Here is a 72089-nt window from a genome sequence, read left to right on the forward strand (position 1 = left end):
GGGCTAGTAAGATCAGCTTTGGTTTGTCCTGTTTTATTTTTAATAACACCCTTGGTAGAAGAGGTAGTGGTGGAAAGGCATACCCCGAGAGGTTCCTCCAACTGAATGAGAGAGCATCCACTTTCCATGCTAGCTTGTGATATGTCCTTGTGCAAAAAGTCTGTAACTGGCAGTTGTGGGGAAATGCAAATAGATCTATGTTTGGGCAGCCCCAGGCTTCTGTAATCATCTTGAATATTTGAGTGTCTAGCAGCCACTCGTGTGGGTCTGACACGTTCCTGCTCAGGCTGTCTGCCAGTGTGTTTTGTTTCCCTGGCAGGAATTGAGCTTGGAGGTCCACTTTGCAAGCTAGTGCTATGTTCCATAGTGTCATGGCTAGTCTGCAAAGGGGGTAGGAGTGCGAACCCCCTTGCTTGTTTATGTACCACATAAAGTACAGTTTTGTACCTACCATAAATGTAGATGTTCGAAGATCCACATTGCTGCAGTCCTAACACTTGGGGTAATCCGCTGTCCCAGTCGGCCCGAATACCAAAGTATATGGCTGACGTCGGTCAAGGCGCATTAGTCTGACGTCAGGACGTCAGAGTACAAATGCGCATGACCGACGTCATATCCTCAGTCTTTTCTTGCCCCAGATGTCAGAAGACCCTAAAAAGATAAGGCCAAAACCAAAAAACACCAAACACTCCTGCACCAAATATATATATACAATATATACAAATTTACAAGAGTATAACCCCACCCACACAACCACCCCTAAACAGAGGGGAAGGAGGGGGGGTAAATTGGACTGCAGCAATGTGGATCTTCGAACATCTACATTTATGGTAGGTACAAAACTGTACTATGTTCTTCATACCACATTGCTGCAGTCCTAACACTTGGGTAGAATCCCAAAGCAGAGGTAAGGGAGGCTGGCAAATCATAAAGAAGCAGGAGCTGACAACATGCCCTGCAAAATAGCCGTGGCAAAACCAGCCCTAGATTTAGAGTAGAGAGGAAGGTGGTAATGCTTAGAGAAAGTATGCACTGAACTCCAAGTAGCTGCCTCCAAAATATCCTTAGTAGCCACCCCCCTTAGAAATGCTGTTGAAGTGGCAGTAGCCCTAGTGGAATGAGGCCTAATCCCAGCTGGAATCTCCTTGCCATGATGGGAATAACAAAATGCAATGCAAAACCCAATCCACTTAGAAATAGTTTGTTTTGACACAGGCTTGCCCTGAGAACTCAAAGCAAAAGAAACAAACAACTGCTGAGACTGCCTAAAATCCTTAGTCCTGCTTAAATAATAACGCAACTGCCTGTGTACATCTAAAGTGTGCAAAATCTTTTCCCCTTATTTTGGGGATCTGCATAAAAAGTAGGCAAATGAATAGTTTGGTTCAAAGCCACACTAGAAACCACCTTAGGCATAAAGGAAGGATTAGTGCGTAATGATACCCTATCCTTATGGAAAATCAAAAGGCTCAACCGCCATAAGGGCCTGCAATTCAGAAACCCTTCTTGCAGAAGTAATGGCCAACAAAAAAGCAGTCTTCCATGACAAATATTTCAACTCAGCAGTAGCCGCAGGCTCAAAAGGTTGTAGAGTAAGTTTCTCCAACACAAAATTGAGATCCCAAGCAGGAGTAGGAGCTCTAATGGGGGTCTTATATTCTTTGCCCCTCTAAGAAATTGCTTGAACAAAGGATGAGAAAACAATGGTGGGTCACAATCATAGTGAGCTGAAATTGCTGCAGCATGAATCTTAATGGAAGAGAAAGACAAACCTTTGTCCAATAACTCAGTCAGATATTGAAGAGCCACACTCAAATTAGGCTCAGAAACCTCCAAATTCTTTGCTGCACTCCAAAATAAAAATCTCTTCCATTTTTCTGCGTACACTTTCCTTGTACTAGGTCTTTTGGCTTCCATAATCACATTCAAAACTTGTTGAGGAAGTTGAGACCTGCTGTGTTTCAAAATAGCATATGCCAGGCTGTTAGATGGAGAGTGAAGCTTGACATTGAGTAGATGACTGTCCCTCTGAGACAATAGGTGTGGAATCAAAGGTAAAGGCCATGGAGGCTTCCTTACCAGACTCCTCAGTAATGGGTACCAGTGTTGCCGAGGCCAATCTGGAGCTATTAAAATCATCCTTGGCTTGTCTTGTCTGACCTTTAGGAGTACCTTTGGGAGAAGAGGCAGAGGTGGAAAGGCATACACATGAAGATTTGTCCAACTGAAAGAAAGAGCATCCACTTTCCAAGCTGTGTGATGAAACCTTTTTGTGCAAAACTTTGGCAGCTGGTGGTTTAGTGGAGAAGCGAACAGATCTATGTCTGGAGTTCCCCATGACACTGTCAATTTCGAAATACATGTGGCTCCAGTTTCCACATGTGGGGATCCATGATTTGTCTGCTTAACACATCTGCTAAGGAGTTCTGTGCTCCCGGCAGTAACCTTGCCTGAAGAGTTAGTTGCAAGCTGAGTGCAGTCTCCCATAAAATCATTGCTTGCCTGCATAGAGGGTAAGAATGTGTTCCCCCTTGTTTGTTGATGTACCACATGACAGTTGTGTTGTCTGTTAGAATCAACACCTGCCCTGGAAGAAGTAACTCCTTGAAAGCCATTAATGCAAACTGGACTGCTAACATCTCCTTCATGTTGATATGTAGATGCTGTAGTCTGGCAGGCCACTTGTCTTGTATCCACTTTCCATTCAGATGAGCTCCCCAAGCTATGTCTGAGGCATCTGTCGTTAGAATCTGACTCGCCTCTGGCCGGGTCACAGAGAGTCCCTTGTTTAGGTGACATTCCTGAGCCCACCACAAAAATTCCTTTTGAATGCAAGGTATTTGAATGACAGTGTCCCAATCCTGGCAGTGCTGTGTCCATACATTTTTGAGATACCATTGCAGCTTCCTCATATGCAGTTTGGCATTGGGAAGCACCAGAATACAAGATGCCATGAACCCTAAGGCTTGAAGGACTGTCCTTGCAGTCAGCCCGGACTGAAGAGATAGTTGATGGAAGTAAAGGGAAAGATTCTTTTGCTTGTCCGGGGTTAAAAAGGCCATCTGGGTTGCTGTATTCAGTCTCACACCCAGAAAGCACATGTCTTGAGAGGGTACTAGACTGGACTTTATTTCGTTCACAGAATACCCCAGGCATCTTAGCACTGCTATCACATATTCCAAATGCTGTAAAGGTCTTCCTTTTCTTGAGCCAGAATCAGGCAGTCGTCCAAGTAAGGATAGATTTGTATTCCTTTTAGCCTGAAGTAAGCTATCACTGGAGCCAGAACCTTTGTGAATACTCTGGGCGCAGTAGATAAGCCAAAGGGCAATGCAGAGAACTGATAATGGGAATTCCCAGCTCAGCATGATACTTCCTGCAACTTAGTCTGATAGGTACATGAAGGTAAGCCTCCTTGAGATCTAAAGTTACCATCCAGTGATCCTTGCCCAGCAGAGGTAAAAGCTGTTGTAACGTCAACATTTTGAACTTGGGAATGTCCAGATAAGTGTTGAGGATAGATAAATCCAAAATTGGTCTCCACGTGTTCCCCTTCTTTGGTACTAGGAACCGGCGAGAATAAAATCCTAGGCCCCTTTCTGGCACAGGAACTGGCTGAATGGCCCCTATTTGGATTAACAGCGAAATTTGCTTGTGAGCCTCTTTTCTTTGTAGAGGAGGAATGTCTGGCATGCCTTTGAAAGGAGGCAAGGTATGGAAATAAAACCTGTAACCGTGGTGAATGATATCCAATACCCATCTGTCTTGGGTAATTAAAGTCCAATTTTCTTTGAAAAGTGCCAGCCTTCCTCCCAAAGGTGCTGCCAGACGAGAAAGCACTGGCAGCTGAAAAGGCAGGTCATTGGGTCTGTTTACGAAAGGACTGACCCCTGCCCTCACCAGAAGACTGAGCAGGTGAACTCCCTGTTCTAGGCCTAAAAGAACCTTGAGCTCTGCCCCTACCACGTCTAGACCTACCCCTAGACTGGGAATCATAAGCAGGAAATGTCCATCCCTTAGTAGGCCAATTTCTACTAAACTTCGGAGGCTGAACCTGCAAAAAATCTTTAACAGTCTGCATAGACTTAGCCTTGTCCGCCATTTTCTTTAAAACAGCTTCCACAGGTGAACCAAACAACACGTCAGACTGTAACGGAGCATCCAAAATCCTTCTTAACATGCTCAGCTAAATTCTGATCCCTTAGCCAGGCGTGCCTACGAAGAACAGAACCAGTGGCAGCCACCCTCGAAGAGGCCTGCACAGCATCAAAACCACATTGCAAGGAATGCTTACTAACCTGTTCAGACACATGAACTAAATCCTGCAACTCTTCACACTCAATACCTTCCACCAGAGCATCCACCTTAGACTTCAATTGTGAAAGGAGATAATTTTGATATTTTAACATGTGGAACTGGCAATTCAAAGCCCTCATGGCTAAAGTGGAAGAAGTATACACCTTCTTTCCCCATCTATCCAAAGCCCTTGCCTCTTTATCAGGAGGAACAGGATTTTTAACAACAGAAGCCTTAACACCTTTAGGCCCCTGAGAAACAGTTTCTGGGTCTGCCCTAGGACTCTTAAAAAGATACTTATGAGCTTCAGGCACCCTATAATACCTATCTGGTTTAACTGGGGCAGGAGGCAAAGAATCAGGGTTCAGGGAAGCCTCTGCAAAAACATCTTCCACCACATCCAGAACAGGAGGTATAGCTAAAGGCCTATGCTGGGGTAGAAACAAAAATTGCCTAAGCCTCTTCCTGGAATCAGAGAAATCTTGGCCTTCCCATTTAAAATGCTCCCTCATGGAATGAAGAGTCTCTGAAAAAGAGAAATCCTCAGGAGGAGAAGCCGAAGGAGTAGAATCATCCACATCAGAATCAGAATAAGGAGGATACTCCTGCAAGTCTTCAGCCGAAGACTCAGAAGCCTCGAACACTGCTCAAAACTCTCAAGCTCAGGTTCCACCCTAGGCCTCTTATCAGGAGGGGGCATAGAACCTCTAATCATAGTAATCAAATCTTCTGCCATTTTAAGCATATGTTTCTTAGGCAAAGATCCTGAAGAACTAGGAGAGACCCCCACTGAAGATAAACCTGGCCTGCCTCTCAAAGAAGCCTTGGAAACAGAAGGGGAGGGCCTAACCACCTTAGGAAGAGAGGGGAGAACAGCCACCTGAGAAGCCCCTTCAGCCTGGCCTACCTCCTGAGAAGACACATCTTGTAACAGTAAAGTCTCTCCCTGAGACTCCAAAGAAACTTCTGGCAGAACCTCCGGCTCCACTGAGCCTTCTAAAGAACCGACGTCCGGGACTGACGGTTCTTCCAACCTAGGCTTTGCTGCTTTGTCCTTGCGCTTTTTGGACAAAGCGGGCGTCGGAGCATCCGACAGCATTTTATAATTACAACGCTTCCCAAAAAACTAACCTGGCACAGTCTAACCTTCTCTTTACAGTGCGTTTGTTAAATCTAGCACAAGAGCGACATCCAACAACGTCGTGCTCAGGCCCTAAACAAGGTATACACAAGGTATGGTAATCCCTATGAGGTATCTGTTTCCCACAAGAAATACAGTTATTCACTTTTTCTGACATCCGGTTAAATACTGAGGCAAGAAAAAACCAAAATATTCCCCAACGGGGTACTTAGCCAACTTTGATTCGGTCTGAAACTCCGACTTCAGAAAATTTCAGAACGCCAACCTGCACTCGCAAAACTGCTTCTGCATCGGACCATGCGGCAAAAAAGACTGAGGATATGACGTCGGTCATGCGCATTTGTACCCTGACGTCCTGACGTCAGACTAATGCGCCTTGACCGACGTCAGCCGTATACTTTGGTATTCGGGCCGACTGGGACAGCGGATTACCCCAAGTGTTAGGACTGCAGCAATGTGGTATGAAGAACATCTGTGGTGTTGTCTCTGTCCGTATCAGTAGCTGCCCTGGCTGTAAAAGATCCCTGAAAGCCAAGAGGGCATTCTGCACAGCTAACATCTCTTTTAAAATTGATATGTAGATGCTTCTGATCCTCTGTCCAAAAACCTTGCAGGCCTTTCCCCTGCAAGTGGGCTCTCCATGCATAATCTGAGGCGTCCGTGGTCATCACTTGGTAGGCTGAAGGTAGACCGAATGCTTTTCCTTTGTTTTGAAGACATGCCATGGTCCACCAATGGAATTCCTTTTGCAGGCAAGGCAAGACAGCAATCACTGTTTTCTGACTGTGACAATGCTGGGACCATACGCTTTTTAGGTACCATTGTATCTTCCTCATATGCAGTCTTGCATATGGTATGAGTAGGATGCAGGAAGCCATGTAACCCAAACCCTGCAGGAATTTCCTTGCAGTTAGCGGAGACATTAACGTCAGGTTTTTGAAAGTTGAAGCCAGCTGTAGTTGTTTTTCTGATGTCAGGAATGCCCTCTGGGTTGTTGTGTTTAAAAGAGCACCCAGGAAAGTTATCTGCTGAGTGGGTGTCAAATTTGACTTTCTTACGTTCACAGTGAATCCCAGGTACTTGAGTAGATTCTGAACAAATTCCAGGTGCTGGAGTAAAATGTCCTTGCTGTCTGCTTGAATAAGGCAGTCGTCCAGATAAGGGTAAATCTGAATTCACTTGAGTCTGCAGTAACCTACTACTGGAGCCAGGCACTTGGTAAAGACCCTGGGCGCAGTAGACAAGCCAAAGGGCAGCGCAGAGAATTGGTAATGTTTCGAGCCTGCCTTGAACCTGAGGTATCTTTCTGCACTCCTGTCTGATAGGAATATGTAGGTAAGCCACCTTTAAATCCAATGTCACCATCCATGCATTTTTGCTCAACATTGGCAGGAGCTGCTGCAGAGTAACCATCTTGAACTTTGGTATCTCCAGAAAAGTATTTAAGATTGACAGATCCAGGATGGGTCTCAAAGTATTTTGTTTTCTGGGAACTAGAAAAAGTCTTGAATAAAAGCCTTGTCCCGTCTCTGAATTTGGAACCAGTTCTATGGCCCTCATAGCCACGAGGGACCTCACCTGTTTTAATGCCTCTGCCCATTGAGTTTTTGGTAGGTCTGGCCATCCGTTTGGTTTTGGTAAGGTGTGAAAGTGGAATTTGTAACCTCTTAAATCTACATCCAGAACCCACTTGTCTTGGGTTATGCAAGTCCAATTTTGGTGAAAAAGAGAAAGTTTTCCTCCCAGAGGAGCTTCCAGGAGAGAGGTTCCTGGAGCCATGCATGGGGAGTCATTGAGCCCGTTTCCTGTAAGGTTGAGACCTATCTTCTCCACCCCTGGGGGTGGAAGCACTCCACTGTCTGGGTCTATAAGAGGTCTGTGCTTGGGCCCTCCCTCTGGGGCGCCTATATCTACCCCTCTGAGGCCTGTCCAAGCTGGGAAAGGACCAATTTTTAACTGGCCAATTTCTGCTAAATCTAGGAGGCTGAACTTGTAAGCAATCCTTAACTGTTTGCATGGATTTTGCCTTATCCTCCATTTTCTTTATAACCTCTTCAGCCTTAGACCCAAACAAAACGTTATGTTGAACAGTAGCATCCAGTAACTTTGCTTTCACTTAATCAGGCAAATTTTGTTCCTTTAACCAAGCATGCCTTCTAATGACCGTGCCAGTGGCAGCCGCCCTGCAAGAGGCCTCCAAAGCATCAAAACACAGTGTAAGGTATGTTTTCCCACCTGCTCAGTAACATGCATCAAATCATGTAATTCCTTATTGTCTGCACATGCAGAAATGGTACCCAGTTTTTGTTTCATAACAGACAGAAGGTATTGCTGATATTTCAACATATGAAATTGACAATTTAAAGCCCTAAATAGATAAAGTAGCAGAAGTGTACACTTTTTTGCCCCATCTCTCCAAAGCTCTAGAATCCTTATCTGACGGAATAGGGTTCTTAGCAGTGGCAGCCTCAACACCCTTAGGACCGTGAGAAATGGTTTCTGGATCAGCAGTAGGATTTTTATAAAGGAACTGGTGGGAGTCAGGGACTCTAATATCTGTCAGGCTTAGTAGGGGCCCGAGGAAAGGAGTCAGGAGTTAAATTAGACTCAGAAAAGACATCATCCACAATATCCAAAATAGGAGGAATAGCCAGGGGGGTCTGTGTTGGGGAAGAAGAAAATCCCTAAGCCTTCTCTTAGATTCAGAGTACTCCTGTCCTTCCCAGTGAAAATGTTCCCTCATGTCATGTAAAGTTTCCCCAAAAGAATAATCCTCAGGAGGAGAAGCTGAAGGAATGGGTTCCTCAGCATCAGAATCCTCATAAGGAGGGCAAGTATAATCCTGTTCAGAGGAAGACTCTGAAGAGATAGATGCCTGATCAGAGGATTCATAATCCAATTCTTGTCTTGGCCTTTTATCAGGAGGGGGATGTGAACCCCTAATCATAGTTAGCAAATCCTCCGCCATTTTAAGCATTTGTTTTTGAGATTTAGGTCACGGATCAGAGAAGGCCTGGGCTTGAGCCCTTGTTTTAGAAAGAATCTTTGCCTTTGCCTGAAGCTGCGTAGGCCTAAAAACTCCCTCGGAAGCCGGTACCTGCACAGCGGCTCCTGACCCATCCGAGGGAGCATTACCCGAAGGTCCTGCACCTAGAGTATTCGAAGGCCTAGTTGGCTCCTCGTGGGAGTCCATTTTGGCAAGCGGTTCTGTAATGGCCAATGACAGGGGCTGCGAAAGCGCCTCACTGACGACGGCCGAACCAGCACCTGGCTCTGATTGTAAACTGTCATCTGATTTGGACCTCAGAGGCTATCCTTATCCTTGCGCCTTTTATGAACTCCGGTAGTAGGAAGCATGTCCGAAGACATGTTATAATTAAATCACCTCCCAAAGTAATGAAAGGCAAAACTGTATCTCCGTTTAATAGTATGTTGATTAAATCTAGCACAAAACCGACAACTAGCTACGTCGTGGTCAGGGCCTAGACAAGGAATACAGTAAGAGTGAAAATCCTTATGAGGTATTTGCTTCCCACATGAAATACAATTATTAGCTTTTTCTGACATCGGTCTGGAGCAAGAAAAAAGTTTTCCCAACGGGGTACTTAGCTTTGAAAAGAAGAATGTCTTCGGTATGAAGTACCAAAAATAACAGGAGTCAGCCGACAGGCACTTGCGAACTGCTTCCACCGCGTGGCAAGAAAGACTGGAGAACATGGCGTCGGCTGGGAGCTTTGTACCCCTGGCGCTCTGACGTCAGGGAGGGTGAGTACACAGCCGACGCCAGACGTAGACTTTGGGATTCTGGCCGACCGAGGGCTGCCTGCCAGCAGGAAGAACCCTACAGTGATGACTGCAATAGTGAAACACGATGAACATCATGGAAACCTCACGGTGTGTGAAGGCAGTTGACTTATGCAGGGACCTACCAACCCATCCCTAGAATCTATAATCCATTTAGTAGATAAGCTTATTAACATAGCTAGCAACAGGATCATTAGGAGAATGTGTTTTCAGAAGTGCAATGGCAAATGATAGCATCACAAGACATGAAGCGCTTGAAACAGAAATAATAACCTTAAAAAATGGTCATTTTATATGTCATAATACAACTGTACTAAGGAATCCACATCTGGTTTCTGCAAGTGATATCTAGTGCATTCAGTGACCCCAAAAAATACAATGCCTTTTTTCAGTGAGACCAAATTAGGAGTCTTGACATTTTGAAAAATAAATTGATTTCAAAGTAAACCAGCAAAATCACAGAAACTGCTGTTTTGTCTTTTAAGCATTTTTGCAAGGGAGCTTTGCCCTCTGCCCCCCCCCCCCCACAAAAGAAATTATCCTTCTGTACTCTGCCCTCAAATGACCAAATATAGAATATGATGCCCCTTTTAGCATCCTTTCCTCCAAGTACACCACACTGCCACAAAGACCCCAGATGTATGATCAGCACACAAAAGATCCTCCGCTACCAAGATGGAGTTGAAGCTTTATCAGTTTTACTCAGTATCGTACAGACAATCCTGTGGTGATTAGTGTCTTGTATCCCACATTCAGTGCCTTTAAGGACCTAGCCCTTATTGATCTCCTACATCCCACACTCCCACAAAAAAAAAAAAAAAAAAAAAACGTTATGTACTCACCATAACGTTCCATGTGAGTTGTTCAGCTCGCCTTCATTCTTACAGATGGGTTCAGAGCCGATCCTCGGCTCCGAGTTGGCCTACTATAAAGCTCGAGGTCTTCACAAAGCTCGAGGACAAGTCCCTATCCCATGATGCGCCTAGAGTCACCTCAGATCTTGTTTGCTGCGCATAATAATACCATGTGCCATTCAATCACTCTTTAGGAGAAAACCCATAGAAAGACTGAGCAACCAGGAAAAAAATCTAGTATCTCTGTCCTCAAAAAACCCTGGAGGGGGAAGTAGGGTGGGAAGTAAGAATGAAGGTGAGATCAATAACTCACATGGAACGTTATGGTGAGTACATAACTTCTTTATGTGAAGTTGTTTTATCTCGTCGTTCATTCTTACTGATGGGTAGCGTCCCAAGAACCATCTTTCTCGGGTGGCTCACAGGAGTATGTTTTTCAGGACAGTAGACCAAAGGGAGGCCCTGTTCCTGGAGGCCTTGTCAACTTTGTAATGAATGAAAAAGATATGAGGTTTTGACCAAGTGGCTGCTGCACAAATGTTTTCTATAGGAAGCCTAGCAGAAAAGGCAGAAGATGTGGACACTGCTCTTGCAGAATGAGCCTTAATTTTGTGTTGTACATGTAGATTAGCAGCTCAATAAGTAAATGTGATACAATCTGATAACCATTTAGACAGTGTTATTTTTGCCACTGGCATACCTCTTCTGGAATCTGAAAAGCAAACGAAAAGCTGTTCTGAATTTCTGAACTCTTGTTCTATCGAGTTAAAATCTGTGCCATCTATGAACATCAAGCTTGTGCAGCATATACTCAAAGTTGTTGTTGTGTTTGGGAAAGAACACTGGCAAATCTATGATCTGGTTAAGGCTAGTTTCAGTACAAACTTTGGTAAAAATGAAGGATTTGTTTGCAGGGACACACTGTCACCATGGAAAATCAAATAAGGAGGCTTTATGGACAAAGCCTGAAGCTCTGACACTCTATGGGCAGAAGTGATGGCTACTAAAAATATAGTCTTCTACGGCAAATATTTCAAATTGCATGAGGAAGCTGGTTCGAAAGGTGGGAGAATAATGCGTGAAAGCATAAAATTTATATTCCGTGGAGTATAAGGGGATTTTCCCAGGTGGTCTGAGATGAAAGGTCCCTTTGAAAAAGGCTTTGGATAGTTTGTGTGACATTATGTTTAATTCTTCAAAGCCAAGGTGAAAATTAGAGAGAGCAGCAAGCTGAACCCGAACTGTTGCTGCTGCAGCTCCTTTATTGAAAAACACAGTCAAGAACTCTAATATGGAGGCAATAGGGGCTTGGTAGGGGATCAATGTTATTTTGAAAAGCCCATATAGAAAATTTTCTCCATTTGCTAAGATATAGCTTCCTAGTAGAGGACTTGTGAGAACATATCAATATATGCTGCGTTTCATTTGAGAGGTTATGGAACCTGGCTATGTTGGGAAATGGAGCAGCCAAGCTGTCAATTTCAGGGACTGAAGAGAGGGATGAAGAGCCCCCGATGAATGCGTCAGAAGATCTGGAACTGGGTCCAGAAGCCAAGGCTCTTCCAACTGATGAAGTCAAAGGAAGGGGAAAGTGCGATGAGAGACTTAGGGACACAGGTGGACAGTGGTCTCACTTTCGATAACCACATCACCACAGCAGTCAGGAAATCCTTCTATGTGGAACATCTCATCACTAAGGGCTTTTCATCCAGAAAAAAGGAGGTCATTGTCCCACTGTACTCATCCCCTCATTAGAACGATTATAGAGTAAAACGCCCTTTTTGGTATGTACCTTTCAAGACATCTGTAACAGCTGGAAAGGCCGCAGAAATACTTCACTAAAAGAATCACAGGCCTAAAGTAGATGCCCTATGCATCAGTCTAAAAAAAACTCCAGCTATACTATGTGGCACATCGTCTACTCAGAGGCGATATCTGCTTAACATACAAGGCCATGTCAAACCCCGAGCTGTTGGACATGTTACACAAAGAAATCCCAATCCCTCAGAGCCACACGCTCCAGGGATCTAAACCTTGCCATCACAATGAACAAAACATGCTGGAGGGATAGGTTCCTGACCCAGAGACTCCCGAGACTCTGGAATAGACTGCCCATACATGTCAAGCAGAGCACCTCCTTGGCCCTCTTCAAAGGGGACCTTGACGATTGGATGGGAGATAGGAAATTCACCCCAGGGATCACATCAGTCACCCTGCTAAACAGGGGTCCAGGGAAGAAATATTCAGGAAATTGTTATGGTTAGGCTTGTATAGGCACTAGGGCAGACAGCCTAGTACCAACCTATGAACCTAAATCTGACGAGGCCAATGAGGGGCTATTAGAATGATGGTCCTTCCCATGGCTTTTGCTTTCTGCAATAATTTGGGTATCAAGGGAAGTGGTGGGAAAGCACAGAGGAGACCCGGAGGCCAATCGTGTACAAGTGCATCCCTTGGGGCTTCTCCCGGAGGGGGATCAGGGCAAAGTAGCTTCTGCATTTTGTGTTTATGTGGTTGGCAAAATGTCGCAGCAAGGCTGGCCTCACCTGCAGAAAATTCTCTCCTCTTTGAGGGACTACTCATGAGGCAACAAAATTGCCCTGATCAGTTTGTCTGCTATCACGTTGGATTTCCCCGGGATGTGCGTTGCTAACAGAAAGCGCTGGTTGGATGTAGCCCACTGCCATACTCTTAGGGCCTCACGACAAAGGGGATAGGACCTGGTTCCTCCTTGTTTGTTCAGGTACCAGACCACCAACATATCTGTCTGAATCACAACTGTTCCCAGAGGAAGAGATTCCTGGAAGTACTGCAATGCTAAAAGTACCACTCCCATCTCCAGAACATTGATATTCAGATGCGTCTCCTGTTCAGTCCATGTGCCTTGGGCTGTTCTTCCCTGAAAATGCACCCCACCACCCTATCAGGGAAGCGTCCGTGGTCACTGTGGCCGCTGGTGGGGGTAGGACAAAAGGACGACCTCTCATTATATGAGAGTTCAACCCCCACTGAAGATCCTTTTTGCATGTGTTTGTGATCATTATGAGGATGACACATTCGGAGTGCTTGGTAAGACCACCGAGTGAATAACAGCCAGTGCAGAATCCGCATGTGCATGCGACCCAATGGTATCGCTAATATTGCAGCTGCCATCATGCCTAACAATTTTAGCACTTCTGATGCTGGAGCCTTGTCTTTGGATATGATATTGTGGACCTGCTGACGAAGTAGTAAAACTCTTTCTGCTGGAAGTCTCAAAGTGGTGGTGGTGGTGGTGTCCAATTCTGCTCCGATAAAAATGTATTGCGATGGCGACAAGGCAGATTTTTCTGAATTTATTGTAATGCCGAGATGACTGCAGAGAGAAAGAGTGGTGTCCCTGGCTTGTATTAGCGGATGCCTGGTGGTGGTGAGGAGCCAATCGTCCAAGTACAGAAACACCTGGAATCCTAAATGCTTCAAGTGAGCAGTTATCACTGCCATACATTTGGCGAACACTCTGGGGGCTGTAGTGAGACCACAGGGCAGGGCTCGAAACTGGTAATGATTGGCTCCCAGCCGGAAGTGCAGATGATCCTTGGATGGTCTGGCCAGTTTTATATGGTAGTATGCATCCTGTAGATCTATAGAGCACATCCAATTGTCTTTTCCTAAAAAGGGAAGTATCGACTGAAGCGTGACCATCTGTAACTTCTCTTGCTTGACAGATCTGTTGAGTCTGCTGAGGTCCAAACTAGGTCTCCAGTTCCCTGTCTTTTTTGGAACTAAAAAGAATATTGAGTAAGTTCTGGATCCTGTCTGGTCTGCTTGGACTGGTTGGATGACTCTTTCTTAGCAACGTTTGGACCTCTATTGTTGCTTGTTCCCGGTAACTGGGTGAAACGTCCGGGACTTTAGTCAATGGAGGGGAAGTGGTGAAAGGAATGAAGTATCCTCTAGAAACTATACTTTGTACCCAGTTGTCGTTTATTATTTTGAGCCAGGCATCTGGATACAAAGATAAAGTGACCCCTGACTGCCTCCAGAGCAGGACAGTCGGGCCTCCTTCCAGGAGCACTGGTAGGGCTTCCCAAAGAACTGGTCGCTGTCACCCTAATTTTGCAAACCCCCTCTGCCTCGAGGGTGGCGTCTTCCATTATTGCCCCCTCCTCTGCCCCTGGAGGGGGTTTCGCCATGTGTGTCCAGAAAGGCTCCTTGGGCTTTTCGGAACCACATCTTTCCTCCCTTTTGACCCTTGGGGTAGGGTCTAGTAGGAGTGGAAAAACAGACTCCTATGGCAGACTTGAGTCTTTCCTTCCTGCTCACACCTGGTCAAAGTTTCCTTAAGTTTGGGCCTAAAAAGGGACAAGCCATCAAAAGGGGTGTTGACAAAGGAGGACTTAAAGGGCTCCTCGAAGGAACACAAGCGCATCCATGAATGTCTCCTAACAGCAATTCCTGTACCCGCTGCCCTACTCACTCCATCAGCAGCATATGAAATGAGACGCATGAATGAGTTCACTATGGAACTGAGGGTATCGAGCTGGGAACAGACTTTGTCTGAAGCTCCTGCAGCTACCATATCCTGAAGAGCATCTCCAAGCTCTTTAAGGAGATCTTTTTCAAGTCTCGTAAAATGAGTGAGATAGTTCCGTGAACGCATGGCAAAAGTCGTTGAACTGTATGTGCCCTTCCCATATCTATCCATGATCTTAGCATCTCTGTTAGGAGGATGGATAGATGAAGTTTCTGACATCTCTTTTTTGGTGGCTGCCACCACCACCATGGCATCAACTTGCACTCCCTTGGTGAGGAAAGACTTTTCCTGGGGGGCAGAAATAAATTTATTGGGCCTCCTAAGGACAGGCTCTATGGTGTCCGGAGAGTCCCACGCCCATCAGGAGATCAGCTCCATGAGCTCATTGAAGGGCAAAGACACCCAAGAGGTGGAGGGTTGAGACCCGAAAGCCTTCAGGAGAACAGACTCATCTTCAGTAGGGTTGGTGGACTTCCAGCCACCCCTCTGCCTAAGGATTTCTAATATCTCAGCAAATGAGATCTTCAGTGGGGGACCAAGGGGACCCTTCTGATTCATCTAAGTCGGTGTCTGACGTGAGAGACTCATGGGGAGTCTAGATGCTGCTTCTTACAAAATCTCTTCCTGGGAACCTCATCAGTGGGAACTTCAGGTGAGGTCTTGGAAGAGAAAGGGGGCCACTCAGGGTCTCTATGCTTCGACAGGATCTGTGAGGCAGAAGTGGACACAGGCGCTTTTGGGGAGGAGGTAGATGGACCAAAAGTTGTAGATGTTTTGGGAGACATCACTCTCCTCATGGCCTCAAAGGCACCTCTGCTCCAATGAGAAGGGACTGCTGGACCAGAGCAAACTATCGATCCCCTTGGCACCGGGACAGTAGGCTTCAAACCAGAGGTAAGAGCCGAGCTCATCCAAGCCAAAGCCCAGAGAGGCAAAGTCTGAACAGACATGTCAGTCCGACTATCCTCCCTAGTCCCGACCGGAGAGTGTTGGCTCCTAGACTCCTCGATTGGCGTCGAGGATGTCCGAGTAAATGGAACTGATGGCACAGGAACAGGCGTCGGTTCCGAAGGCTCATCACCAGGTCCGACTCCTCTGGCTCCAAAGGACCGGTATGGCTCTGAGGAGGAAATGAAGTTGATGGCAATACAGTCTTCGGTTCCGAAACCACTTGGGTCGAAGCAGATAAAAAATTTTGCAAACGCCAGTGCCTGTAGCAACTTCTACACCACACGAACCACATCCAAAATGGAAAGGCTGATCGAGGACTGAGATGAATGGAAGGATGGATGCACTGATTGCAGAATTGGAGATTTTAGTAACTCTGATAACCGGTTCCAGGACTGGGGACCGGCTCCAAAAAGCCAAGACTCACGGCTCCGAGGGCTGTGGAGCAGACGTCGATTTTTTTTTTATTTTCTTACTTCCAAAGAAGTAGAAGCCTTAGAAGATTTTGAAGATTTACTAGACCTGTCCTGGTCACTCAAAGCTTCCTGAAAGGACGGTTTGAGAAGTCTTGTATCTATGAGCTCTCTCTCTCCTGAAGAACTCTGGAAGAAAAAGAGTGACAAATGGAGCAACTTTCCTGTAAGTGCAAGGCTCCCAGACAATACATACAATTGACATGGCTATCTGTAACAGACATTTTCTGTCCACATTTTGGACACTCTTTAAAGCCTGACTTAGGATGCTTATCTCTATCCTGGTCAGCCATAATGAACTATACAGTATCTAGGAAAAAAAGTACTGTAGTACAACAAAGACTAGACACACCCACAATGAGTTAAATAAGCCCTAAACAACTATGGGCTAAATATGCTGTGACTAAACACACAAACTTCTTTAAACTACTCCAACTATAACAGGCCTAGAGAAAAACAAAGGCCAAACAAGAGCAATATATAATGATGAAAAAGCACACCAAAGAGAAAGGGAATATCACTATAAAGCTATAAAAGCTACAGGTATTAAAGACCAACTCTAAAAGTAGAGATATAACATTAGCTAGATCATTTTTAGAATAGACATTTGTACTGGCCCGAGCTATGCGAGGAATCTCCAATCTATTTCAGCGGCAAACTAGATCTGAGGTAACTCTAGGTGCATCATGGGATAGGGACTTGGCCTCGAGCAGTCTGAAGACCTCGAGCTTTGTAGTAGGCCGACTCGGAGCAGAGGATTAACTCTGAACACATCTAAAAATTAACGGCGAGATATAACAACCTCACATCAAATGCCTCCACAACTACTTGAACTAAACACTTGAATCTTGGATAGATTTATTACTCAGCAATTCCTACATCCCTGGAATAATCTTCCATTACATACAAAACAGAGGAAAACAGTGCTTCAAGACAGATGTTAACTATATAGGCACCTGGAACTCATCCTGGCCTAGCAAGAGGGTGGGCCTGATAATGAAACGGGCAAGGTGATAAAGGTCCATGGACTGACTTGCTTTGTACACTCTCCGAATCCCTGCTACTTTAACTCTGAAATCACTGTAATTCTGAGTACAGGGATTACACCACAGAACTACAACCTTGGACTGTGTGTGTATATATAGGTCAATTCACAGTCACTATTCCACAGATCACAATTTGCAGTCTTTCTAAGTACACTTGTCTAATGTAAAAGTTCAAGAGCCTGGAGAACTAGAAGTGCCAATGGAGTCGGACAAAGGTTGCAAAAATGATTAAAAGATGCAACAGCACATTCAGGGATTTTGCCTTTTAATTTTTCAAAATGTCAATACTCCCAGTATCAAATAGCACTGAAAAAGGCTTTGTAGTGTTAGGGATCATTTACAGCATTAGATACCACTTTCAGACATATGATGTAGAAGCCTGTGTGTAGTTGTATTATTTCTTTAACAAAAATGGCACCTATTATTCTTGTAGTAACAAGGCATCCATCATTAGAACCTCCGACATACTTATTTGCAGGAAAGGAAGTATCCATGGTGAGAACAGTCCATCATGTTACAGCATAGTAACAAGGGACTCATTCCTAAAATATCCATACGGTCATCACTGACATTTCGCTGTCTAATAAGGCATGTGTACGCTATTAAAGAACCTGGGTGCTCAAATATAGCATCCTTCAGAAAAGGTTCTATGAGGGAAGCAACAAGGATCATTAGGTTTCTCTCTCAAAACACTAGTTAAGCTTTTTTGAGGGGGTGCAAGATACAACTCACTCAGAGGGCTTCATGGTCCCAGAGTATCACTCTAAGCTTCCTAACTGCTAGCTCAGGCATATGGGCCTCACTCTCTACTGAATTCCCTAATAAGCAGGATTCACAAAAAATATATAAGGCACAATCATGCTAGCTCTAGCAGGAAGAAGGTCTGTGGTCAAACACCAGTCTAGAAGTCAGACAGGTGGTAAGATAATACGCAGCATCATGTAGTAAGAACCTGATAAGTAAAAGTACAAATTGAAGACTACTCCGACTCCTAAGATGCCCAAGGGTACTTGCCCCACACTTTTGTGGAGAGAGCCCACCAGACAAAGCCTTTTTGACATCAAATGTTTTGTGGGTGCCAATATACCAACATGCCCACCAACTACAGGAGGGCTAAGAGGAGGGTTTTTTTTCCCACCTACAAGACATCAAGGAGAAGGGACAGGACAGTACAATCTCACTCAAGCTCAACCACACAGCTTTCACTATGAACTCGGGCCTCTTCGCAAGGCAACACATGGATTAGGGAGCTCAAAACTCCAGGGTTTACCGCCAAATGTGGTTGAATGCTTTGACACACTTCTATACAATGTTACAATTGCTTAACTACAGGATAAAAAGGAACACTATAGGGAGACTTAAGTGCATTATTTCCAGGTCCCCCAATGTCCCTGCTAACCATCAAGACTAATCCTAGTAATATATACTTTTTAGCACATTTGTTCCCTAGTTACTGGGACTTCCCAGTACGAGGGCAAGAAACAACTGCATCATTTAAGCAGCCATGAAGGTGGATTGCATATACACCAGCACCCTGACAATGAAGGCATTTCTAGATACAGGGTTAACTTCTTTTCTTGGTGACTGACAAGCACCCACATTAGTTCAGAGCTTTAATGTGAGAGTTCCCACTTGCATGCTAATGATGACTAATCACCATCTCAGAAGCCACACCCTTGAAGCTGGTCTTTTTGGTGCTATAAAAGCCAATACCTGCATAGCAGCAAAAATGGCCTCCTCCAACAATCACTCACTTCCCCCTCAGATGGGGATGTGCTAGCCATTCCATTACCTTCCATTTCCACCGACACACAGAACCAAAGCCACTATTCAAACTCTAGTCATCTGGGTTGTAGTCAGGGGTTTAGCTCTGTACCAAAGACTACTTTGTAAAAGCATTTATCATTCTATCTCACCCTTGAATACTTCTGCAGATTGTCTCTCCACCACCCATTCCAGACCTTCTCTGTTTACTGGCTTGTTGAAGGCTTGTCTTCACTTTCCATAATCTGCTACCTGCCCAACCCATAGTTGCTCTTATTTAACACAACCATTTCACATTTTATTTATCTAACATTTGTTGACTGGGAAAGTCCGACTAGGGCAGAGCCTATTTTCAGCAGAGGCCCGGTGAGAAATGGAATGTGGGAGGAAGCCGGAGTACCCAGAGGAAACCCATGCAAACACATGGAGGACATGCAGACTCCACACAGACGGCATCCCAGCACAGAATCAAACCGGAGAACCTTTGGCCGTGAGCATCAACGTTAACCACTGCACTGCCCTAAATTTCTTGTTTTCACATCTCGCTTACAAGAGTCTCGCACAAATATCATACCCCCCTACGTGGTCTCAGATGAGTTGTTCTCCAGCTCTTCTAGTCTCTGATCATATTTTTTTCCTCCATCCCGTGCATTTTCCTCTGGACCCAGTTTTCCAGTAGCCTGCATTCGCAATCACTGCATGCTCTGCAGAACTGCACATAATACTGAAGATGTGTTCTTAGTCTCATCCCAGCAGTTTCTACAGGTGTTTTCCTGCTACCATAACTTCCACCTCTCCAGCTTAGTTCACAATAATCCTGGTATATTTTAAGTACAATACATTGCTTTTGTCTTCAATAAACTTCCATCGTCATTTTTAAGCCCACTTGCTTATCATTCCCACAATCTCCTAGGACTCTTCTTCCCACACGACACTACTGCACCTATATTTGTATCATCAGCCATGAGGTTAGTCCCATTTTCCATACTTTCAGACACTTCTTAAACATGAAGAATACTGGATGCAAGTCTGATCCCTGTTCTTATGCTAATTACAGTGTTCACAGGCTGTTCCCATATCATCAGTTACTAAGACAGGATTGTTGTTTTCAGTTTACTCTGATTATAATTATTCAGTTCCTCAATTTTTGTTTCACCCCAGGCCCCTGCAGTTTTCTTGTCTCCTGTGTTGGACTGAGCTGAAGTCCAAAGTGATTTCAAGGTCGACCACATGCATCAGTATCAAATCATTTCCCCTGTAGTTAATCACCCAGTTTTACCAATGGATTAAGAGCTCTTTGTAACCATGAATTTGTGCTGGTTGCAGTCCTGAAGACTGCCATCCTTTAGTAGAGCAACACGCATTCCTTTTCTTTGCATGACTTTGCCCTGACATTGATGTTAATAGGCATGCAAGTCCCCAGACAGTTCAGTTTCCCCTCTAATTCAAGGGAATCCACTTGCCTACTTCCAGAACTTGGGCACTTCTGCACTGGTCAGTCACCTGCTGAGGATCTCCATTAAGGGAACTGCCAGCATACTAGCCAGACTCCTGAGGACACTGACAAGCATCTCACCTGGTCCTTCTCAAAGGACAGCTGCCCCCCCCCCCTCCACACTCACTGCCTTTCTCAATCTGTCCTGCTTTTCCTCGGCCTAACTACGTCTATCCTGCCATTCCTGCTTTCAGATATGCCACAAAAATGTTCCTCTTTCTGATCCTCCTTGCCAATTCCTTTTCACCTTGAACCTTTAAATGCCCCTCTCACTTCCACCTCTTGTATGCCATAATTTTTGCCATCATACGTAACTTGATATTGTGCACCTCCACATTGATCTTCTTTTAACCACTACGAACAGCTGAGTATTCATCACTGACCATTTCCTGTATCTTTGTTTACTCCATCAGTTTGAGCCTAGCTTTCTAATTCATCTTCAAACCTTTAAGGCCAACATAATCCATTGCCCTATATCTCACAACATATCTGCATTCCTACCCTCACTTAATTCTGCATCACACTGTCATTATAAACATTCACAGTTACTTTAATGACCTACATTACCTCATCTGCCTTGCTTAGTGCAACCAAGAATTCTTCACAATTCCATCCTTTCTAGTATCTTCCTTTGCCAGTTGTTTGAACCTTCACTGGCCAAGATCTTGAAAAAGTCCCACTTTCTTTCTACCCAGGAACGGAGAATCTCCCAGTCTGTTCCAGGTAAATTTAAATTCTCAGTGAGACTTGCCCTATCCCTTCTACTCTACTCTTTTGATGTGATTTAAAGATATCGCACGGCATCAGCCCACAAGCTTTCTTATCCAGTCCTATGCCTCGGCTGCCAGGGTACTAAATTTTGACTCCACTTGCTCCCTCGTTTCCCTCAGGGGGTAGTATTCCTCCTTATGTCAGGCTTTACTCTGTCCGAGATGCCCTTTTTATGTAGCTTGCTATTCCTTCTTTCCCTTCTGTCATTCCTAATGAGCCTGTATCAAAGGTACCTCCCACGCCCCATGCTTTGTCAATGTCCCTCGTATCTTTGCAATCAGCCATCTCCATCCCTCCTTCTGCATCTCTGCTCGCAGCTCCTCACCTTCCTACTCAGACTCCTCTCACTCCAAAATATTGCTAACCAGCCAAGTTTCAACTTGTATACACAGCAGAGGAACAAAAGCACATCTAGTTTCACAGTAACCACTGTCAAGAGTACATATTTTGCTTCTAAAGCACTCTTTTCCCTTCTGCATCTTAATTTAAAAGGTCAACATGTACAGCTCAATGTTCCTAAGCAACAATGTCCCCTCAGAGTTATGATGGCGTGTTCTGGCAACGCCCTGCCAATTCAGCCATCTACTCTGCCAGGTCAGAGATGTCTACATTCACCCCAATGCACATCTAAACGCCCTCCTCGGTCACCTATTCGTATATGTTCTATTATGAATTTTAAAAACATCTGCATGAAACTACAACCAGATAAATCCAACCTACGAAATCTCTGCTTGGATGGGAAAAAAGTGCTTTTGCAAGGAAGCAAGTATCCCCCCATGCCCTAACTTGTACATACCAATTCCAAGGTCAACTGCTGCAAAAACTGAAAGGAAAATAAAAATGTTAAAATCACGGGTGCATACTAAAAAATTGAACTAGAGGGGTGGGGGTGGGCCAACTAAAAGGTCACAACTCGAGCAAACTAGTTGGGGAGTTGTAACTTCATCCACTTGACAACTGGATCAAAAGGAGAGCAACTCCTCTTATTTTAGCAAGTCTATTCTCAGAGATCAGCTTCAGTGAAATCTGGTTTGTGTTCTCTCCTGCAGAGCCTGGAGTGACAAAAACACAGTCTCCTTAGTGCCTCTTGACTGCTCACCTAGCTCCATATTCTCCTATCCCTCTATCTGCAACTTTCCCTATTTACTCCCACCACCCCTGCCCTTCTGATGGTCACAGACGTTCTCCCCTGCTACTGCTGCATCTAGTCACTTTCTCAATCTTTCTGTACTCTTCCTGAAGTTTGATTACTGGGGTAGTACACTGATCACAATTGACTATTTATACACAGGCCAAGGGAAGAAATTCAGGAAAAAGAACAGAACTAATTCACAAAAGTGGAGCAACCACATAGAAAAGCCCAACATACAAATGAAACAATGCAAAATATAACCAATACAGGAGTAAAATACATTTGTATGTATTTTTGTGATAAACAGGACAGGTAAGCAGCAGGTGACAATAGACAGGTAAGCAGCAGGAGAGAAAAGAGATGGAAGTAGAAATGGTGTAGGCGAGTAAGGAGTCAGGTAATGTACCCAGTGTAAAAGTACATGCAATCACATTTTTTGAGAGGTCTTGAACTGGGCTCTGAAAGTGGGGAAGAGGACATTTTTAGATGAGGAAGGAGGGACTGTCAGAATGAAGGAGGTGGTGGTACACTATAATCTGGTTTGGGGGGTGGAGTGAGAGGAGTCAAACGGGGGAATCTGCAGAGGTTGTAGGGGTGGTTTTATTACAGAGATTAGCAGCAACAGACAGGAAGGCACCTAGCTGAAGTAGCCTGATTAGAGACTGTAGGAGTAGCTAAACTCTGTTTGTAAATTGGACCCATCTGGCTTCAAAGATGGTGCTGCAGTGGTGCTCTTACAGAGAGGAGGGGTTGGAAAGGAGCAGATGTTTCTTTTCAATGGTCTGTAGAACTTTTGAGGCTGTGGCTATGATGGGGAGCCCATATCAGGGTTGCATCAGAAGGACTTTACCTAATGCAAGTCTAGCTTTTCTGGTCGGAAAGGGAGTTTTATTGCAGAATGGAAATAAGCGATTTTCCCAGGGTCTTCAATGTGGTTATGAAGTTAACGGACTGGTCCAGCCAAAGCCTAGGTATCTGAACATATTTTCCCATTGGGTACCAATGAGATCTGAAATGATGAAATGTTTTAGGACCCCCCCCCCCCCCAGCTAGACTGTTCTGTCACTTTCTCCCTCCTGCTTCTCCCATGCTGATGACTACCCTGCCTTGCTGAATTTCTTCTCGATTTCCTTGTGGTCTCAGCTCCTGCACAGGCACCTGTTTTTATCTCTTCAAACATTTGTCACTCGTCTGCACCTGGCCTTCCATCTTGGTTTCCTTCTCCTTATATTCCCATTTGTGGGTGCATTTATCACTCCCCTTATCCATAACCCTTACTGCTGCATTGCCTCTAATAGTTTGCTGTCAATATGTACAAAGTTAAAAAATATTTTACAGAAAGAAAAATGACAGAATATGGGCTCAAAAAGGAACAGTTCTTCTAATAATCTTATCAGATCACTCCCAAAGAAAGACAGGGGGAGGGGGGTAGAAAGTTCAGGGAGAATGAAAATGAACACAGATGCATAGTTATGCTGAGTACATAGCTTTTATATCTGATGCTACCGTTTTCATTCATTCAACCAATGGGACAGTCGCCAGCTAGGATAACCCTGGGTGGCTCTCGTGGAAGGATATTCCGAAGTAAGGCAGCCCTGTTTCTGGAAATGATATCTAGCTTGTAATGAGCAATAAAGTTATGAGCACTGGACTAAATGGCTGCAGCATGGGTATCACCAATAGAAGCTCTAGTCCAGAATGCAGATGTAGCCATAAATCTAGTACAGTGAACTTTACGAGGTTTGCCTTTGACAAGGCCTCCTAAAGAGAGTTTGTTTGTGTCTTTCGGCTTTTCCCAGTTAGGGGTCGCCACAGTAGAACTCCAGTCCGCTAATGATTGGTAGTTGATTTTTATGTGCCGAGTTACCAGCTGACGCACAACCCTCAACTAAGGTACGCCCATTCACGCACGTCTCCACGCAGAAGACGCTTTAGCTGAGGATCGAACTGGACAGCGTCTTACTGTGAGGCGACAACACTACTGCAGCACCACCACCATACAAAATACAATCCATAGGCCATTTTGCTAAGGTGACTTTAGAAACTATTTTTTTCCAATTTGTTATGGGCAAAGGAAACAATTGGTCATGTCTTCCTAAAATCCTTTTGTTCTATGAAGATAGATAAGATAAAAACAAAGTTGTCCTTTCAATCCAAAAGGTGAATCATATACTCTCCTTTACTGGAAAAATTTGGAAACACTGGCAAATTGATTACTTTGGTAATGTTTGACTAGCAGGCTACTTTTGGCAGAAGAGATGGATTGATACGCAAGCTGACTATCTTTATGGAAAGATCAAATAAGGCAGTTTTGGAGAGAGTACTTGGAGTTCAGGAAATTCACCTAGCTGAACAGCCACTAGAAAAATGGTCTTATAAGACAGAAATCGGAGATCAGATGCGACTGAAGGCTCCAAAGAAGGTTAAGTCATGCTCTGCAGCATAACCAAGATCTAGAAGTCTTCCAGGAAGAGACTCCGCCTGGGAAGGGGGTTCAAAGGACCAACTTCTTTGAAGGAGGATCTCTAGAATGTATCCGAATGAGATGTCTTCTGGTGGAGATCTAGGGGACCCTTCGACTTCATCAAAGTCGGGGTCTTCAGTCAGAGATTCCTGGAGGGAATCCAAGCGCCTTCTCTTCCAATGTCTCTTCTGGGGGACATTCTCAGAGTGATGATCTGGAGAGATGTCAGAAGAAATGGAGTTCCTGAACTTTAAATACCTGGAAGCCATTATGGTTTGGTTGTTCTTGTGGAATAGGCAGATGAGGTTCAGAAGCTGGATCCGAAGTAGGAATAGGGTTAGAATCCAAAGTAGTAAAAGTTGAGAGTTTCTTCATGGGACAACACCCTCTCCATTACCTCAAAGGGAAAGGGACGAGGAGAAGCCGTAGCCAACCTCACTGGAGCCGTAGCCCCAGGTGCTGCTGAGCTCTGACCCTGCTCAGACCTCTACTCCGAGGAAGGAGTCAGACCCAAACTTATCCAGGGCTAAGGCTCCAAGGGAAAGTGACTGCTCTAAGACTCCCAGGAGTTGAAGTCATCACCCCAGATCTGGCACCAACACTTCAGCTATGAGACTTGTCCCGCCCAAGAGGGGTTTGCTCTGAATGACTCCGGGATACACAGTCATAGAGTCGAAGAAGCTATCTTTGGATCAGACATTTTGATTCTCCGAGCTCTCAGATCCAATAGCTTTGAAATCACTGGTCGGATCAGGGGAAGAGAAGTGATGGAATGGTAAACAAGTTGAAGGCTCACGGAACCAATGGGAGATTGAAACGGTAAGACCCCCATCTGGATCTGTGCTCAGAGGAATTTCATCACCACCCTAACTACATCTGCCTCTGAAAGACTTCAGGAGAACATGATGGAAGACGTGGAAGGTGAAGGAGATAACCTCCTGGGTGTTTCCTGTAAGAAGGGTGATCAAAGCCTAGGTGAAACTGGTTCCAGAGACAAGCGATGGCCCCACAGCAGCGGTGACAGATTGCTGAAGTCAGATCTCAAGATGTCAGATTCGAGCACTTGGACAGCTTTGCAAGAGGCTCTGATGCAGGAACATATTTAGGAGACTGGGCAGGATAGAGTCTCCTGTGCTCCAAAGTAGTTTTAGACTTTTTTGGTGAGGGGATTGAGCCCCTGAAATAGATGAAGATGGAAGCAGACCCTTTAAAACCAACTTATTTTGTCTATAACTGATAGCCAGTTACGTAAATGCCCTGCCCCTATGCAACAGATGCACTCCTTGTTGGCATCAGAGTTGAGTATCTTATGCCCACAGGAACTGAACTTCTTAAATCCTGTTGGCTTTGCAGCCAAGTTAAGGAGGAAGACAAAAGAAAGTTCTTAAATAAAGGTAGGAAAAAAGAAAAATGTACCAACAATGGTAATCAATAGCAGTTATGTACTTACCATAACTTGGCATCTGTAGTATCTTATTCCAAATATTCCTCATGACTGGGTCTTGGATCAGACATCAGATCTGATCCTGCACTACACAAAACATAGATCCAAGGCCCGAGCTTCTCCCCTCTCTCATAATCCCCTTCTGCACGCTAATCCTCAGATTGAGTTTGCCGTATTTATGCACAGCCGTGATTCCTGCCTTGGAGCAGTTTTGCTCGATTTTTGGTGTTTTTGTCAGATAAGTGATTCTCTTTCTTGTCAGGATTAAGTAGTCTTCCTTCTATGCTCTCCTTCCATTTTATAGCTCGTCTCTGGCATTAGGGCATTTTTGTAAGTCCCCCTTTTATCTAGTCGGAGCTTGGCACCTTTTTTGTCTTGTTGCTTAATGGACAGAATTATTTCTAGTGTGATTGCATAAAAATTCTTTTTTGCTGTGGTAGACAGGTCATTGTAGGAGTTTTTTTCCTATTAACTTATGTTTTGGTGCCTGTGTGCATCTTACAGCCTCCTTTATGTATGTCTGAGAAAGACAAACCTATGGGGGTTTCAAAAGGTGCTCGATCCAAGATCCAGTCATGACGAATAAGGAAATGGATAACATCAGATCAAGCCCTAAAAACGTGGGTATGACAGAGAAAGGTACGAGAATTAGCATCAACAATGGTTCAACAGCAATACCCGGTAGAAAATGGATAAAAATAGTGAAAAACAGAAAAAATAAATGAGTAAAGGGAGGACAGGGAATAGAAAAAAAAGAATAAATTCAAAGGTGCCCAAGTTGGTAACAACTCAGGTGGATGTAAAAGATCCCACAAAAATTAAAAACAGGGGAAGCTCTCTGATGCACTGGTCAAATTTCTCATTAGTAGCAGAAATACTACCTCATGTCTCCACAGAAGAGGGGTGAAGGGTCTAATGGGACTAATGTGCCCACAAAGGATAAATAAATAATGCATGACTGATTTATACCCAGCTCTGAAAAAGTACTTTCAGAGACAGCCTTCAAAACAAAAAAGAAGCTTTAAGTCCAGAATGTCTAAGTTACAAGACTAACTAGCCAAGGTGCACAAGACTGTAAGCGTTCAGGAAGTACAAAGGCTGCTGTGATCAATTTCCCCTTGTCCAAAGTCACATTTGTACTTTTTTTTTTTTAAAAAACTTTCACAAGGAAACAAAGATTGAAACAGGTCAGTAGGAGATTAGCTACTTTGGGAAGATCTACCTGGACAATGTTTAACTGCAGCAGATTTTCACAGGACAGGAAAATCAAGGCCAGATTAATGTTGAAAAGACAGAAAAACATATTACATACCTTCAAAAGTTCTGGCAGTAGGCCCTCAGATTATGTCAGGCTATACCCAAGTTTTTTAGCCATCAGCTTACACCCTGAATGGCAACCTAAAAGAAGACTATTTCTAGTCACAGATAACTTTTTTTTTTTCCAATTTAACAAATGGCAAAGATCTGCAACAAGTTAGTTGTGGTATGCTGTGGCAGTTTTATCCAATAAAAAGTTGTCATTTTAGGATCACCTTCTACTGAACTTTATCTGGTTTGTGCTTAAATTCCAAGGACCATAACAGACATCCTCAGAACAGTGAGAATGTTTTACTATGGAGAACATACACTGAACTTTCAGTACTTTAGAGTATTCAAATTTCTCAAGGGGATGTAGCAGGCAGTTAAAGTGTGACAAGAAGCCATCAACACCAGTCTGGATCCTGGACTAAAACTATGGAAGGGTTAATAAAAGGTTTGAGTGAGTTTAGGTTATGTGCCATCAGTCTTTTGGCTAAAGACAGACACAACAAAAATGACTAGCTTGCATTATAGATGCAACATACTGGATAGTTAACTTTTACTTCTGTGTCATTCTTTTGGCGCTGGAATGGATGCTTCCCCAAGAAATAAATCATGCTCCCTTGAGCTATTACTTACGATACCACAGGCTTCATGGCTCTGCTATGGCTTGGACTTCCTTCAGTCTCTGTGAAACAGCTAACAAATTTCCAATGGATTAATAAAGGGCTTCTACTGACAGCAATGATGTTGACCAGAGAATGATGGAGCAGGAATCCTCTTCCATCAATTGCTTCAATATGTGACTTTACTAGAGGCCTATTCACTGGGTTTGGCAGGATGGTTCATAAATCTAATGCCAATAAGGCAGGTGTTATCTGAGAAGACTCAACATGATTTGCTTAAATACCTTCAAAATATACAGCACTCAAGGGAAAGCATTGGGTTACATGAGGCCGATTAATAAGCCAGCAATAACCAGCTTCCCTTCCAGCAACTCTTCTTCCATTTTCTTGCCTACAGACAACTCATGGTTATTTCCTAGAATACGAGGGAGACTACATTTCTGTTGGGAACTAGAAGGGTGTACAGCCAAATAGGTCAGCTCAGTTTATAGATTTTTCATAAAGATTAAATTAAGGTAAACAGAAGGGTTATGACATACATAAAAAAATGAGTTGCCTCATGATTTAATAACTGCAGTGCAAGGACACATTTAACTGGTTTCCTCAGGTCATATTAGATCCAAGGGGTTCAGTTCTTTGGTTGGAAACCTCTCGATATTTTGCACTACACAAGTTGGACAATGCTTTCAATCGCTTCCTCCCACTGTTGAAGGTGTACAGCCTAAAAGTGCAATGAATTCCTATACCTTAAAAGTGTGATCTAACATTTCAATTTAAGCAGGATTGTCAGGGCATTCCTGTTATCTTATAGGTTTATAGGTGTGTACTAGGCTAATGGCCCTGGAGCCTTTAGAAACCTAGCCCATAGGATTACCCTGGCATCGTGCCACCCGACCTTAGTTCCCAGTGCCTCTGTCAAGTAGAGCCACTGGAGTGATCCACGGGGTGAATTTTCTATTTCCCATCCACTTATCAAGATTTCTCTTGAAGACAGCCAGTGAGGCGCTCCACTTGACAAGTATGGAAAGTCTCTTCCATAGCATGGGCAGGCTCTGGGTTATGAACCTGTCCTTCCAGCTAATTCTGTTGATTGTGGTAATGAGGTTGAGGTCTCTGGAGCGTGTAGTGCGGAGGGATTGGGATTTCTTTAGATGGAGCATTTCTAACACAGCTGGGTCAGACATGGCTTTATAAGTCAAGCACAGATCGCCTATAAGTAGGCGATATGAGACAGAGAATAGTTGGGAGTTTTTTTGAGTGTCTATATAGGACAAGTGTTTATGGTCTAAGATTCTCTTTGTGAGGTATTTTTGCGGCCTCTGCAGTTGTTGTAGGTGTCTAGTGAGGTACATGCAAAATGAGGCATTGTACTCTATGATTGGCCTAATGAGGAAGAGTAGAGGAAAACAATAACCTCTTTCTTCCTAGATGCAAAACCCTTAGTAATGAGATGTGCCATAGAGAATGACTTTCTGACCACAGTGGCAATGTGGTGGTCAAAAGAGAGGTTGCTGTCAACCTGTGTTCCCAGATCTCTTATGACGCCTTCTGTGTTCAGTGGACTACCATCGATGTGGTAATTAATGGGAACCGGGTTTTTCCCATAGGGGATGATGAAACATTTTTTGGCATTGAGCTTAAGGCCATGGTTCTGACACCAGTCATTGGTCTCAGTGAGTCCTTTCTGTAGGAAGTCAACATCACATGGGGAGTTGATTATGGCTCCCAACTTGCAATAGTCTACAAACTTTGTCAGACAGAGCCACTTCGTGTTGGCCTGGACTTCACAGAAGTAGATACCAAACAGGAAAGGACCCAGGACTGAACCCTGTGGGACTTCACTTGTGACTGGTCGACAGTCTGACTTGGAGTCAGCTACTTTCACACTGTGGTCTCTATCTGTGAGCCAGTTTGCATCCCACCTCGTGCTATAGGGATTGATGCCTAGCTTAGAGAGTTTTTCTAGGATTCCTGAGTGGGGTATGGTATCAAAGGCCTTGGCCAGATCACGGTAGGCTGTATGAACCACCTTGCCTTTATCCACAGCTCTGGTGACTGACTCAAAGAGTCAACCAGGTTGAGTAGCCATGATTTACCCTTCACAAAACCAAACAGTGTGGGATCCAGAGTTTGGAAGTTCCCTATATCTTTGTTTATTAGGTCCATGATGATGCGTTCCACAGCTTTGCATATCAGACTTGTTAGGCAAATGGGGCGATAGCTCCCAGGGTCTGTAGTCGCTCCCCTTTGTGCAGAGGGATGACTGTAGCAATGCGTCATTCAGTAGGGATAAAGCCCGAGGTGAGGCTGTGACTGAACAGGGCACACAGGTGAGGTGCCAGTACATGCTTTAGTTCATGTAGAACACAGCCAAGGATATTGTCAGGTCCCATAGAAGCTGTATTCTTGGCCTTGGACAGTGCTGTTTTAACTTGTGCAACAGTAACACTGGGTGCCTGGCAATTTGATATTGTGATTGGTCCTTTGGTGGGGGAGAGAGGGGTAAAGTTGGCACTGAATCTGTCGGCCAGTATACTGGCAATATCTGTTGGCTCAGTATAGGAAGTGCCATTGTGCAACAGCTCCGAGCAAAATATGGGTATTGCCGTGAAGATTCTTTACATAACTATAGAAGGCCTTGTAGTTGTCTTTACTATCTGCTGCGATTCTGTTTTCATAGCTAGCTTTAGAGGATTTGATGAGGAATCTCAACTTTTTGTTGAAGCTGATAAGGGAGTTTTTCCAGTCTTGGGACTTCACCTTATTTCTCATCAGTTTCCTTCTGTTGTAGAGTTTGTTTATGGCAGGGGACCACCAGATTGGCTTCCTTTTTTTGGAGGATAGCATCTTGGTTCTATTGGGTATGGCGAGATCCATGCATTAGTGTATGATGCAGCTGTTCTCCAATTGCATGGGTGCCATGAAGTTAGCCACCTTTGTTTTTAGGAGCCCAATGTTAGCCTTGGAGAAGTTTTTCATGGTGGTTATCTTTGCGGGGTAACACTAACAGTAGAATGAGCTGATGCAATGTGACTGGGGGGGCAATATCAACTTTATACCAGAGGCGGGCAACTCAAAGCCACCACGACAAAAAGACCACAACAAGAACTGGGAGGGTGTGTGGGGAAAAAAACAGTTGCATAGATTAAGTAAATATTAAATCAAAAGTGCAGATGATAAAGGAGAATAAACTCATTATCATTTCTCAACATCACAGCTGGCAGTAGGTCAGTCTCTCTGCAACAGCCTGAGCAACAAGAATATCTGATTTAAAACACTGGCTATTTAAGGAACAGAACAGAAACCAGACTAATTATCCAAACAATAACAAATGCAGGAATACCCTGGCTAGATTAAATCAGTTTTGTTCACTTTCTCTCACTAAGAAAACAGACAGGCCTCTAGACAAAGGATTTCACTACAAACGGAGGTCAACACTAACAGATATTCAGCTATATCACACAAGGAGAGTAAAAACAGTTGTACAGATTACAGAGATATGGTCTAGTAGGATTATTTTGCCCCCCTCCCTGTCGTTAAGATTCTAGCATAAATCATGGTAGTCGAGATACCATACTGCCCTTCAACCTAATTTGACCCAGATATGGAAATAACTAACTAGGTGTGCAAAAAATAAATAACTGTATCAAGCCTTCGTAACTTTTGTACACAAATACCTCCTGTAGTCCAAAAACTGTAAAAGGATGTATCCAAAACCTTTTAGTCCAACAAATGGAGTCTATTACAACCACCTATGTTGTGGAGTTTTCTTTCAGCAGACAAACATGGCATTTTATTAATCATGCTCTTCTGAAGCCTGAGCATTTCACATCACAATGTTATAAAAATGGGAAGGTGGAGTGTAGAAAAGTGTAGCAGACAAAAACTGAAGCATTTGTACATGCGGTCAAGATGAGATGCTGCACAAAAGTTATTAAGTCGCTACTTAAAGTAAAAAAAAAAAAAAAAATGAAATATTTCAGCAGATTAAGTTGCACATTTTGTCGAACCACTTTAAGACACTAAATATTACAGCAAGTCTAAAAGTTGTAATATTGTGTCAAAACTGCCTACAGTCACTTAAATGGATGCAAATCTTTTAAGAATTCAGATCCTCCTGTAATATAAGATAATTTTCGTCTGAAACAAAGATCTGGCAATTAAGGAGGGTCACTTGGCTAACCATTCTGCCAGTGATCTTGCCTACTATATATACTACTGATAAAGTCAGCGTATTCCTTTTTATGAAAAGATCAGTCTTAAGAGTTGTTTGTTCAGTTTTAAATTTGCATACTGTTTCAGCCATTTCCTGTGTCATACAGGAATAAAGCCTCGACTACAGCCCAAGTGACCCAAGTTCAATTAGCAGCTTGGAAAATTGGTGGGACTGGCAGGAAGGATGGGCAAATCCATCTTTGGGGAGGGCTCCCAGCCATATGCTATAGCAATCCTTTGGAAAAGGTGGCTGGGTCCATGTGGTGCATCAAATTACCAAACTGCAGCACCCTTCATTAAATAAGTTCATGAAAGAGTGCATTTGTGTGAGGGGAAGACACAGTGGCCCCCGCACAGTGCCTCTGCCCAGTTAAGTTATTTGTATAGAAACATTCTTATGGTCCAAAAGTTGGTGAGGGCATAAAGAACCCTCATGACCAGCTGAATTGCAGCCCTAGTGGCTGTGAAATGCTCAGCGACATGGTTGAGGGGATCATAATCGGAATGTTAGAATGTACATTTTGCTCCTACTCGTATCATCTTTCGGCAAGTTTAAACTTCCCTTTTAAGTACGACTTCCCTTATAACTATCACATCGACAACAACCCCCCTGAAAGTTGATCCAATGGTAGTAGAAACACCTGACCAAGGAATCGTGATCTGTTGCCACAAAAACAGGACATCTTGGAGAGATAAATATTACAGAAAACACCACTTCCAAATCTTCCAGTCCACAGCAAAGTACTTCTCAAAGTCTATTTGCACACAGTATAGATAAGTGGATGGGAAACTGTAAATTCATCCCTGTTTAAAACCCATGTCCCATACTGAAAGATGCAACAAGTAATACCCATCCTTGCTCTGCCCCATCTCTAGGTTATTCATACACAAAATTTAAGTGCTAAAATCTAGAGTGGGAATGCAAAGCTAGACTGAAGATCCTCAGATAAACAGCCTAGTAACCTATGACCTATGGAAACATTAGGATGTGGCTTACTACCTCACCACTCATTTTTCAGCTAATACACATTAAAATAAGTAGTCATAGTCATAGAAACATCCTGACAAAAGGTTTTGCCAAGATTGGACTAGTAAAAAGCAACTGGAGGAGGAGCTCAAGAATTAATAATGGGACATGGAGCAAGAGTTTTGGGCCGAAGGGAGCATTAAAAAAGCTCTTTAATGCTAAACTTATTAAAACATGGTCTTTCTCGATGCTGTATTTCATTTAAATGTATATTATTGCCTCAGTCATCACCACTGCATAAAACACTTGATCAGGCACACAGTGCATTAACAGTAACAGAAGCTTTAATAACCTGCTAGAAAGGTATCCAATTTTATATATAAAATGTAGTCTATGAAGACACGTTCTTGTGATCAGTAACTAGGAAAATAGAGCCACTTAATGCCATTTATTCAGAAGCCTTTGGCCAGTAACATTAGCTGTCCAGCTACAGATGTATAACGAATGAACTTTTTTCATGTGAACAGACAGCTCTGAGGTAAGTTTGTTTCAATTAGGAAATATATGCACACTTAAATCACAAAAAAATAAAATTAGCCTTCATTTTTTTCTTTCAGAGAAACTTATCTCAGATACTGGACCTCTAGAATAAAGATGATGTGAAATAATTCTTATTATATAATTACTTGTCATTATCATTCAAAAAGTAGCACGCTGATTGATTTACAACTGGCACGCTGGTTGGGCTTGACCAGAGTATATGCCAGCGGAAAAAGGACCAGTCACCCAGACTTTCTTCCATTGCTATATATTACAACTAATAATTTGTTTTTAAACAAAAATAAATAAAATTAGAAATCCAGACATACGCGAGATAGGATGGAGAAAATAACAGGAAAATCAGGTAACTTATTCAAAACTAAAGAAACGTACCTCATCTTCCTTGTATTTCCTCCATTCTCTCTCTCTCTCCTACCTCTAAAGCGTCAGAAACTTTTTTTTTTTTTTTAATTATTAAAAAAAGGAAAAAGGGAACAGAGACATTCCTTACTCTGTTGCTTCTTTTCCAAAGTACTGATGCACAGGGTAAGCGTGGGAACGCAATTCCCATATACATGCGCAGTACATCAAAAAAGTAACAGCATATGCAGCAGAAGCTGAAAAACACCACTGTGCCGTTTTACAAAGATATTATTAAAACAAGTAATTTTCTCTTGTGCATAATAGCAATAACCATCTCCGTGGTGTGGTATATTGAAGATTCATCCACAGTTGGCGTTAATCACTCAGGCTTTGCCATCATGATTAAACCACACCAACTGTGGGTAAATCTTCAAGATACCACACCAACGTAGTCAGTTATTGCTATAGTAACCCATAACTGACTTCCGAAGCTAGAAGGGAATTACTGGAGGACTTGCATTTTTAGTCAAGAGTTTATCTGGTAATGTAAATAAAAAAATCTGTTTATTTGCTGCGTTTGGCTAACAAGAACACATGTATCTCTGTAAACAAGAGATTAAAGGAACATGCAAAACTGTGCCCACATCTCGGCCTTTTGTACTGTGTGTTAGCAATATAGTTTTACTATTTGTCATGTGACATGCACACATCTATCTCAATATCTACATATCCCATCTATATAATTTATTTATTTTTATTTATTTACATTTGTTGACCGGGAGTGTCTGACTGGATGTAGGTTTATTTTCAGCAGAGGCCCAGGGAGAAAAGCTCCACAGTTAAAATAAAACAGACAGTAGTTACATTGGATTTACATAGCGATTAACAATTTGATTAACATAGCAATTAATTACAAACAGTTACGGATGATGAACATAGTACATCAGTACACAACTAGAATCTTTATCTGCGAAGTACATAACAGACATTAACAATTGTTACAATAAGAAGTTCTTTATTAAAGAATATATCTTTTTACAGTTCTTATTGTACTATGTTGGAATACTTACTAGGAGCAAGTCATACTCAACACAGGAAATCCATATTACGGATGGCATGAGGGTTGTGTAGGGCATGAGTTTAATATCCAGACCTCAAAACATCCGGACAAAACACACTTCAGTGACTCAAACATGCATTTTATACAGAGCTCAAAACAAATAGTTTTCATAGTTTAGTACTAGGCTATCTGCCCTGGGGCATTTGTAAGCCTAGCCATAGTGATGTGGCTTTCGCCACCCCATAAAATGGTACAAAATGCACAGAACAGATTTAGAATACTGTGCCTCTGTCTAGTAGTGACACAGTGAAGGTCCCCTTATATAATAGAATTAGTTTACTGTGCCCCTGTCTAGTAGTGACACAGATGTGACCCCTGGGGTAAACTTACGATCTCCCATCCACTCATTAAGATTTCTCTTGAAGAGAGTTAGTGAGGGGCTCTGCCTAACATGAACTGGGATCTTGTTCCAGAGCATGGGAAGCCTCTGGGTTATGAATCTATCCCTCCAGCATGTCCTATTCATACTTCTGCCGAGGTTTAAGTCTTTAGCTCTCGTGGTTCTGATGGATTTGGATTTTTTGAGGTGGAGCATGTCCATCAGTTCCTGATTGGACATGGCCTTGTACGTCAGGCAGAGATCACCTCTGAGCAGGCGGTATGCTACTGAATAGAGCTGGAGTTTCTTTAGTCTGGCAGAATAAGACATATGTTGGAGACGCTTGATCCTCTTGGTGAGGTACTTTTGTGGTCTCTCCAGCTGTTGCAAATGCCGGGTGAGGTACATACCAAATGGGGCATTGTACTCAATCATGGGTCTGATGAGGGAGGAGTATAGGGGTACAATGACATCCTTGGATCTGGATGTGAATCCCTTCATAAGGTGTTGTTTTTCTAACCACTTTGGCAACGTGGGTGTCAAATGAGAGGTCGCTGTCGACTTGGGTCCCTAGGTCTCTGATTACTTTTTCCGTACTCAGTGGGTTGCTGTCTATGTGATAATTTATGGGTACTTTGTTTTTCCCAAAGGGGAGGCCTAAGCGGTCTTTGAAATCCATCCATCCTCAACCCCTTTTCCCATTTTACATATGGGGTTGGGGTGTCCTTCCACAGTGGCAATCATTCTGAGCCAAGGTTTATACCAGTGGGTGGCTAGCCCTGCCACATTAGTTACTTCTCACAAAATAAAGCTTTGCACACAACATCCCATTTTTACACCAGTCCCTTTATGTAATTCATTGTTGCACCAGTAAAATTTAGTGAAACAGCCAAGCAGGAACAAAGAAGAAAAAAAAACAAAACCTGCCAAAACGGTCAAATACAAATTTACTTCCCTTGCCAAAAGGTGCAACTGTTTCATTGATTTGTTCTAGTCAGTGCTACATATAGCAGTTTCAAAGCTACCTGTGCCCATAACTAAAAGGAAAGGGACTGCAGACAAACTGAAGAGATGGACATATCAATCCACATTACCATGCAATAAAAAAATCCAAGCACTGACTTCACCCCAGTCCAAAAGCTATGGCCTATCGGATCCCAGAAAAATTGTAGTTGTTACCCCACTCAGTCACATAACTAGAAAGCAATCCTAATTCCTTGTCTAGGTTTCAGCTGGATAATGAACATCTCTAATTAGCATTGCTTTTGAAGTAAAGATGTTAAGTCGAGAGGTAATTCTTGAAGTGGAATCCACGAGGTTCAGAAACTTTCATCCATGAAAATGTGGCTGTTGACTTCGAGCTGCACTTTTTTAGCACCCAATGGCACAGTAACACTGCTGCCCCACAAAAAGAAGTTTGGTTTTTGGATGGGTTGCCTTCTGTGTCGAGTACACATGGGCTTTCTCTGAACAGTTTAGTATCTTCCTACATCTCAATGGAATAAAGCACGTAGACTGGTGGCAATAAATTTTGCATACAGGCATGCTTTTAATAAGGAAGATAAGAGTGGCAATCTACTTCAGTTCCCCTACTTTTCTAGCAAACTTTGTGGATAGAATCAACTATTCGCTTGGGGCCCACAACAAGAGTCAGATATGGCTCAGAAGCACTGGACATATGAAATTCTGTATTAGAAATGGAAAAAAGTAAAGGACATACTCCAGTGCACTGAAGTTATGAAAGTTGTAAACCATCACTAACAGTTTATGCATCAGAACTTGAAAACTATTCCCCTGTATTACCCTGTTTAAAGATAAATGTTCAAAGGCACAAAACAGAATGTGGTAGTTGCATTTCATTTTTGCTTTTTTTCTCTCCTTTTCTTTTTAGTACTGCCATGTTCAACCTGCAGCTCTGGAACCATATACAACTCTCTGTCAACCTCTTTTGACCCTGTTGAATTATAAATACTGTTAGACAGTGCCATTATACGGCTCTAGTTCATATGAATTACTTTTCAAAATGTCGAATTTCATACGGTTTAGATTGCATAATTGATATTTTGAAAGCTGAAAAACAAAGTAACACTAGAAACAGTAATTTTCTGCAGGGAGCAAGCCCTCCTGCACCCCCTGCTAATTAAATATCCAACTCCAGGATTGCACTACTGTTGGGAAAAAGGCAACCCCCCCAATCCCCATTGTACCCCAATCTCAGTACAAATAATTTGACTTTTTAAAATGTTTATCATATGTCTCAACCATATGAAATTCAACTTTTTCAAAACTTGATGGGAAAGTAGACCCCACTACACATCAGAACTGATGAAATTTAACTAACTGGCAACAGCAAACATGATTACTTAGTAAAACACGTTATGCATACCAGTTATTTGGTTTCTTAAACAGAATGCTACATCAACTGACTCCTCAAATAGTTAGAGGCTGTAGAAATCTTAAAAATGGTTCCCGAGTTCTGACCTAGATTATTTAAACACCTGCTCATACAGAACCCTTGAAATCTATAAAATGACCTTCAGCTATTATATAAAACAGTAGAATATGGAATATACAGCTTTTAATGCTATTGAACTAGATTACAGGACACACATTTACTGCAGTTCACATTATTCTTGAACGTGGTTTCTAGAATAGTGGTAGCTTTTCAAGGGAGACCTAACCAGTGTGAAAATGCAGTCTTAAAACATTATATCTGGTATGGTTTTATGCAGGCTGCACTTGTATGCAATTCAATAGAAAAAAATATACTAACCCAAGTGTTACTTTGAGTGACTGAATTTTTGAGGGTTAAGTTTTTGTATGAGAAGGCCCAAGCCAATTAAGATCTATGGGAGTCTCTGGAACATTTCCATGGTTTGAGGTAGCCCTGGTCGGACAGCCTGAGAAACTATGGCCTAGCAAGCGGACTCTGAGGAGAGAGAGGTCATGCACCACTTCACCAGAGACTTTCTCATTGAACCCGCAGTGGTGGTGCTGCGGTAGCGTTGTCGCCTCACAGTAAGACGCTGTCCGGTTCGATTCTCAGCTAGAGCGTCTTCTGCGTGGAGACATGCGTGAAAGGGTGTACCTTCATTGAAGGTTGTGCATCAGGCCTGGCAAGCAGGTACGTAAAAATCAACTGCCAATCATTAGCGGACCAGAGTTCTGCTGTGGCGACCCCTAACCGGGAAAAGCCGAAAGACACAAACAAATCCTGACAAATGCACAAATCACAAGGCAGAGTTTGACACCTTTGTTAGAACTGATAACACATTTGCAAAGTGAAGAAAATGTCCTTTCCTTTCATGTGTTAAAAATACAAAATGATAATTTTCAATGAAAAAAATAAACAAAAGCAGCCACCAATAACTTTTCACTTAAAGGAAATTTAACAGGAAAATTGTGTGCTATGGATTAAGAAATTCAATTTATTCTTAATTGTGAATGGATATGAAAAGCTTAAAAAGTAGCATGCAACACATTTAATTGATGCTAAGGAAGAGGACTTAAAAGGAATTTAACGCTTTCTTCATAAAAATGTATCAGCAAAGAAAGATGCTTTGAAATTGCACAGGCCTGTTCCTCTTTGCAAAGGCACAATACATTTATACAGAATATCGTGGTATTTTCTGTTGATATAATGAACATAGAATAAAGTAGAATATACAAAACTTTAGAGAAACATGATTATGGGACACAATTAGATGGTTTTCTTTTGATATGCAACATAACATGGGTCAAACCACGAACACACACATCTGGATGTAATGTAAGTACATAGTCTGAAAACAAGTTTTGTAAGCAAAAGTTTGCTTTAACAATTTGGAATTTTCCAGTATTTCAAGGAAGACATTTAATGATTGGATAGAACCAACTCAGTAAAACGAGATTATATTTGAATTTAATTGGTAAAGAACTTGCAAAGAATTGTGATAAATGTAAACTGGAGATTAGAAATTTGATCAATGAAAGGAAAGGAGATGCAGAATAACAATAGGTGCCTAGAGGGCTTAAAAAGTAAGGGATTTACAGAAGCTAACAAAAGTGGAACACAGGTGAATGCTAGAATGTCTATGCAGTATTTGGAAAATATGAATGAACATAGAGGAATGGTTTAAAAACGTTTCCTCCCACGGTAAATCTACAGCAACCAAATTGGTTGCTCAACATGTGATGCTACAAAAGTTTGAAAGCATAATTAAAAATCAGAATTTATGAGAACCATATGGTAGAAGTGGACCCAAGAAAATGATGAATGCAATAATAAATTACTGCACAAATTATGCAGAAAAGATGTAGAGGTTGACAGCAACAGAGGAAATTTATCATTTCAGATAATTACAACTTCCTCAACTAACAGAAGTAGAAAGAGGGCATTAACTTTATAAAATAATGGAAGCTGAAATCAAAGAAGCAATGACAAACCAGGATACAAGGAAAACACCTCAAAATGCTGCCATTCCAATAAACGTGTATGTGAGGAGGTGGGGAACAGGAAACAGTCTGGCTAGTACTGTTTAACATTTTTTCTAGGTGGAGTTGGGCCCTTGACTTGGAAAGAAGCAGCAGTGGTAACTGCACCAAAAGAGATAGATCCTCCTAATCCAGGGTCATATGGACCCCATCTGTGATTGCAAAAAAATGACTACTACGTTTCTATGCCAATTTTGACAAAGAATGACAAAGATTTTGCCAAGTAACAGACTTAACATCTGGCAACATGACATTAACTGATCCCTTATAATGCAAAAAGATGTACCGGACAATAATATTAATGTCAACAGGTCTGGATGCTGAAAAATCATTTAACAGAGTGATCTGGGAACGTCACACATCTTTTGAGGCATTTAGGTATACACAAATGCAGACAACATAAACATCTTCAGATAGAAGACGGTGGCAAGCGGTTTCAAGTTTTTAGTCTTACAAGAGGAACTAAGCATGCCTGTCTACTTTGACCATTTCTCTCTGCTTTGTATTTAGAGCCACAACTCAAAGATAAACCAAACAAATCTAATTGGATATAAATAGAGAAATACTATGAGAAAATAGCCCCCCTTGCGAATTTCAGATATTTAAATAATTAACTAATATCGCACAATATAAAGTAAATGAAGCAACACATCACTTGGGGTACAGAGCTTCCCCTTTTGTGAGATCATGAGATGCAGAAAAAAGTCAAGTATGAAATTCTGTAATGAAAATTATGGAAATGGAGTTTTAAGTGAACACTGACATGGAACAAAGTAAATAATAACGACATAACCAGACTAATATGTGGTGTGGGCTCACTGGTCCAAATTTTTTTAGATCAATATAGAAAAAAAATATGATCACTAAATTCCTCACAACAAATTAAATTGTAAAAAGCTAACTTCTGTAGTTAAGTGCGTCTCTTTTAAGATGCAATTGTGAATTAAACTGGACATTAAGACTAGCCCAAACAGTTGTGATATGGTGATATGTTAATGTTTATCCCTAATTGCATATTACTGAATGCATACCAGATGCAGTACTTAACTTTTGAACTATACAGAAACCAACTTGGTCGACAGGAAAAACCATGCTCCAGTAATCCAGAGAAAAGCTTGTGTGTCTATGCTGCCAAAATTCAAACCCAAGAAGAGTCAAATGCTCATGTAGTGCACGTTACTTATACACCATGTACTTCTTAGTATAATATCAAAGATTCAAAAGCCAGTCAGTAAAATATCAGAAAACCAATAAAAACTCAGTAGGTTAAGTGCATTCATCCTTTACACTTCACAGGACTACTTCAGAGTGGCTTTGAGTTTAAACACAGTTAGATTAAGTCATGTGCTCACAGCCATCCAATACAACAAAGCAACATTAACGCTCATTATCCTAAATACTTGTGTTTGAATTTTGTCTGCATGGACACATGCTGTTCTCTGGATTATTGGTGTGACATTTGGTGAGTGGCAGTGTTCTCCTGGCAACCACTTCCTTGATGTACAATGGAATCTCCCAGACTGTGTACTTTATTTTCACCACTCTGCAGTCCAATAGTTGAAGAGATTCACTATATCGATCTTACAGTGCAGGGAAATTTTAGTAGTAGAATGTATTGTGACACTGCAGTTAAATAATACCTTGGAGAAAATGGTTCCCCACCACTCTTTTCACGGGGTGGAAGCAGTTCAATCCAAGTCAAAGACACAAAAGTTCATTTGATTGAACCAGCCATCGATACAATGGCATTTCCCAACGTGACCTAAGCTCCACTACAAATAAACTGCAAAAATGGGTCCAAACATCCTAGAGCAGCTGATAATACTTTGGATGAATGGTTTCACTGCGATCTTGTACTTGACTTATCTTCTCTAACAAGACATTTTTGCCTGAAGTGGACCTAGCAACACAAATTGATGCACTTGAAAAACAATTGCTTACAACTGGACAACTGCTTTTTAAATGAATGTTTAAATTTTAAGAGTACTGAAGGGACAGACTGTTCAAATTTCTGAATGGTTTACTGCCTGACAGTGAAGAATACAATGAACTTAGTTCAATGTTTGATAAACCTTATTAACTCAAAAACATGTCTATTATAAAATGGAACACTGTGCAGATTAGTTAATTATATGACAAAATTTTTAAACATACTAAATGACTGGTTATTTGAGTTCAAGGTAAGTATAAATTCTTTTCTGAAAATTGACTACACGTGTAAAATATCTACTGGAAAGAAAAATAAAAAGTTAAGAGATGGAAATGACAATAAGACAGCTTATCTGCGGTGGTGGTGCTGTGGTAGCGTTGTTGCCTCACAGTAAGACGCTGTCCGGTTCGATTCTCAGCTAGAGCGTCTTCTGCATGGAGACATGCGTGAATGGGCGTACCTTCGTTGAAGGTTGTTGTGCATCAGGGCTGGTAACTCGGCACATAAAAATCAACTACCAATCATTAGCGGACCGGAGTTCCGCTGTGGCGACCCCTAACCGGGAAAAGCCTAAAGACACAAACAAACCCATATCCAAAGAATGTTCAACAGAATAACTGGGACTGATTATATTTTGGCAGTTCTGTAGGTAATGACTGGGATCATAAGACCTAAATTATGAACAAGTTTCCCTAGTCACATCCCCCCCTGAGTTATATATCAACAATGGGAATAATTTCCCACCACTACAAACCCTTCCCTGTAGATCAGGGAGATTACCCAGTGAACATCAATGTAAACCTTTTCAGGATGCTCCCCCTTTTATACCACCAAATTCAGTAAGGGGGAATCAAACATCCAAGGGGAGTGGGAAGAGAAAATCAGATGACCCAACAATTTAACAAACAAAGATTGCACACAGAGTCAGATATGGAAAGAAATTAAAACAGATAATGGGTAGATGGTACTCCATTAAAGGCTTTAACATATTTAAATTACACCAACGTGAACATCATTACTGAGCACTATTGTCTGTTTAGTAAAGGTTTTAAATTTGTCCCAAACAGTTCTGTGGACATCTCCATTTAATTTTGGAACTCAAGATGTTTTATCAAAAAATGAATCTTTCTGTACAGTTTCATGAGCATTATAAAGAGAACACCATTGGGGAAAATAAGCATACAAAAAGTACCTGCAATCTAGCCCTGAATCCAACACTGGCAACTTATGAAAAGATTAACAAAAGAGATCTTTATAAATACCACAAAACTAAGAAATGATGGTAGTGGAAGTAGAAATAAGGGAGGTTTTGAAATCCCTACACGTTAATGTTATTAGGGTAATAAAACCTGACAAGGGTGGAGGTACAGTACTGGTGGATAAGATGTCGTATGTTAGTTAAGATCGTTCATGTTTTACAGGACACCAACAAATATAAAATGGCATCCAAAAAGGAAATTTATATTGCATAAAAGAAAATTGATTTTGTTTTGGAGGATTTCCTTATACAAGGTACATTTTTGGACACTTACAATGTTCTGTATTTGAAAAATCTTTTGTGAACCATTGGAATACCAAAAAAAGTGGGAATAAAAGATCATCCGACTCCGCCTTACACATAGATTGTTGTGGTGCAGGGTCAACAACATACTCTTCAGCTGTTTTTTTTTTTTTTTTTTTTTTTTTTTTTTTTTTTTTAAGAAATTTTAAAATTTTATCCCCCACATTGTAAAGGATTCACAGGACTTTTTCAGAAAAATTAAGCAAGATTTTTATGGTGAGATGTCTTTAACAGTTGATGTTGTTAACTTGTTCACCAGCATATTCCATACAGCTGGACTCGAGATTTTTTTTTTTTTTTTTAACTTCACATTATTGAAACTGATTGATCTAGACAACAGATTAATAAAATTCTTATTAGACTCTATGGAAATTATTCTTCATAACAACTTTAATACTTAAGACAATTACAGGGAGTGGTCATGGGTGCAAATTCCTGGGAGAAGAAATTTTAAATTCAGTGTACACTGATAACTGGAAATTATATCTTAAGATACCTGTACGACATCCTTATTTGGACGAAGGCTGAAAAACACATCAACAAATTTAGTGAATGCATTAACAATATAATTTTTATCCCACTCCACAAAGGGGGGGGGCCACCACTGATCCTGGGAACTATCGCCTTATTAGCCTGACATGCCTGGTCTGCAAGGCCATGGAACGTATCATCATGGAACTCATAAACAAAGACATTGGTAACCTCCAAACTCTGGACCCCACCCAGTTCAGGTTTGTGAAAGACAGATCATGCCTTCTGAACCTGATTGATTTCTTTGAGGCAGTCACGAAAGCCGTAGATGAGGGTAAGGTGGTTCAAACAGCCTATCTTGACCTCACACAAGGCGTTCAACGCCATCTCCCATTCTGGAATGACAGCTAAACTAGGTAAAAATCCCTACTTCACAAGATGGGCTGCCAACTGGCTCACTGACAGAACCCACACAGTAAAAGTTGCAGACTCCAACTCTGACTTCAAACCAGTGACAAATGGAGTAGCACAGGGTTCAGTCCTGGGACCTCTCCTGTTTGGTATCTACTTCTCTGAAGTACAGGCCAACACAGAAGGAAGCTGGCTAATGAAGTTCACAGATGACTGCAAATTAGGAGCCACAGTAGTGTCCCCCCAAATGTTGTGGACATCCTACAGAAGGGCCTCACTGAGACAGATGCCTTTTGTCAGAGGCATGGCCTCAAGCTCAAAGCCAACAAGTGTATTGTCATCCCCTCTGGTTAAAAACTCTGTACTCATGAACTACCACATAAATGGCAGTCTACTTAATGCCAAATGTGTGATAAGAGACCTTGGGACCCAGGTGGATAGTAGTCTCTCCTTTGATAATCACATCGCCACAGTAATCAGGAAATCATTCTATGTGGCACACCTCATCACAAAAGGGTTCTCATCCAGGAAAAAAAAAAAAAAAGAGGTCATTGTTCCCCTCTACTCATTAGACCCATTATAGAGTACAACACCCCTTTTGGAATGTACCTCACAAGACATCTGCAGCAGCTGGAAAGGCCACAGAAGTACCTCACAAAGAGGATTACTAGCCTCAAACAGATGCCCTACACTAACTATCTCAAACAAACTCCAGCTTTACTCTGTAGCATATCACCTACTCAGAGGAGATCTCTGCCTAACATATAAAGCTATGGTAAAACCAGAGCTGTTGGATATGCTACACCTAAAAACACCTAAAAAATCCCAATCCCTCCGAGCTACATGCTCTAGGGACCTAAACCTTGTAACCACAATAAACAGAACATGCTGGAGGGACAGATTCCTGTCCCAGAGACTTCCTATACTTTGGAGCAAACTACCCATCTATGTCAAGCAAAGTTCCTCATTAGCACTCAAAGAAAAATCTTGATGAGTGGATGGGAAATAGGAAATACACCCAGTGATCACTTCTGTGGCTCTGCTCGACAGGGGCATAGGAAATTAACTTTCTTGGGTGGCGTAAGCCGGGGAACCTTGTTGGCTAGGCTCACTTAGGCCCTTGGGCCGATAGCCTAGTACCTACCTATGAAATTCACCAATCAAGAGTTTAGATCAAGTTAATTATTTTGATGCCACTAATCTGAATTATTGGTACAAGTGAATTTTGAGTTGATAATATACAGAAAGCCAACTTTTTCCAACACTTATTTGCATTTTACAAGTTGCCATGCCCACCACTGCAAAAAGAATGTGTTTAAAGGACAACTAGTAAGAACAGGTAGGTGGTGGTCCAAGTTCGAATTATTTCAAGATGAACTAGACAAGCTACCTATAATGTTTTTGGAAATAGATTATCCTCATCATTTAATTCAAAATATAGGAGATGATATTTGAAAAGGTTGGGGAACAAAGTACCAACCCTTACTAGGTCTAGGAAATGAGACTGGAACAGATTTGGCATTTGGGGGGGGGGGGAAGGACACAGTGTAACTGTTTTTAACAACTCTTTTTTGATTAAATTTAACAATTAAAACTAACAAATTTATGATATTTTGGGACAAAAAGGACTATTTGAAAAAGACAGATTGTAGAAATATTTTCTGCTTTCTGGCACCCAGTGCTATGGAGCTTGTAGGCAGTATTCATACCTACTGTACTGGAAGGAAACTTTATTATTTTAACTGTACCCCACTTTTTGTTTCTAGCCAAGAGAAACTGTGGTACTGAAGAATTTGTTTACATATCAGTTTCTATAAGCTGCGCAAGTTTCTACATGGGTAAAAATGAAAGGCACATTTGCAAGATAATTTGCAAACAAATTTATGACTTAAAGAAAATGTCCAACAGCTTCCTTTATAAACACACCCTGACGTGCAACTTTTATAAGTTATAATTTGGTATTTTGGAAGTAATACCACAGAATCAGAGGGAAGGTCATTGGGAAACTTTTTTTTTTTTTTTTTTTAAGAATACAAAAATACAGACAGCTCATACAGCAACTGACTTTTAATGCCTCTATTTTTCTCAGCACACCAGCTCTTAAAACATTCTTTTACAACTAAAAGCTCTTAGATTTTCAATTAACATTTTAAAATCAATAGTTTTTAACTACTTGTTAATCTAGAAAGGGACTTTATTTACTTTTAGAAGAATTAGAATATTAGTGCTGCTTTGTTTGTATTAGGTGGTTGTGAACACATGACAATCTAACTTTAAACTCAAACTGAAAGTCACTCTGGGTTCTGATGAAGTCCTATAAAGTGTAAAGGACGAAAGAGCTAAACCTGTTCAGTTAAAAAAAAAAATCAAAAAGCTGTAACTTTGTTTAACAGACTGGTTTTTGAATTTTGGATATTGTACTAAGCAATACATATAAAGGTAACGCCCAAGGTTGGTGCACTAGGTGAGCTTTTGAAAAGTGATACTCCAAGAGTGACCCTGCAAGCTATCCTAAAAAACATAGACAAATAACTTGCCTTCTGTCAATATATAAACTATATACTGGAATTGATGCCCACAGAAATTACAGTCATTTATTAGAAAACTTAATCATGGCAATACAACAAAAGGGTAACAAGTCATATGCGAAGTACAGTTATGTAAAATCTTACCTTAACAGATGTTGTCCTCTTCACTGTTTCATTATTCTGTACCAAAGGGATCTCCTGCAAAGGGTAGCCTAACGTCCAACCAGTATACCAAAGCCTTAGGTTTTCAAGGACATCGTACATCACATGTATGCTCCCTGCTCATGGTGTATGGCATAAAGGTGACATACAAACATGCTTACCTAATAAATGAATAGTCTCAGGAGGAACAGTCCAGTCCAAAGAGGAAAGGAGGAACATGTGCATTCAGAAAGAAAAAGGGGAGGAGGGAGAGAATACTGCAACAATGATATCATAAGTAGGTACTAGGCTATCTGCCCTACGGCATTTATAAGCCTAGCCAAAATGTGTTGGCTTTTGCCTCCCTTTTAGACTAGATTCCTGAACCTCTGTCCAGCAGGGCCATAGAAGTGATCCCAGGAGTAAATTTACGATTTCCCATCCACTCATCAAGATTTCTCTTGAAGAGGGTCAGCGAGGGGCTCTGCCTAACATGGACTGGGATTCTATTCCAGAGCGAGGGAAGCCTTTGTGACATAAATCTATCCCTCCAGCATGTCCTATTTATTGTTGTGCTAAGGTTTAAATCCCTGGAGCATGTAGCTCTAATGGATTTGGTTTTCTTGAGGTGGAGCATGTCCAACAATTCCAGGTTAGACATGGCCTTGTATGTCAGGCAGAGATCGCCTCGGAGTAGGCAGTAAGTGACTGAGTAGAGCTGGAGTTTCTTTAGTAGAGCTGCAGAGGGCATCTGTTTGAGGCCCACGATCCTCTTGGTGAGGTATTTTTGAGGTCTCTCCAGCTGTTGCAGGTGTCGGGTAAGGTGCATCCCAAATGGGGCATTGTACTCAATTATGGGTCTGATGAGCGATGAGTAGAAGGGCACAATGACCTCTCTTGATCTAGATGTGAACCCTTTTGTGATTAGGTGAGCTATACAGAAGGTTTTTCTAACCACTTTGGCAATGTGATTGTCAAAGGAGAGGTTACCATCTACTTTGGTCCCCAGATCCCTAATTACTTCTTCCGTACTAAGCGGATTACCTCCTATGTGGTAGTTTGTGGGCACTTTGTTTTTCCCAAAGGGGATGACTATGCACTTTTTGGCATTTAGCTTGAGGCCATAGTTCTAACACCAAGTATCCGTCTCCGTAAGGCCCTTCTGGAGGATGCTGGTGTCAGCCGGTGAGTTTATTATGGCTCCCAGTTTGCAATCATCTGCGAACTTGGTAAGCTACAGTCCTCCCGTGTTTGCCTGTACATCAGAAAAGTATATATCGAACAAGAGGGGTCCCAGGACTGAGCCCTGTGGGACGCCACTTGCAACCGGTTTAGAGTCGGACATGGCACCTGCGACTCTGACCATGTGGGTTCTATCCCTGAGCCAGTTTGCAACCCATCTTGTGACATATGGGTTAATATTTAAGCTGGTAAGCTTATTTATGATGCCAGAGTGGGGTATTGTGTCGAAGGCCTTTGCGAGGTCCAGGTAGGCTGTGTGGACTACCTTTCCCTCATCTATGGCTTTGGTTACTATTTCAAAGAAATCAACTAGGTTTAAGAGGCAAGATCTGCCTTTAACAAAGCCGAATTGGGTAGGGTCCAGTGTTTGGAGGTTCCCAATGTCTTTAGGAGATCCATGATGATGCGCTCCATAGCCTTGCAGACCAGGCTAGTCAGGCTTATAGGGCGATAGTTCCCGGGCTCCGTTGTGGCGCCACCTTTGTGGAGCGGGGTCACTGTTGCTGTATGCCATTCTTTGGGTACATAACCTGTGATAACGCTGAGTTGGAACAGTGAATTTATGTGAGGTTTTAGTTCATTTTGGAGCTCGTGTAAGACGCAGCCCGGGATACCATCCGGTCCCATTGATGCTGTGTTTTTTTTTACCTTGGAGCGGGCTGCTTTCACCTGTGTGTCTGTGATGTCTGGGGGACTGCTTTCTTCCGGGACAGACACTGGCCCTTTTGGGGGGGAAGGGAGGCTAAAGTTTGCACTGAACCTGTCCACCAGGATGTTGGCAATGTCAGTGGGTTCAGTATATTTTGTGCCATTTTGCACCAGCTCAGAGCACATCTGAGAGTTGCCACCCAGATTCTTGACGTAGCTAAAGAACGCCTTGTGGTTATTTTTAGAGTCTTTGGCGATTTTTCTTTCAAAGCTAGCCTTTGATGATTTTATGAGGGATCAAAGTTTCTTGCTAGCACTGATCAGGGATGCCTTCCTTTTTTGGGATTTTGCCTTATCATGTAAATAGTTTCCTCCTTCTGTTGTATAGCTTATTTATGGCCGCGGTCCACCAGACTGGTCTCCTGTTTTTGGAGGAGTGAGTCTTAGTTTTACTTGGGATGGCACGATCCATGCATTCCTGTAGGTGCTCATAGAGTGCATTTGTAAAGGATTCTGCGGTTTGGGTAGCATTTTCCATTAGCCCGGGGGCTTTGAAACATTCCACCTCAGTCTTGAGAAGTGTGAAGTTTGCTTTTGAAAAATTTTTCACAGTGGTTTCCTTGGCTGGGGCTGGGGTCGGGATGTGGATGTCCATTGTGATTAGTTTATGGTCTGACCTTACCAACGAGGGGTTTACCTCTGGTGTGGAACACTGAGCCCCCATGTTGGTGATGACCAAGTCCAATATGTTGTCCCCTCTTGTGGGAGTAGTGACCAGTTGTTCCATGTCATTTGAGATTATAAACTCCAGAACAGTTGGGCGAAAGAGTTGGGACTTGTGTAGTTTTCCCAGTCAATGTTTGGGTAGTTGAAATCTCTCAATATCATGGTGTTTGGTGAGAACTTCATATTCTCCAATATTCTCAGGAATGCCGAATGGGGGTCCTGAGACAAGGTGGGTGATATGTAGCAGGCTACAAACTGAAAAGCAGTTTTACCTACTGTTAGTTGCACATGGATGGTTTCCGCTGCCTCATGTAGTGCCACTAACCTGGAGGTGTGTGTATCCATGATGAAAATGGATAATCCCCCACCTTTAGTATTTCGGTCTGGGTTCTGGGGCCGAAAAGAATGGTATGAGTTGAATCCTGGTAGTGCTGGGGTGCTCTCTGGGGCCTTGAACCAAGTTTCTGTTACTGCACAGATATTGATTTTCTCCATACCGAGTGTGTGTGCATCTTGAGGTTTAGACTTCTGGCGTTGAGTAGCATTACCCTTAGTTGTTTGTTGCTGGTATTGTCTATGGAGGTGGGGTATCAACTGCTATGGTAAGAATGTTACACAACTGAACAATGTTCTTTCGTATAACTGTTGCAGTATTCTTCACTAAAGGCAGAGTACAATAACTAAAGAGGAAACCTGGGAGGAGGAAGGCCCAGCAAAGCCCTAAAGAAACCTTGCAGGATACCTCAGCAAAGCCAGCTCTGGAAACATCAAATTTGTAATGCTTAAAAAACTTATAGACAGAGGTCCAAGTAGCAGCCTTGGGGCTGCAATTGGTATCCAATCCTTTGAAAAAAATCCCTGGAGGAAGCCACAGCCCTGGTAAAATGAGCATTTATAGAGGCAGAAAGACTTTTCTCATAAGAGTGACAAAAGGAAATGGCGTTAGAAATCAAAGAAGAAATGGTTTACTTAGAACCAGCCAAACCTAGAAATCTTGGACAAAAAGAAATAAACTGCTCAGACTTGCTTTAGTCTTGTCTAAATATCATCTGCACTGCCTATGCAAATCCAGGGTGTGAAGAACTTTCTCACTAGTAGACTGTGGAGAAGGAAGAAAATGGGCAAATTAATGGATTAATTAAGACAACTCATTGACCACTTTGGGCATAAAAGGCGTAGTATGAAGAGACGCCCTGTCCCTATGAAAAGATAACAGCCATAAGGGCCTGAAGTAAGGGCAAAAAGAAGCACAGTCTTCCATGTACAATGTTGGAAGGAAGCTGAAGGTGGAGGCTAAAAAGGAGCCAGAGTCAATTTTTCAAAAACAAAATTAAGGTACCAGGAAGGAGGAACAGGTTTCCTGGTGGGGTCCAATATGGAGGATGGCTTTAAGGAATTGTTTGACCTCAAACCTAAGAGGCCAGAGAACACAAAGGCAGACTAGCAGAAATAGCTGAAAGGAGAGATTTACCTGAAGAATACACCAACCCAGCATGGAGAAATTCACACAAATAAGACAGAAGCAGAGGAATCTCTTCAGAAAGTGGATCCTGGTTATGAGCAAGGCACCAGACAGAAAATCTATTCCATTTGGAGACACAGATTTCTTGGTAGAGTTTCCTGGCCTCCTGCAGAACCCTAAGCATGTCCTCAAAAAAAAAAAAAAAAAGTGACTAAAAGGGATCAAAATCCTATCATCCATAGTGTCAGCTGAAAAGTGGAAAAGTGAGGATGGATGAGAGACCCATTGTCTTGTGTGACTAGGTCCACCCTGTAAAGTAACTTGTGGCGATTGCCCTTGACTCTTGCTCTACCTTGAGCAGGACCCTCAGTATGAGGGGAAGGAAAGGCATGGAGAAACATCCCCTTAAAAGAAAAAGGGAGGGTGTTCACCTTCCAGGTTAAAGGACTTGGGACTCTGATGCAGAAAGAGAAACGTCTGTTCAGAGGGGAGGCAAAAAAGATCCGACTACCACCCCACTGGTGAACAATGTCAAAGAACCCATCTATGTGAAACATCCATTTGTGAACCTCTGTTATGGACCTGCCCAGAGAGTCTGCGACAAGGTTCCTCTCTCACGGAATACAAGTAGCCTGAAAAGTCACCTGATACGGGACAGCTAGATCCTAAACTTGAAGAGCTAATCTGCACTCAAGGTCAGGACACTGCCACCCCCCCCACCCCCCGTTTGTTGATGTATCACATCACTGTGGTATTGTATGATAGAGATCCTGCACTTTGAAAGGGCTGAAAGAAGCACCCTGCCCTCTGTCTGAGGCATCTGAGAAAAGTTCCTGAGAGGGGTCTGGGGGCTGAAGTCATCCTGGGTTGACAGACAGCTGATAAACCCACCATTGAAGCTCTAGCGTGAGGCATGGAAGAGGGACTAGAAAGTCTAGGGGGATGGCAGTGTTGGAGCCAGGCTTACTTTAGGCACAATTTTAAGCTTCTCATATGGAGTCTGGCTAGAGGAAGCACAGGAATAGTGGAAGTCTTGACTCCCACAGCCTTTAGAAATTTCCTGGCTGTAACTAAGGCTTGAGGATGAAGGGAATGAAAAAAAGGCAATTAGAGCAAGAGCCTCAGGTGGTGACAGTGAAGCCAGCACTGGAATAGTCTGGAGCCTGCAACTGAGAAAAATATGATCCCGAGGAGCAGTAGGGACAGATAGAGAAATGTATTATAAACCCTACACTTTGCAAAATGCAAATAGCACAGCAGAGGTGCTGAAGCAAGGTCTCTGGGGAGGAAACCTGAATGAACAGTTCAGCCAGATGAGGAAAGATTTGTGTCATCCTCATCCTGCAAAAGGCAATCACAGGAGCGAGCCATTTAGTGAAGACCCCTGGGGCAGTAGAAAGACCAAAGGACAAAGCAGAGAACTAAAAATGCATGAAACAGAAATGCAAAAATTCCTTGAGATGAGGATAAAAATAGAGATGCAAAGAAATATCCTTGATCCAGAGAGATCAAGAAAGCCTGAGAAAGAAGTGAAGGAAAGAGTCTAGAGGGACAAAAGGAAAGCATCTTCAGAAAGGTTTTGAGCTGAGAAAGGTCCAGAGTGGGCCTTTCAGGTGCCTTCTTTTCTGGGAATCAAAACATTCTGAAATAAAACCCTGTCCCTTTCTGGGGATAGGGAACTGTTTGGATGGTACCTTAAGACAAAGGGCCCTGAAGTACAACCGGAAAGAAAGGCAGCTGTTCATGAGGGCTGTGGAATGCCTAGAAATGGAGGAAGGGATTCCCACTTCATAAAGTATCCCCGACGAATGATGGACAGAACCCAAAAATCATGAGTGATCCTCAACCAATTGGGAAGGGACAGGGAGAGAGAAAAGAGAAAACGATCCGACTTACAGAGGAGAGATGCAGGTAGTTAGACAGAACCTGGCTTATCTAGAAAAGGACTCTGAATGGACATAGCAAGAGGAGCCCATCTAGAACCCTTCTTACCTTTGGGAGGAGGGTGAGACAGTCTACAAACATAAGGGATAATCCCTCTGAAATTTAGATACAGGCGAAACAAAAATATGCTTCAAGTCTAGCAAGGCATTGTCCATTTCTTGCAGAGATTTAAAAAGCTCAGCAACTGCAGAACCACAGAGATTTTTATCATCAAGGGAAGCATCCATCAATTTAGCCCTAATATCATCATCGGGCAAAGACTGGAGACTAAGCAAAGCGTAACACCTCAACCCAGAACCAACAGCAGCAGCTCTGGAAGCATCAGCTGCATCATAACTACATTTAATAAAATGGTGAGCCAGTTGGGAATAGGAGCCCAACAAAGAGAGGGCTGAAACCTTCCTCTCAGAATCAGGAAGGTCAGAGACAACCTGAGAGGGCAAAGAGGAGCCAAGACATACCTGGTTATATGGGTCCAATAATTAATAGCCTAAATAGCCAGAGTAGAGTAGTAGAATCTGATACAGAAATGGTTAAAAGTGAAGTTAAACCGCAAGATGAAAGGTTAATATTAGTGGCCCTGGACAGTGTACTACATGCATATTTGGTTTACAAAGTCCACTGAACGTGTGGAAGAAACAGACAAATGCAGGTTCTGTCAAACAGAACTGGAAAACAGTCGTACATCTTGTTGCTGGGTGTAATAAACTAATAGAAGGGGGCCTGTATACTGAAAGGAATAATAATCTGACAAGACTGTTGCATTGGGGATTGTGCAAATACAATAATGAAGTAGTTGAACAGCATTGAAAACATGAATCACAAAGCATAGAGAATGATGTCTACACCATATAGGATCACCTGTCACTAACAGTTGAAAAAGTAGATGCAAGAACAGCAGACAGTAGTCCATAAAAAGACAGAAGCAGCATTGATCTTAGAAATTGCTCCACCCAGTCATTATAATGCCTTATGTACAGAAAGAATCATAAAATACCAGGATATGCAGGAAAAAACGAGAGCAATGTGGAAGGAGGATTCCTAGACAATTCCTATAGTAGTAGGAGCAATACACCTCAAAATTCAGTCTTATTTAGGTATGTAACAAATGCAAGCAACTCAATATACATTGAGGGAGTCTATTCTGGGTACATTGCGTGTGCTGAAAAGAGGACTTTTGGTTAAAGACTGAAACAATACTAACTTCACAAACTTTAATCATACTTTGACTTAGGAATGGGGTCCATTCTCCATCATGGTATTAGAAATCCAAATGACATGGAGAAATTAAACAGAGTACTGAAAGCTAAATGAAAGCACTAACTGACATGAACTAGCTTAACAATATTATACAAACATATTATTAAACAGATGCTTCAGCACTCAGTGCTATAGTTAAGTGCATTATGCAAAAATGAAACGGTGGTAATCAAAGTGTTATTCAAATATATATATATATATATATATATATATATATATATATATATATATATATATATATATATATAAATAAATAAATAAAACAAACAGAAGACACGCAAGCATTATGGTGGGGGTTTTAACAGTGATGCAGCATCTTGCAAAATCCACACCCAATATGTATGGGAACAGTGCAATTAAAAGCCCAACAGAATTAAATGCAGCTTGGGAATGGGTTTAAACAGGAAGAGAATCTTGAAATGCTTATAAAATTAGTTAAAGTTAATAATTAGTAAGTTAGTAAGTTAATTATAAAATTAGTTCTAGATCAGTTGCAATGCAAAAATAATCCAGTCAGGACATAGCAGTTTTGAGTCCAGCCACCCATGGGGGTGAATATGAGGCCAAAGGAAAGGAAACCATAGTTAGCAAGGCCAGAATGGGGCAAGGAGTATGGGATAAGACAAGTGGGAACTAATGTGTAGTAGAGTGGAGAACAAATCTTGAACTACAGCAGCTTCTCTGAAACTCTCCTGCTTTGGGGGGGGGGGGGGGGTCAGGGCAAGTTGCTTGCTGCACTTGGTATTGAGGGGAAAGGCAAAGAGGTGGCAGCATGGTTGATCCCACTCACAAAAAATCATGTCTGCCACTGACTGATTAACAGACCATTCATCAGATATTAAGATGCATTTGCTTAGTTTGTCTGCTATCATGTTTTTCCCTTAAATATGCATTGTCAAGAGAAAGTGGTTGGAAGAGGAGGAGATCACCCACACTCTCACTGCCTCCCTGTAAAGTAGATGAGACCTGGTTCCCCCTAATTTGTTGATGAACCAGAGTACTGACATGTCAGTCTGAAATGCAACCATCCCTAGAAGAACATCTTGAAACGTCTGCATTGCATATAGGACTGCTCTCATTTTTAGGACACTTGAGTGCAGATTGACCTCCAATTGGGAGGTGTCCATAGTCACAGTGGCTTTTGGGAATGAAGTATGAAGGAGTGGCCCTAGGAAACTTCCTCAGCATGAATCCACCATGCTATGTATCAGCTGCAAACTGCTGTGATGTGAATGGGAGTGGACACTAGTCAGCAAGACATCATCCACTTTACTGCTAGTGTCCATTGTAGTATCATGTGAAAATGTGCCAAAGGAACCCGTACTAGAGAGGCTGCCATGGAATCCAACATTTGCAGAACTGGTTGGGCTGAAGGTGAGTGAAGAGTAAGGATGTGCCTGGCTTGTTTCTTTAAGTTCTCCAATCTTGATTGAGGAAGACTTAGTACTAGCGATTTTGTGTCTAGATGGGTGCCAATGAACTCAAGTTTGTGCTGGACAAAGTTGAAGCACTGAATAATTTATGGCAATGTTCCATCGCTGTTCACAGTTAAGCAAGTGGTCCCTGGCTTGAATTAGTAGAGGCTCGGTGGAATCCGATACGAGCCAGTCATCTAGATACAGAAACCCGGAATCCATGCAGTCTTAAGTGAACTGCAACCACTGCCATACACTTGCTGAACACCCAGAGGGTTGTGGTGAGAACAAGAGCAGGGTTCAGAGCGGTTAGCAGCTGCCACCCAGATAAAAAGCACAAGTATCTTCTGAAGTGCCTGTGTATCTTGATATGATAGTAGGTATCCTGAAGACCTACAGAGCACATACAATCATTCTCCCTTAAAAAAAGAGGCAGGATGGATTGAACCGTGACCATCTGGAACTTCAAAAAGTGTTTCATTAACTAATTTAAATTTCAGATAAAATTAGTCCGAAGTCCCCTGTCTTTTCTAGAACCAAAAATAATCTTGAATAAGTTCTGAATCCTTGCTGGTCTAGCGGTACCAGCTGGATGACTCTAGTAGAATTTCTGTAGCTGTGGCCTTCCTCTGACTGGGTGGATCAGGAATTCTATTGCATTTGAGAGGAAAAAAATGGAAAATGGTATGCAATAGCCTCTGGATGTGACATTCTGCACCAAAGAATCTTTAGTAATAATGGCCCAGGTTTGTGGGTGCAAAGATAAGCGTCCCTCGACTGCCTCCAGAATGCAGTCAGGTAATCCTTCAGGGACTATGAAAGGGCTTATCTGAGTATGAGCCACTAAACCCTGATGTGGGCCACCTCTGCTGAGGGGATGGAATCTTCCACTGGAGTTCTCTGCCATGAGTGAGGAGATCTTTCTCCATAGAAGGGGAGTCCCAAGAACCTTGCAATTTTCTTAACCACAATTTTCTCCCCGCTCCCTGGTTCCTAGAGAAAATACTTGGAGTTGGAAAAATGTAGTCCCGTGGCAGAAAGGATCTTCCCATCTTGCTTATTCCTGGATAGAGAGCACGAGTCTTTCACCTTAGGGCCAAATAAAGTGGACCCGTCAAAAGGGCTGCTGATAAAGGAAGGCCTGAAGGGCTCTGCAAAGACACAGGTGGATTCGGGCATGCCTTTCAATACTTAAGATTGAACCAGACACTAGCAGCTCCTTTTGAGGTGTGATGCATCAGTCTCATGGAAGCATTGGATAATAACTGGAGGATGGTCATCTATGAATAAACTGTTTTCTCATCCTCTGCAAAATTCGACCCAAACAAGATACTGGAAAACTGTTAAATCAGTTCCTTCCAAAACCTGGTGAAATGTGACAAAATTCAAATACCCGAGGGCAAAGGTCACAGAATTACAACCATACTTCCCATACCTCTCCATCACCCCAGATTTTCTATTAGGAGGATAGACAGAAGAACTCTGTTCTGCTAGTTCTTTCCTGGTGTCTGCTGCAACCACAACAGCATTCACTGGGAGACCCTTGTGCAATGAGCCCTATCCTTGGGGGTTATAAGATCTGTCTGGGCATTCAGGGGTTGGCTCCATGACATCCAAATCCCTCTAAGCCTGGCAGGAAATGAGGTCTAACATTAAATGCCAGAGGAACTAGACAAGTCATAGCTGTGCCAGTCCCAAAAGCCTCAATACTGTCTCCTTTTGGGAAGCAGAGATTGGAACACCAACCTCTTTTCTGTTTCTGAAGCTTGAGAATCTCTATGAACGAAATATCCTCAAGAGATAATCTGGGGACCCTTTCCATTCATTGAAGTCAGTGCCTTTGGTTAGAAATTCTTGCAGGGAGGTCTTGTGTGCCTTTTCCTGCATGTTCATTTTTGAGGAGGTTCTTCAGTGGGAGATTCCGTAGTGGACTCAGAAGTACCCATGGTCTCTTGAATGAGGACAGTCTTGAGGATTGATCTCGCTGGCAGTCCTGATGAGAGATTGTTTGAGGAGACCCAGCTTCCACAAAAGGCAGTTAAGTGTAGGATGGACCCGAGTGGGGGGGCAGGTGTGCTTTTTCCAATGATGAGGAGAAAGCCCACACCTCAAAAGCTGAAGCCATGGGGGGGCCTTAAACTCATACCCCCCCACACCAGCTCCAAAGAAGCCTGTGAAGGACAAAATCCAATCCCTCCCAGCTCGGCTCTCAAGGCAGAGATCAGATCCGGTCAGAAGAAAAAGTGCTGAAGCTCCGAGAGGAAGGAATGGTTATGACATTATCAGAGTCTATCGCAACCCATCAGACCCAGCACCAAAGCCAGAAAATTAAAAAAGAAAAAGGAAGCACACTCTAGAATTAGCTTGCCAATGCAAGTAGTCTCAGCAACACCTGCAGGAGCTTTTTTAGCAGCTGCAGCCAATCTCTACTAATGCTTTTCTCAGGACCTCCTTCCAAGCATTAAATCAGCTTGGGACCCCCACAGACATGGGTTTCACAGGTGCCTAATGCGGGCTATGCTTACTACACAGTTTTAGTTGATTTACTTCCTGTGTTTTTTTTTTGTTGAGGTCGGTCTTATTTAGATTTGTTAGTACTGCGGAAGCATAGAGTAATGTAGATAAGAGATGGGTTCTGGCTATAGCAGTTCTGGATTCAGAAGCGATATAGGGTACCTAACTTTTTGTGAACTTTGGAGATGGTGAGGGATACACATTTGTTGAATCTTAGTTGTTGGTCTATTGTAATTACAAGTAGTTTGGCCTCTGGAACTGGAGTAATGAGTGTGTTACTGGCTGAGAGTATAGAAAAGGGGTCTATGTTAAATGTTCGAACATGCAAAATGTCGAACATTACATGGTCGAGACCAAATGTTCGACATTTGGATGTTCGAACATATATAAAAAAAAAAAAAAAAAAAAAAAAAAAAAATAACAGTGTAGGCAGGGGGACAAGCCCCCCTGCACCCCCCACACCAACCCTACTTAAATATACCAACTCAGAGACCGCACTTCAGTGCAGAAAAGGGAAATTCTCCCCATCTGCACCATACGGTGCCGTTGAAAGTCCATCTTCGAGCATTCAAAATTTCGAATGTTTGGTCTCGACCATGTAACGTTCGAAATTTTGAGCGTTCTAAGATTTGACAGGTACCCTAGAGAAGGTAGTAAGGTCATTAGTTTTTGTTGGGTGGAACAGAATAAGTTGGGTTTTTTTGTGTTCAGTATAATGTGAGCAAAATTAATGTTAAAGAAGTTTCTCTCTCATGAAAGGATTAATTTTCCAAGGTTCCATGAAATTAATGGAGAGACAAAGGTATGACTGAAGCACCAACTATTCTTGGACTTCTATGACATCTTGGAGTTCAAAGACATATGTACACTAAATAAGAGCTTAATTTCAGCTCTCCTCATGTAAAACATTTCCTCAGGAAAGACAGCCAGTGAATGTATTTTGGTAAATTTCAGGTACTGGCTAGCAAGTGCACTGCCTGGATGCTAGCAAAAATGAAACTTGGAGAACCTGAAAGCAAATCAACCACAAAATGGGCAGGAAAAAACACTCTGGGAAGTATTCTGCAGCCGTTCAGCAAAAAAAAAAAAATTCAAGCTCCAGGCTTGGTACAACACATGAATTCCAGGGGGAAAAGGATCTAAGCTGATTGTGTTCAAAGCCGATTAAACCAAAACACTGAAGGAGAAATATAAACGTAAATAACAAAAGGCTGGAAAAATGGAAGAAGCTTTAAACAAATACTCAGAAAAGCTGATAAAAATGCAAAAAATATCAGAGGCTAAATCAAAGAAAAGGCTGCCAAGTATGAGACTGCTCAAGAGCAGAGGTTTCAAAAAAATGGAAGAATTAGGAAGACAGAGCATGCAAGGAAAACCTGAGATTTTCTGCTGTACCAGAGAAACTGGAGGGAACAGACTGTATTAATGTTATGAATGCAAAAATAACCAGCGGGACTTGTATCCCAGAGCAGTTGTTGTTAAATGAAATGGCACTTCATGTTTGTGCTCCAAACTTGGCCATGAGAAAGCAGCCAAGACCTCAGATTATAGTAAAGATGCAATCCTACCAACAGAAAGAGTGGATTCTGACAAAAGTATGGCAGAAGGACAAAGTTAGACACTGTAGAGCAGCAATGGCAAACCTTTTGAGTTTGGCATGTCAAAAATTCGGAAAATGCCTAACTTGACTGCTTATGCTTTCACCCCCACACACACACACACACACACAAAACAAAAATAAAATAGCATGGCTCTCAATACAACAGGGATAAATCTCAACAGAATCAGGGATAAATCTAGAAATAAGAGACATTGACACTGCTGGTACTCATTTGAGACACTGACAGACAAAAATGAATGTGAATTGATACACATTTTCTGAAGTAAAATTAGTCTATAAATCTGATTATTGTCATTAAGTTTAAAAAGTTGCCAGTTTTAGGAAGGATTAAGAGAGACAGTTGAGGAATGCAAAACAGCAAACTCCTAGAAATGGACTACTTGCCCTTTGCAGAAGTGCAACCACAAAGAGAAAACAATGTCAGCACTGTCCTTTGCAGACTCTTTAGAGAAAGTATACCAAAATAGTCTTTGAGGTTAATAACTTCCTTATGACTGCAGTAGTGTTGTTGAACTGGCTCCTGACAAAAAATAATTCAATGCACTTCACACAAGCAACAAATGCAAAAGCAGTTTCTTTGGTAACTTGGGTGTTGGTGAATGCTAGTGTGTCACCAAAAATATCATGGCATGTCACCTTGGACACGCATGTCATAGGTTCGCCATCACGGCTGTAGAGTATTTGCAGAAAATGATTACTCACTGTACACCAGGCAGGAGGAGTAAATTTATTCCAGCAATGAGGGACTGTCGATAAGCAGGTGAAAGAATGAAGCTGCTGTATCCAGCTGTCTTTGACCCTCCAGGAAAAATATTCTAAAGTCATTTTTTTCTGCTGAACATGCTAATAAGGAAATCCAAAAGGTTGTCAAACAAAAAGTGAGCTATCAAACGGAAGGGGATTCTGCTGCTTATTCTTCGGACAACAAAGCTCAGAGAGACCATGCCAGTGAAACATTTTCCACTGTTCTGCACAGGGGTTGGCTAGAACGACAAGTATGTTGGAAATTAACCAGATACTGGAATTTGGAGATGGAGAACAGAAAGAAAAAACAACTCAGAAATTACTGAATAAATGTGGGATTAGAAAGCAATCACATTTGTGAAATATGACGGAACAAGAAAACCTGGAAATATTCAACTTTGACTTTGTTAAACTTGTAGGGGACTCCAAATTATATGCCCTACTTCATGTCATTAATGTTTGGAAGATGATTAAGGAAAAGGAAAGTGGCAACTGTAAGTTACAGTTTTTGCTCAACAGTATTTTCATAAAACAGTAAAGCTTTTTCAGTTGTGTGTGTAACAGGGATACTGAAGGAAACACTTGCCCTTTCCTTCTTTCTTCTTGATCAGTTTTAAGAAATGTAGCCACTGCACTGTAAAAAAGGGCACAAAGCCTGGACAAAAGAATACAGTAAATAAACCTGATACATCCTTTTCTTATTTCTGCATAGCAGAATGATTGCATTAAGGCCCTTGGCTTGCTCTAACAAGTTTTAAGTGGAAGTAGGTAAAAACTGAATGTAATGAAAAGTTTTCCTTTAGCAAATAAAATGTTCACAGTTTAACAATCTTGTAGCGGAGGGAAACTGTATATCCAGTTCTCATGTTTCTATGGAGACAAGCTGATAAGGGTAATTAAAACAGAATATATTTTGAATTAAATAGCTAAACAATGTTTTCTGAAAGCATTCAAGTTGTTTTCTACATCTGGAGAAGAATAAAAGACAAAAACAGACATCACTTAAAGTAGAAGCACAGGCTGCATTATACGTCATAGAATGGATAACCTTTACTACAGGTCGATTCAAGCCTGTGAGTGTAACTGTCAATCTGGGACAATTGTTCCTATTAGGAGGGTTACACTTCATTATTTGAATATGTACACAGTTTTGTGAATTTGTATCAAGTTCAAAGGTTATGTGGAAGATCTGGGTTTTTTTTTTTTTTTTTTTTTATTTAGGATTTTCATCAAAAAAAAAAAAAAAACTCTTGTCATATCCATTTGAATCTCTCACATCTTACAAGAACTTTATATGAAAGATTAACCTGCCAAATGTTAGTATATATGCAGGTAATATAAAAGTTGAAACTAGACATTTACAAAATGGTATACCCAACAGGTGGGAACAACTTATCATAATGGCAACACTCCACATTATCTTTGAATGTGTATGGTTTCACAGGCATGTATAAAAAAGTAGTTATCTATATCAAAAAATGCAGACTAGAAATCACATTGCTGCACAACATATTTGGAAAGAACCTAGCATGTGAATTTGGTAAAGAAAGGATTTCTGAATGGTTATTCAATATAATATTTGAGACAAAGGAAAAGGGGAATATTTATCAATCGCTAGAGAAGCTCCAGTTGTGATAGAAGAGTGAGAATGGTAGATTTGTAATAGTAAGGTGCTACTGGCAAGGCAGGATTACGCTGGCATGTATTTATATTCCACCTAAAATGGCTATGACAGAGCTCAAGAAAAATCTGAGAGAAATAATCTGCTTTCAGCAGGAATATTACCTATAGGTAGGGGAATGGAATTTGATTTGCAACAGTAAGGATGTATCAGGAGACCAAGAAGGGACAAAATAATCAAAGACGGCAAGGTTTGGCAGAAATTTATGAAAATATTTGGTATGGCAGATATGAATTTCTAATTTCTACTTCAGACCACGTGCCAATAACTAAAATAAAAATGCAGGCTAATGAAATAAGTTAGATGCTGGCACTTCACCACCTATCTATTAATCAAGGAGGAACACACGGTGGAAATTATTCTGGAGTTATTGCGGAAGATATACATTTCTTCAGAAAATATAGCTAGGAAGTGGGATAAAATGAAAGGAGTTTAAAAATAGGCTGGAAATAAAAGAAAAACAGATATGGTTAAGAAGTAACAAGAACTTAGAGTGACCTGCAAAGGTTAAAGTATTACAGAACAGGGAGAATCTCTCAGAAGAAACAACTGCAGTGTGCTAAAGAGAAAATAAGCGAGTACCTCGATAAAATATGTGAGTTTAGAAAGAGTGCTGTTAAACTTTTTTGATAAACTTTTGTGCTCTAGAGTTATCACAATGGATCAGGCAACAAAGTAGAATGCTTTTTCATGCTTAGAGACTATAAGGAAAATAAACTAGAGATCCGGTAGATTAGAAATATTATGCAAATTTTATGAAAATCTCTATGAAGCACAGTAATGTAGAAATCAAGAAAATGCACAAATGTAAACAAAAAAAACAACCAGAAAACACAGCTGCCCAAAACTCTAAGGAATCTGTGTTCACTTCAGTGGATATAACAACCAGTCCCACCACTCTAAGTAGAATTCTCCATTTAATCACAAAATAACATAACTTCTACACTTAAATAAAAAGCATTCAATGTTTGTTAAGCGCTTTCGTCTATTAATAAAGACATCAGAACAAAGAAATGCTAAAAGTGAGCTCACTTAAAGAATCCACTCATTACCACACCTACAAGCAAACCAGTCAACAGGTAACCACCTCATCCTCGGAAACAGAGTGCTTTAAAGAACCATACAAACTAAAAAACTTCACGTGGAAAAGGTGAAGTAATCACGGTTAAACAAGCCATCTTTGTGTGACTGCAATAAGTACAATACGATTATTACAAGTGTAGAATATAAAGAACACATGAAAAATAAAACTTCATACACTACTAGACCTCAGTTTTAGTTCACTACTAATAGAAACCGATTTGCTTAACCAGAAGGGTTAGTCATTTTCAGTCTAAGTTGCCATAACATTGCCTGGTGGTACAAATTACTGTGCCAGTCACCTGCGAATGGGGAGCACTGCATTTGCTTTAAGACCAAAACTGCAAATCTTTTAAAACAAACGCAAACAGAGTGTCTTGCCAGAGTAATCATAATCATTCAGCTGTATACTATAATTGTGTTGGTAAATAAGTCTATGGAGAGTACAAAGGACAAGATTCACAGGTTGCAAGGTATACCACCCTTTGTTCCATCTTTGAAACACTTTATCATTATTGAACTTAATTGGCAAACTACCCTTATACCCTGTATTAATAAAGGTGTACTGTGGACAGTGACCACACTTCCTTGTCACACCAATACCAGATTTGTGGCTACTCTATTTTTCCAAAAGTGCTTTAAAATTGGGCCTGTTTTTATAACTAAATGTAGGTCTGTCTGAAAACAGTTCTTTCAAATCAGAAGAAGCTTGTAACAGTACCCAATGTTTGCAAATATTTTCAATTTATTTGACATTCACAGTATAATGCAAAACCATCCTATTCAGATTAAGGACACCTATGTTGTTCTTTACTTTATCCATTTTGTTCAAACCACACTTATTAGGTGCAAATGTGTTATGCCTCTCAGCCCAAACTTCTTGCCTTTTTTTAATCAAGGTGCTTGGATATCCATGGTCTATTAACATAGACCCTGGTCTGTCAAAGTACTCAATACATGTTGTATCCGCAGACGTTAACTGTGATATCCTGATGTGCTGGCTCTTGAATGCACCCAGTTTTGCATGTTAGGGGTGACCATTCGTAAAATGCAAAAATGGTTAAAAAAGTTGTCTTCCTTTATACTTCTGTAATAACATTGTCATTTGACCCCTCCCTAAGAGTGATGTCCAAAAAATTGACTATGTCTCTATTGTTAGAGAACGTAAAGTCAAGAAACTAAGTACTGGCCTGCACAAATGGAAATGTTTAAATATGCCAACATTAGATCTGGATGAGGCACAATTACTAAACAGAACAGGAGGACAGGAGATAAAAGGGTGATGTAGAACCAATCTACAGGAAAGTCTCCAGGAATACATTCCTGTGGAAGTCTGGATATTAGGAGGGAAAAACTTGATAAACAAAATCTTTCAGATCTTTAACAGTATTTTACAAGAAGGAGAAAGCTGAGGTGGCTGTACTACCAAAAGATGATCACGACCATCAGATCCAGCTTCATTTAGGCACATTTCAATTCTAAAACCATAATTGAAGTGTGTGTGTGTCTATGTCTAAAATAATGGCAAAGGTGTTGTCAAAATTGTCATATGGACTATTTTTTTTTGGAGGGGAGGCAAACATTTGACAGCATTAATACAACAAAGACAATCCAGAAGCAGCTAAACGTAAGAAAATACCACCGTTGTTGGTGGGTCTTGATATAGGGAAAGCATTCGACAGAGTAAGGTTACGAGTACGGCAATGGAAACATTTGCATTCCATGACAAAATAATAAGGTCAGCTAGATTAAGAAGGGAGGTGATGATTAGTAATCAGCATTATGGTTTCATATCAGGAAAGAGCACTACAGATGTGATGGTTGCTTTGAGAGTGTTGATGGAGAAGTACAGAGAAGGTCAGAAGGAGTTGCATTGTGTCTTTGTGAATTTAGAGAGAGAAAGCATATGACAGGGTGCCTAGAGAGGAGTTGTGGTATTGAACGAGGAAGTCAGGAGTGGCAGAGAAGTATGTAAGAGTGGTACAGAATCTGTACAAGGGTAGTGTGACAAATGCATTTAAGGTGGAGGTGGGATTGCATCAAGGATCAGCTCTGAGCCCTTTTTATTTGCAGTGGTGATGGACAGGGTGACAGACTAGATCAGACAGGAGTCCCCGTGGACTATGATGTTTGCAGATGACATTGTGATATGTAGTGAGAGTATGGAACAGGTTGAGGAGACTATGGAGAGGTAGAGATGTTGCTCTAGAGAGGACAGGAATGAAGGTCAGCAGGGCTAAGACAGAATATATGTGTGTGTGAATGACGGGGAGGATGCAGGGAGTAGAGTTGGTGAAGGTGGATGAGTTTAAATACTTGGGATCAACAGTTCAGAGTAATGGCAAGTGTGGAAGAGAGGTGAAGAAGAGAGTACAGGCAGGGTGGAGAAGAGTGTCAGGAGTGATTTGTGACAGACGAGTACCAGTAAGAGTGAAAGGGAAGGTCTACAAGAGGGTAGCGAGACCAGCTATATTACATGGGTTGGAGACAGTGGCATTGACAAAAAGGTAGGAGTCAGAGCTGGATGTGGCAGAGTTAAAGATGTTAAGATTTGCACTGGGTGTGACGAGGGTAGACAGGATTAGGAATAAGTATATTAGAGGGTCAACCCAGGTTGGACAGTTTGGAGACAAAGCCAGAGAGGCGAGATTACGTTGGTTTGAACATGTGCTAAGGAGGGATTCCGGGTATATTGGGAAAAGGATGCCAAGGATGAAGCTGCCAGGTAGGAGGAAGGCCCAAGATAAAATTTATGGATGTGGTGAGAGAGGGCATGCAGGTGGTTGGTGTGACAGAGCAAGATGCGGAGGACAGGAAGAAATGGAAACAGATGATCCGCTGTGGCAACCCCTAATGGGAACAGCCAAAAGAAAGGAGAATAAATGAGGAATCAGAGTCAAACATTCAAGTGTGGAGGGTTTCGGTCTGATAAGTTCCGTTTGAACATAGGAACCAGGTAGGGTTGGTCCTCTTTGCCATTTACTTGCATTATATTTAGAATCACTGGCAAAGAAATAAGGGACTCAGAAATTCAAGGATATAACTGGTATGGTAATCAAAAAAGTTGGCTTTATTTGCAGATATTACTCTGTACCTGATAAAACCAGGAAATTACATTTCATTGTTGTTGAACACAGAGTTTCAGGTCTTTTCAGGATACAAAATTAATGAAGATAAAACAAAAGGCAATAGCTATAATATACATACCCATACACAAATTGGTTCAGCAATACCCATATTTAGGAGCATGGAATAAAAAGGATTGTAATGGCAGCTAAGGATATCTGGGAAGAGGTTAAACCAAAGATAATACAAAAACTGAGAAACTGGAAGCTCTGTTTTATGGATATGGATATCAAGACACAAGCAGTGAAAAATGTTTTTAGTCCCCTTAATTTTATATACAGGCAAGGCATATTTTAATAAACCAAAGGAGAAAGTAGAATGTAATTAGAGAGTTGCAGGATTTTATCTGGGAGGGGAAGAGGGCAAGAGTCAAGGAGGGCAAGCTGCTCCTTCCAATTGAACTAGGTGGTTTGGGACTACTGGATTTGAAGGGGTATTGCAATGCTACATAGTTATAGATTTCTGCTTGTGCAGAGTGGAAAAGGACGATAATGCAATGGGCAAGGGGACTCGAGAAATAAGGGGAGAGTGGGATTTTGGATGCAGATCCTTAAGGAGAATAGCCATTCAGAATATATACATCAAGTAGCTGATAGTATTCTAAAAACTAAGGAAACACAGGAATGGAGAATCTGCTGATAAGGATGCCTACAATCATGGGTACACAGACTAGGCAAGAGGGGGGTTGAATTTACTGGAGAAAACTGGAAAAGTAACAAAGGTATTTGGAGCAAATAATTAGAGAGAGAAATGTAAAAGAATGGGAACAGGCCAATAATTTGTTTGGACTGCAGGCTAGACAGTATTCCATATCAAGGATTGATATCAGATTAGAGGCACAGAAAAAGGAATAGGGGGATCCTAAGTGAAAGACGAGCACTTTGAGGTTTTAAGGAAATCTAGAACAGAAGTTGCTGTCATAGGGATAATAGGGCATATAAAATATTGCATTATAACTATATGAATTGGGGGAGGTTAGAAAGGATTGGGAAGAGACCGGATAAGCAATTCAAAGAAACTATGGGTGGACATGCGTATGGCTCCTAAATATGGAACTAAGTCTAGAAGATTTTGGACCTTGCTTGTAAGCGTTTGTATAGATAAATGTTTTTATACCCTAAAGCAGACTCAAGAACGTTTTCTTGTGTAGACTGCAAATGATGAAAGTGTGATGGGAACATATAAAGAGGAAAATGGAAACATATGTTTTGGGTGTGTAATGAGTTATCAGATTTTTAAAATTCCCTGCTGACTACTTTGTCAGAAGTACTTGGTGAGAAAATTAGTGTAACGAAGGAAATCATTTTTTGAACTGAAATACAGAATCAGAATTGCCTGGAGTTTAATTCTGATGGCTGCTAAAAAAACTGAAAATCCAAGTCTAAACTAACCATACTAGAAGCAGTGAATAAAACAGATAAAATAATTGTATGTGTGATTGTTAAAAAGGGTAGAAGCAAAGGGAATTGTATTAATACATGCAGAATTATGTTTTGGAAGAGGAATGAGGTTTTAAGGGATGTCCAGAATTGAATACGCTATGTAATGTTTGACTGAATGCCTATACAGAATACACAATAATGTAAATAAAATAAAACATTGTGTTTGGAAATGAAGATATGCAAATATGGTTTTATTTTATATAAATGTACAATTGCCTATTCTGTAAGTAATAATTCAATAAAGATGTTTCTCTTTTAAAAATATATACCCATTTGAAATCAGAAATGCTCCAAGACTTGTTTTCTCACTGTACACACTCACAGTCAGCTTTATATCACTCTGTCAAAGGCCAGTTTTTTAAACAGAAGAAACTACTCAACCACTGCACAGAAATCTGACAGACTACTTCATAAAAAGTAGCAGTGTACAATTTTCACAGATAGCCATCAAGGAAATGTTTAATAATTCCTTTACTACCTGCTGTCTAGTTGGAAGTCACTATAGCCTGCTGTAACAACACGATGCAGAAGGGTAGATTCCACGGCTGGGAAGAATGCGAAAAGAAATGAAGGAAATTGTACAGTTCATATCACCAACCTGATATTCAAGATCTGCTAAAGCAGTCCAAGTACAGGCTCAAACAAGATGCATTGATGGGATTCAAGTACTACATTAACTTCACCCGGACATTTAGGGATGGGAAACCAACTACACTTCAACACTAAAACTGTACATACTTGTCTACCTTAAGGAAGCATACAACCACCACATATTATTGGCCAACAGTATACTTGGTGACCTTTGTCTTTAAACTTCAAAAATACAAAAAATTTTTAGGGTCCACTATCAGCAAATTCTACATTTTGCCTTTAAAAAAAGCATCCCCACATAATATTAAATTAAGAAAATACAAATCATATATTCTCACTGTCTCAGATGGTCACATGCTTGCCACTGAAGTAATAAAGTTATAAAAACAGCATCACATAAGGGGACTGATCAGCATTTAAAAATAAAAGCAACTTAACAGAATAATCCATCAGCTTTTCTGCGTTATAGAGAAGATGCCAATTGATGCTGAAGGGCTGCATATTTTAAATAACTACAGCACAATTGAAATGGATCCTAAGAAATCAGCTAATACAATGCAAAGAGATGGCCTCAACAGCAAGCCACTTGAGTCTTGAGGAAAGTTCAGCCACAGAGAAGCTTTGAAAAGCACAGCCAAAGCTCACTCCTGCACATCTCTGATTACAGTCAGCACCTGCAAGCAATTAAAAAGCTAGGTTTCATGGCCAATGATCTATGTGGTACACTAAAACTGGGCACTGCCAATAAATCGGTCACCTGCAAGCAATTGAAGGGTCAACAATACATGTAAGATGCAAAATGGTCCTCCCCTATCCAGTAAAATACACATCATAGGTTAGATGTATTTTTTTGTCCGCAAGTAAGATTATGCAAATACAGTAGCAGCTGCAGAGGAAAACAATTACTATGTAGGCATGAATGGTTTTCAGTTTAGCAGCTTACCATCTTCCAACTGTAAACTGACATTGTGTACAGACAAATTTAATGTCAATAAATGGCATGTTATTTTTCCTATTTGCATTAGTGTTATTGTGACAGAGGGCTAGTTTTCAAAAAGCATCACACAAAGCTACAAAAAGATGGCATGTAATCTAAAGCCTAATAATTCAATGTCTGTATTAATAGAATTAAGATGTACATCTTTGTACTTAATGTGAACTTCCATAATGCCATAAACAGAAGTACTTAGACTCCCAACAACAAAGCCAAAACCATGCAACAAAAAACTGGGGGATCTGGGCGCAATAGACATTTTCACACATTTAAAGTTATCATAAAAGTAACTGTGGAACAGAAGCTTAACACAATTTTGTTATGATTATTAGCATTAAGACAGTGCACTGCCCTTAATGTAAATACTACTCACTAACTGCCAATATGTCAGAGACCCACACAGCAATATGTATGGTAGCAACATTAAGTCAACGTTAACAGTCGTTCCCGTTTAATTGATATGTAACAGACAATTACAAGTGGGTCACTGATGAAACTGGCTTATGCGTTGGAGACATGATGCCAAGAAATTCACCTTGAGTGAAGCTTGAGAGATGAGCCATGTTGAGGACACAAAAGTTTATGATCAGAAACCCGATCACAATCGTTGCAGTGCATGGAGCTTTATTTGCTCTATGTACTACTAGTTACAGGAAATAGCTCAGTGTTTTGCAGGCTTTCAAAGCCATAAAGCACTTGGAGCACTCTGTCAAAAAGACAGTGCAAGAAATTCTGTTATGTTAGAAAAGGTCAGGAACACATTACCAGTAGAGAGAGAAAAAATTTGTATTCTGCTGCTGTCATTCACTGGCGAGTACTGGCAGATTTAACTGCCTAGTGGCAAAACCCTATCTTAACAGAAGCAGAGTGTTCTTAATATTTGTTACAATTGGGTCTCATGCTACAGAAGCACCTAACTGATTTGTCTTTTTCCAGATATCTGAGTGGAATCAGAGCTCCATGCACTAAATAGTACATGTATATTTTTCATAAAAATTAGAGTTCTACAATACTGCTTGTTGACCTACCAATTAACCCGGTCTTTATTTACTAGGCAGGGGTTAAGGGGCGCTAGCTTCCCTTACAAAATGAGGGGGACAGGGGAGGGAATGTACTACAATAGTTATTAAACATCTATTGAAATGGCAATTTTACATATGCAACTCATCAATATTAATCAAATGAATCACTGCTGCTGTTACTGTAACCTTAGTCATAAAAAGTACACTCCCAGTCAGTATAAGCTGTGGTACAAAGGAGGGACAAGGGTTCAGGTGCCCCTGGAGAATGGTCTTAGCAAAGCCTGCCCTAGACCGGGAAAAGGACTCTAGATTGTAGTATATTGCAAAAGTTAAGGAGAGGGGTCAAGTTGCTGCTTCTGCAAAACCCATAGAATCCAACCCTTTCCAAAAAGCCAAAGAAAGAGGAGACCCCACCTGGAATGGACTTGTGGAGGGTATAACAAAGCAATTGCACAAAACAGCTTGGAAATAACACGAGTCAAATCAATGTGTCCTTTTTTTTCTTACCCTCACAAGAAATTAACTTTGTTCCTAAAATTTTTGTTTCCATCAACATAGTACTTGAGCTGTCTGTCTGAGGACATCAAAAGTTATGAAGTATCCTTTTTCCCCTCATTTTTGGTTCTGGAAAAAGAGAGAGATGGATATCTTGGCTTAAAGTAAACTCAGACCCACTTAAGAACTAATCCTTGCATTAAGCCTAAAGGAAAACCTAAAGTTGGGGAAAATTAGATATGGTTTACCCACCTTAAGACCTTGCAACTCAATCGCTTGAACCTATTCAAGAACAACACCACCACCACCACCATTTTCCAAGTTAAGAACCTCAAGTTAGCGCTGTGAGCTGGTTCAAATGGAGCAAGGGTTTTTTGTTAGAAAAATTAAAAAATCCCAAGGAGTAGTTACCCGTTTCCTAAGATGCTTGGCATGAAAACTCTTCCAAAAACATTTTCATGTGAGACTGCATCAAAAGAGGAGGATCTATAGGCAGACATGCTGAAATGGCCCACAAATGAACCTTGGACAAGTAAGTCAGGCCAGAGGATAGTAATTCACAAAATATAGAACCAGAAAATCACAAGTCCTGAATGGGTGATTGCTTTTTTTTCTTGGCACCACCTAGAAAACCTCACCCCCATTTACTAATGTATGATTTTCTAGTAGCAGTTTTTGCTTGCCTTCTTTAATACCTGCTGTACATCTCCAGGGAAAAAAACTGCCTAAAAAGGTATTTTATCATATAGGCAGTCATTTGCAATTGTTTGCATCTGGAATGGATTTAAAAAAAATGCCTTGTGTGAGTAGGTCCAATCTGTGAGGAAGCTTGAGTTTATTGCCCTTGGTCATTTCCAAAACAGTAACGTCTGCTGTCTGGGCCAGAAGGAGTTACTGCAATGAATCTTCAGAATGACTCTGTATATAAGTGGAAAAGGTGGGAAAGCATACAGGAACATTCTTGTCCAAG

This window comes from Protopterus annectens, chromosome 14.part0 (genome assembly GCF_019279795.1).
Source record: "Protopterus annectens isolate FY-2018-M chromosome 14.part0, PAN1.0, whole genome shotgun sequence".
In the NCBI taxonomy this organism is placed as follows: Eukaryota; Metazoa; Chordata; order Ceratodontiformes; family Protopteridae; genus Protopterus; species Protopterus annectens.